We start from the raw sequence: 72,089 nt of genomic DNA, 5'->3' as shown, positions 1-72,089 counted from the left end.
AAACGACAAAGGTGAAAGGCAAATGAAAACGGCAAATGTGAAGTGGGGGAGAGGAAAACGAGAGGCAACTAGCAAAAAAGGTAAATGCAAGAGATGAGTTTGTGACACCTACTTGGATAGATCTTGACTTGATCTCTCCTCCCCGGCAACGGCGCCTGAAATCCTTCTGCTACTGCGTCAACAGACCTTCCCTGGCAACGGCGCCAGGAATCCTTCTACTACGGGCTACGCCTATAGGGTCTTCCTTGGCAAATATGCAAAGGATTTCCCCGCGTCCTTGGAGCCTTGTGTTGGTGTTCCCTTGAAGAGGAAAGGGTGATGTAGCACAGCGGCGGTAATTATTTCCCTCAGTTTGAGAACCAAGGTATCGATCCAGTAGGAGGATCGCGTCAAGTCACAAGTACCTGCACAAATACAAAGAGCTTGCACCCAACGCTATGAAGGGGTTGTCAATCCCTTATAGATTGTTTGCAAAGTGAGAACTGAAAGCAAAAAAGTAAACAAAGCAAAGTAAAAGTGAAAGTGGGGACGATAGTCGTGAATAGACCCGGGGGCCATAGTGTTCACTAGTGGCTTCTCTCATGAAAGCAATTAGACGGTGGGTGAACGAATTACTGTCGAGCAATTGATAGAACCGGGCAAAGTCAAGACGTTATCTATGGAAATGATTATATCTATAGGCATCACGTCCAAAACAAGTAGACCGATACTTTCTGCATCTACTACTATTACTCCACACGTCGACCGCTATCCAGCATGCATCTAATGTATTAAGTTCATAAGAACAGAGTAACGCCTTAAGCAAGATGACATGATGTAGATGGACAATCTCAAATCTATGATGAAAGCCCATCTTGTTATCCTCGATGGCAACAACACGATGCGTGCCTTGCTGCCCCTTCTTTCACTAGGAAAGGTCACCGCACGGTATGAACCCAAAACCAAGCACTTCTCCCATTGCAAGAATCATAGATCTAGTTGGCCAAACAAAACCCAAGACTCGGAGAGACTTACAAGGATATCAAATCATGCATATAAGAACTCAGCAAAGACTCAAATATAAATCATAGATAATCTGATCACAAATCCACAATTCATCGGATCTCGATAAACACACCCCCAAAGAGGATTACATCGGATAGATCTCCATGAAGATCATGGAGAACTTTGTATTGAAGATCCAAGAGAGAGAAGAAGACATCTAGCTACTAACTACGGACCCGTAGGTCTGAAGTGGACTACTCACGAGTCATTGGAGAGGCGATGACGTTGATTTTGAAGCCCTCCAACTCCAAAGTCCCCTCCGACAGGGCACCGGGAAGGGTCTCCAGATGAGATCTCGCGGAAACGGAAGCTTGCGGCGGCGGAAAAGTGTTTTCGTGGATGCCCTGATTTTTTCTGCGATTTTAGGGAATTTATAGGCCAAAGGGCTAGGGCAAGGGAGCGCCACGTAGGCCACAAGCCTAGTTGTCGCGGCCCCCCTGGCCGTTGCAACAGGGCTTGTGGGCTCCCTGTGGGCCCCCTGCCTTGGCCCTCAAGTCCCCCGATCTTCTTCTGTTCTGGAAAAATTTATTTCGGGGATTTTATTCCGTTTGAACTCCGTTCCAAAATCAGATCTGAAAAGAGTCAAAAACACAAAAAAACAGGACTGGCACTTGGCACTGAATTAATAAGTTAGTCCCAAAAAAGATATAAAAGGTATATAAAACATCCAAAGTTGACAAGATAACAGTGTGAAACCATCAAAAATTATAGATACGTTTGAGACGTATTACCGATTCATGCGTGCATCTACTTATATTACTCCACCCATTGACTGCTATCGAGCATGCATCTAGAGTATTAAGTAAAAAACAGATTAATGCTTGAATCAAGATGACATGACATAGACAAAGTAAACTCAATAATATGACTAAACCCCATCTTTTTATTCGTAATGGCAGCAATACATATACGTCATCTCCCCTTCTACCAATAGGATTGAGCACCGCAAGATTAAACCCATTACAACGCACCATTCCTGTTGAAGATAAATCAATCTAGTTGGCCAAACCGAACCAACAGATCAGAGAGAAATACGAAGATATCATAATCATGCATATAAGAATTCAGAAATGACTCAAATACATTTCATGAATAATCTAAACATATACCCACAATTCATTCAAACAAACACACCGCAAAGAGGATTAGATAGGATAGATCGACACGGGAATCGCGGTGATCTTTGCATTGAAGATCATGGAGAGAGAGATACACATCTAGGTACTAACTATGGACCCGTAGGTCTGTGGTAAACTACTCACGCATCACCATGGGAGCACCAGTGTTGATGTAGAGGCCCCTCATGATTGATCCACCCTCCGGCAGGGCACTAGAACAGGGCTCCAGAAGGGATCACGACGGAACATAGATTTGCGACGGTGGGAAAGTATTTTGGGTGGATGTCTCGTGTTTTCCCAATATATTCGGCTTTATAGATACATAGATAGTTCAAGAGGTTGCGCAAGGTGGTGCCAATCAATCAGGGTGCAACCACCCCCTCTGGGCTTGCCCTATTGGCTTGGCACCACCCCGTTCCCTTCGAACCTTCCATGTCTTACTTTTGTCCAGAAAAATCGTCAAAAAGGTTCGTTGCATTTGGACTTCGTTTGGTACCGATTTCTTGAAAAGCCAAGAATGCACAGAAAACAACAACTTTCACTAGGCACTAGGTTATTAGGTTAGTTCGCAAAAATGATATAAAACAACATATAATTGCATATAAAGTATCCAAGATTGATAATATAATAGCATGGAACTATCAAAAATTATAGATACGTTGGAGATGTATCAACATCCCCAAGCTTAATTCCTGCTTGTCCTCGAGTAGGTACATAATAACAACAAAATTGTTGATGCGACATGCTACCAAACATGTAATCTTAGTGAGGTATGATCATTGAGAAATGATGGACTAGTAAACTTCCACATAGTAATATCCATAAGCATAGGTAACACAATCAACAACTTCCAAAATATAAGATCCCTAAAGAATATTACTCCCCATTCGTTTTATTATATTAGCATGGCATGGCTCTATGTTCACCAAACAATTACAAATGTTGAGCACCACGTTGTTAAGTCACGCAATTGGATCGTACTTCTTAATGCGCTTCGACATTTTCAACCTCACTCAATACATGAGTGTGAACCATGGACATAGCATACGGGTGGAATAGAATATGGTGGTAGGTATCAAAGGAGTGAAAATTGAGAAGAAAGTCACACATCAAATAGGCAGACCAATGGGTTATGAAGATGCCCATCAATCGATATCAATGCGATGAGTAGGAATTGCCAAGGAATAGATGTGTCAGTGTACTAAAGAACGGGTCCCTTAGTACCCTGACTTGTGCACACACGACAGCGACCTCCTGCCCGACAAGCCTTGCCGGGAGATGGTGCGTTCAACACAATGCCAATCATCAAGGCCAAGCCATTGGCAAGCCACCTTTCCAGTGAAAAATGTGTGGCAGCCACCCTTCCCGGCAAGGACTCCACTATCACTTCAACACTCCACCTCATCAGGCTGATTGTCCACATCAATGAGGTGTCAAGCAGGCACGCGGTTAGGTGAAACTTGTTAGAGGCATGTGGCGGCCCATGGGATTTACAACAGCTTTAATGACACCCGCCCCATGGCGTGGCAAAATAATAGGAGGTGGCTAGGCAAACGACACAGGAGGAGAGGCGATCCTTGCTAGGAGACGTCACCAACAGGACACCTCATGGCGCATTTAATGCGCTTATCCTAATTCGTTAGGCTTAGGTATTTACCACTATAGCACCTATCATTAGTTTTGGCAGCTATAGGATCCACTATTCATCCCATGTAGTGACCATTTTAGCCATTCTTGTAAACCCATGACCTATAAAAGGAGGCCCATGGCTACCATTTACAAGGGTCAACACTTTGTCCATTTGCATCTGTAGTTGCACTCCTCGAGCATTCTTGTCGGGCTGTCGTGCTCTTGTACTTGGACCAACATAATCCACAAACACATGATGTAGGGTTTTACACTTTTGAGGGGGGCGATCATGTCTAAACCCCGAATGTGTATGAGGTTAGTGAAGATATTTGTGATCGCGCGTCCCCATAGTTGAACATGCAAAGCGGCCTCGTAGGTCCCATAGATTGTCGTACCCCGAATTCTTTGAAGCACCAGGTAGGGGCTGTGTGCGCACACCTTCACCGATTTCTGCGTGTCCTCACCAATATCTTCATCGACGCCCATGGCTCCCAAAAAGGCCAAGGGCACGTCAGCAGGCATCCCATCTTCGTCCAACATGTCATCGCAGGCAGCAACAGGCGACCTAGATGGGGGCGACCATCATGCTCACCGTACTGGTGAGTGCAGCCACAACACCACATAGAGTTATGTGAGCCGCAACCCAGACCCCGTCATCATGGTGGTGCAACACACGCCTGTGCCGACTAGGGACAACGTTGTGGCAACAAGGCTACATCAACAACAACGGCGACAACAGGACCTCCGCCGTGCCCCTCACAAAACAATTGTGACCAGTGCCCGTGGGGAAATGACCTTGGGCGACGTGCGGATAGGACCCCGGCGCGCCACTCTTAGGGCATGTAGGACAAAGCTCGTCATCAACCTCCTGGTGAGGACGTGCAGGGTGCGGCAGTATAGGAGAGCGCTCCTCATGGTATCATTGGGATTAAGGGCACCACCCGTGCCTCGCGACGCTCCATGCCCAATTCCTCAAAGGAAGCCCTGGCACAGCCCAGTTGTTGCTAAACTTTCCACGTGCACCGAAGAACATAGAAGATTTGAGGGCAACCATACAGAGAGTGTTGAGATTTGGGAAATGCAACAAGTCGGAGGTGGCGTGTCCCTCATGAGCACTCCATGCAGCTCCAGCGGAGCCCACTAACGGAGGCGACGCAGACGAAGCACCTATGGTGCAGTCACCCCCACTGCAATAACAACCGTCTCACTGGACTGACGTGCAGGACGATGTGTCCTATGTGTCGACGGACCCGCGGCAAAAGTGAGATCAATATCGGGTCTTAAAGGACATGCACAACAAGGACGCACACATCATCATTGAGAGGTGACGGGAGACACGTCGCCAATCAAATGGCCGTGCGTACCCAGTCGTCAACGAGCCTGCATCTGGGGTACCCATAAGCCTACCTTGCGAGATTGGTTACCCGACGTTCACCGATGAGTTGCGGAGAGTCCACTTCCCCCCACCCAAGTCGGGCCATCAAGCCTAAGTTGCCGGACAAATACGAAGACAAGATCATTCCATCAGAGATCCTCGATATCTACACTGCACTAAAAGCTGTCGGGGGATGATATGAGAAAGTGTTGGCCAACTACTTATCGTTGGTGCTCAACCCCAATGTGGAGTTAGGTGATGAATCTGCCGGAAGGGTGGGTGGATCTGTGCAACCAGTTCATTGGCGCATACCATGGGGGTAACAAACTTCCAGGGCAACATAGCGATTTGCATGTACTTCCCTAGAGAGATGGTGAATCGCTCCGCAAGTATATCTAGTGATTCACTCATGTGCAGCACAACATCCCTGACAGCCATCATGTTGTGGCAATTGCCGTGATCCATACAAACATGCGCAACCGGCGATGCGCGAGGAGATGAGCAGTAGCAGGGTGCGGTATGTCATCGAGCTCTATGCCCTAGCTAACAAGTATGCACGTGCGGAAGAAGGAAGAAGACTCCTCGAAGAGGATACTGCCACACAGGTTGATTACAACGAAGAAGACGCGCCGGCCTCCAAGGGTAAGGGCCAAAAGCACAAGGGAAATGTAGTTATGCCATCGAAGGGTCTAGCAAGTCCAGCGCCAGTAAGAAGGCTAAGTCCGAGGGGTACGGCAAGGACGTTGCTGCTTGCTCCAGAGACGACGAGGTCGCGGTACTGGAAAAGGTCGGCAGGCCATACTGCAAGATCCATCTCACCAAGGGGCGCGACATCACCGAATGCCGCCAAGTACATCAGCTTGCCGAGAATTAGAAGAAAGAGTATGAAAGGCATGACAACAAGAAAGGCCAAGATGGTGTTGGTGGTACTAGCAAGAAAAACCATGGTGGGCGTGTTGGTCGCCGAGGCAAGGCCAAGTAGCAAAAAGATAAGCCTCCTAGGGGCCAAGACAAGTAGTTCGATGATGAGGACGACGATGATGATGAATATGAAGAGGGGTCTAATGGCAAAGAGTTCCAGAAGTCGGTAGATGCTAGTTGTGTTGACGGAGGCGCATCTTTGCACGACTCTCACCGGAAGATCAAGCAGTGGGTCCGTGAGGTCAACACAGCAGAACCTACAGCATGGGCAAACAAACCCCTCAAGTGGTCTAACACTCCCATCATCTTCGATGATGAGGATCACCCCATCAATACTATCTGGTGTGTGACTTTGTTGGTGTCGCCAACAATTCGCAACCTCAAGGTCACGAAGATGTTGGTCGACAGTGGGTACGGCTTGAACTTCATCTCGTCCACGTGATCAAGCGGTTGCAGATCCCCAACATGGATCTCAAACCGACAGGGTCATTTCAGGGGGTCAACCCAGGAAGATCTCAGCGCACGGGAAAGATCACTCTGTTAGTGACATTTGGTAGCGAGCTCAACTTCGGGACGGAGAAGGTCGTCTTTGATGTTGCAAGGATGATGCTATTATAAAATGGAATCTTCGGCCGACCAGCACTAGCAAAATTCTTGGCTACGTCTCACCATGCTTACAATACACTGAGGATGCCAGGGCCGATGTGTATCATCACCGTCCATGCGAACAACAAGAAAGTAGTCCTCTGCATCGATAAGCTCTACCATGAGGCACTGGCAGCATCTGCCAACAAGGCACTTGCTACTGCCGACAAAGCTCCCGAGGGTGATAAGAACAAGAACTTCGACAAGGCCTTTGGCGAGGAATTCGGGAAGCGCACCTCAAAGTGCAGCATGCCCATCGATGACTTACCAGAGACCTTTGCCGCCGAAAGCAAGAAAAATAGTACCGTCATGCCCTTACCGGGTAGAACGAGTCGCTAGGTCAGCGCAGTCCGCCTAGAGACCGAAGATTGCACCCCAGTGCAAAACTCGTGGAATATCAAGCATCTTCGCAAGTTCTACCTAAGGCATGGATGCCGGCCACCCGGCAGCCTCTGTTGTACAAGTTGGCCCGACAAGGCTTGCAATCCCTTGTACAAAGCGAGGCGAAGACCCTAGTAGTCAATAAAGCTAAGTGTTCTGCAACTTCTTGTCAAAGTACATATTTATTTTGTGTACCCTACATGAAATGTTGTGGCCACTATTTGACTTCTTTAGGTAACTGTTGAACCGCCAAGGTTCCTAGCCTCCTCTATTTTCTCTTCTCGAAAGGAAGAAGTGTCCCTCCTATGCAAGTTTTCTTGGGGGGACAGTGATGGTATGGACACCTATGAATACATTTAACGACGGACACCTTGCGACAAGGAATACGACAAAGAGAAAGCAAAGTCACAAAAATCTTTAAGAATTTCTTCATTGTAAGCTATTTCCCTTTGAACTATTCATTTGTATGACAAAACCTGCATGCAAAGGACCCTTGCTGAAGTTGTTTGTGCTCCTTATTGTTTTCGAGTACGCTCAACAACCAGAGTAGACACGGCAAGGACGGCGAGATGGTCTGGCCGGCAACCACGTCTTCACCAACCTGCTAAGGACCCGTTCCTAAAGCGCTCGCGACAAGCGTACGCACGCCGACATGCATTTCCAATAAGTGTAGGGATATCAAACATACAAGTGCAAATTAGATATTTAGAAGAAGGTATCTGGCAAATTTCTTTGCATTTACACAGGATTACATTGGATACCATCTAAACACAAAAGGAGATCTGCCACTACGATGTGTCGATTGATCTACAAAAAAGGCCTCATGGATGGAGTGTCATGTCCAGACCAGCCAAGCCAAGGCGCGACCCTTCTTCAAAATCCGGCTAAGGCGTCGTTGCGCCTACTCGGAGTTGTCACCCTCGAGCTTGACGTTGGGGGAGCTATCGCCGTCGTTGCTCTCGCTCGAGAAGTTAAGGTCGTTGTTGCTTGAGCTTTCCACACAGCACTCCGGCCAACTGTTGGAACTCCCGAAGAACTTCATGGAGAGCGTGGCGGCTTTGTCAAACCTTAACTGAAGGAGATGTCCTGGACCCAAGGCCGTGGGAGCGAGCAAATGACTTACACCCCCGTGTCAGGAACATGGCTCTTCAGAGGAAAAGGTCGACCACCACTCACGCAGGTCCATTGCAGCAGTCGTCCACCCGAAGCCACATGCATTAGGGCCTGCTACCTTCCATGGCCCTGGCAAACGGGTCGGTAAGTCGTAGCCAACTTCGAGTATGACGGTGTAGCGCCACCACGAAGGCATGTGCTACCTCCGATGCAGGGGTCTCCACCTAGGTCGATGGGAAAATCGTACTGCCATGGCCACCTCTAATCGGGGCACCTTGCCCTCCAAGACACAAAGCAGCGCTCCTACCACGAGAGTCGGGGCCATACCTCGCAGCCGTGACCATGATGTGCCTCTCAGGGGAGGCCCTTGAATCTTCCACGGATACTCGGGCTCAACCACGACCCCTGCCCCTTCTCCATTGAGATGATGGCTTTTTGGAGGAAAGAAAGAAGATATAGGAAAATCGCGACGGTGGCTGGTAGTCTGGTGCAAGAAGAGGTGAATGATCAACGCTCCCCATGACCTCCCTTTTATTGGGAGAAAGCCGGGGTTGGATCTTTACTATTCCAAGAAGCGACTACGCATTGCCAAGCGCACCACCATAGTAGCCAGCCATCTCTACCAATACCATGCCTAGCATGCAACACACGTTATGAAGGACACAAAACAGACGGGATGGCGGACAAAGGAAGTTGGACCGAGTTGAGCAGAGCCCCTGCAAATTACCACCCTTGTTTTTTATCATTCAAGGGATGAATACGTGGAGGTTGCCTCTCCTTATCTGATGTGCCCGCGCTTTCCCACAGGCTTTTTGCAGGCGCCATTTCACTCCACCACTCCCACAACCCGCATTCAACGCGCATCGTGGGAAAATAGTGAAAACCATCATCACAACCGTAGTAAAAATTGGCCACATATTTGTACACTGCTTTGGGTCTAGCCCAACAACATCACAGACTTTAGTATAGCCCGGGCCCTGGGACTACTCTCGGTGTACTACAGAACGGGTCCCTTAGTACTCTGACTTGTGCACGGACGATAGCGGTCTCCTGCCCGGCAAGCCTTGCCGGGAGACGATGCGTTCAACACAACGCCAACCATCAAGTACAAGTCATCGACAAGCTACCTTACCGGTGAAGAAGACCCGACAGCCATCGTGCCCGGCAAGGACTCCACTACCACTTCACCACTCCAACTCATCGATCTGATTGTCCACATTAACGAGGTGTCGAGTGGGCAGGCGGTTAGGTGAACCTTGATAGAGGCATGTGGCACCCAGGGGATTTACAACACCTTTAATGACACCCGTCCCTTGACGTGGCAAGATAATATGAGGTAGTTGGGCGAACGACACAGAGGGAGAGGTGATCCTTACCGGGAGACATCATTAGCATGACACCTCATGACACATTTAATGCGCTTGTCCTAATCCGTCAGGGTTAGGTATTTACCACTATAGAAGTGATACTTGTGATGTGCGTTGGGTTTGAATGGGTTATCACAACACAATGTGGGCAAGTATTTCCCTCACTTATGAAACCAAGTTTTATCAAACTAATAGAAATATCAACCACAACCGTCATCAGCAGTTGCACACCAAAGAACAAACAACTTGCACCCAACGAGGGCTGGAGGGTTGTCAATCCTCTTGTTCGTGTTATTTTCAAGGGGGTGAGGTGTGTAGATAATTGTAGATAGCAAGACAAAATAAAAACAAGTAAATGGCAGCAAGGTATGGAAGGTTTTTATATATGTTGTGAATAGACCCGGGGGCCATAGTTTTCCCTAATGGAATCTCTCATGAAAAATAGCATACGGTGGGTAAACAAATTACTGTTGGGCAATTGACAGAAAAGCAGATAGTTATGCGATATTCACGACAATGATCATGTGTATATAGGCATCACGTACATAAAAAATAGGCCGACTCCTACCTGCACCTATTACTATTACTCCACTCATCGATCGCTATCAAGCATGCATCTAGAGTATTAAGTAAAACAGAGTAATGCATGGAGAACAATGACATCATGTAGACCAAGTAAACTCAAGGAATATGAATAAACCCCGTCATTTTATCCTTAGTAGCAGCAACACAAAGACACAATTTGTCCCCTTCTGCCATTGGTATATAGAAATTCGCCACGTTGAACCTACTACAACACACCTCTCTGGACGAAGAAATATAAATCTAGTTGGTCAAAATATTTCAATAGATCGGAGAGAATTACAAAGCTATCATAATCATGCACATAACAATCATATAAGTATTCAGAGAAGACTCAAATATTTATCATCAACAAAATGAACATAAACCCACAATTCATTGGATCCCAACAAACACACCGCACAAAAGGAATTACATCATGTGTATCAAAGCGAAGATGCGATGATCATTGTATTGAAGATCAAGAAAGAGAGATTGCCATCTAGGTAATAGACATGGACCCATAGGTCTATGGTGAACTACTCACACATCATCGTGAGGGAAGCATGGTTGATGAAGAGGCCCTCCATGATCGGTCCCCCTCCGTCAGGGTGCTAGAACGGAGCTCTACAAAGCCTCTCGTCGGATCAGAGACTTGCGATGGCATAAAAATGTTCTGGGACTCCTTCTGAAGTTTTGAGGGTATAATAGAATTTGAAAGCCAAAGAACAAAGTCGGAAGGGCCTCGAGAGGCCCATAAGCCAACAGGGCGCCCACCGGGCCGCGTCGTGTTGGCTTGTGGGGACCTGTGTGGCCCACACCCTTCCTCCCATGCTTGTTGCTCTTATTTTAGTCCAGAAAAATCACCAAAAAGTTTCACGTCAATCGGACTTCGTTTGGTATGGAACCTAAAAAGTGAAAAATATGCTGAAAACAACATCTAGCACTAGGCACTGGGTCAATAGATTAGTTCTAAAAAATATTATAATTTGTTAATAAATACCCCAAAAGTATTCTAGAATGATAATATATCAACATGGAACAATCAAAAATTATAAATACGTTGGACATGTATCAAGCATCCACAAGCTTAATTCGTGCTCGTACTCGAGTAGGTAAATGATAAAAACAGAATTTCTGATGTGACATGCTATCCATGATGTAACCTTATGCATGTATGATCATTGAGAAATGATGAATTATCAAAAATTAACACATAAATAATTATATGTATAAGAAGCAAACTCGTTAATCTTTCAAAGTATACGGTCCTCAAAGGTTGCTTTATCCCATTCATCTTATTATATTAGCAAGGGATGGCTCCGTCTTCACCACATTAATACAAATGTCAAGCACCACGCTGCCCAAGTCAGGCAATTGGATCGTACCTTTTTAATATGCATCAACTTTTTATTCTTCATGCAATACATGAGCGTGAACCATTGGACATAGCATAAAGGTGGAATAGAATATGGTGGTAGGTTTCAAAGGGGTAAAAAGTGGAGAAGATAGTCTCACGTCAAATAGGTGTACCAATGGGCTATGGAGATGCGTGTCAATAGATATCGATACAAGGAATAGAGATAGCCATGCAAATTGATGCACTAGTGCTATAAGTGAATGAAAGCTCTAGTGTAGCTAAATGGGGTGTGAATCCAACTTGCTTGCTCATGAAGACATCGGGCATTTGAGGAAGCCCGTCATTGAAATATACAAGCCAAGTTTATAAAAAAAAGTGATTCCCACTAGCATTGAATGATATAACATGAGACTCTCTATATGAATAACAAGGTGCCACTTTGAGGCACAAGTGTGGTAAAGGATAGTAGGGAAGTCCCTTCTCTCTTTTTCTCTCATTCATTTTTTTCCCTTTTTTCCTTTTTTTTGGTGGGCTCATTTGGCCTCCCCTATTTTTATTTCCTCACTGGTACAAATGCTCTAATAATGATGATCATTACACTTTTATTTACTTGCAACTCAATATGAAAATTGATAGGACAATATGACTCTGTATGAATGCCTTTGGTAGTGTACCAGGATATGCAAAGATCTAGCATGACATGTACCAAAAATATGATGAATGGTGGCCTTGCCACAAATACTATGTCAACTCTATATGATCATGCAAAGCATTATGATGATGAACAAACTAGTCATGTGAAGTGACGATGGCATTTGCATGGCAATATATCTCGAAATGGCTATGGAAACGCCATGATAGGTAGGTATGGTGGCTGTTTTGAGGAGGATATAAAAAGGCTTATGTGCAACAGAGTGTGTTAACTCATGGGCTTTGGATGCATGAGTGAAAGTTACACCGATCCTCAAGGTGAGAACGGGCGATGCACGGTACCAAAGAGGCTAGCAAATATGAGGAGGTGAGATTACATATGTCCATGGTGTCACATTAGTCATGAAGAACTCATGTACTTATTGCAAAGTTTTATTAGTTTTCTCACAAATCAAAGTACTACTCGCCTGCCATGAGGGAGAAGGTTGGTAGGAATTAACCATCGCGCGACTTCGACACAAAACAACACTAGGATTCCAACGAGGAAAAGAAATTCTCACACATCATCACCATGCCCTTTTAATTTTTTACATGAACAAGAAGTTTAACATATCTTAATATAGACACATATCTGAATTAATAATAATGCACTCACACCTTTTTCATATCACCACATCAATATTATTAACCCATCATTTTTCTGTATGTGCTACATGATGGTTTTAGTTATCACTCATTGAATACCCATTATTTTTTATCTAGTGTTATGTCCCATGCAAATTATCATCACTATTTATGTAACTCTCAAACAAATATAAGTGAAGAACGAGAGCCTAATATTTCTACAAAATCTACATGCCACCATTCTCAAAAAGATATAAGTGAATTACTAGAGGTATTGGTAAGCTCAAAAGATATAAGTGAAGCACATAGAGTATTCTAAAAAATTATGATGATGTGGTATATCTATCAAATATGTGTGTCCAAAAAACGATTACTGTGGCAAACTGAAAGTAAAATTAAACATAAGCAAACGACACTCCAAGCAAAACTCATATCATGTGATGAATAAAAATGTAGCTCCGAGTGACATGCCGATGGATTGAGACGAAAAGAGGGGGTGCCTTCCGGGGCATCCCCAAGCTTAGGCACTTGAGTATTCCTAGAATATGACCTTGGGGTGCCTGGGTATCCCCAAGCTTCGGATTTTACTGCTCCTCGGTTCTTTGTCCATCGGGATAATACCCAAAACTTGAAAACTTGAATCACATAAAACTCACCAAAACTTCGTGAGATCCGTTAGTATAAGCAACATATCAAATACTTTAAGGTTTTGTTATAAGTTGATTCTTACTTTTTAGCATAGGGTACTATATTATAACTCCTCCATGGCTTATACCCCCCGATACAATCCATACCCTCATCAAAACAAGAAAACTAGGCAAGCAAAAAACACAGTCTGACTAAAACAGAACAATCTGTAGTAATATGTAATGAACACATACTTCTGTAACTCCAAAAATTCTGAAACATTAGGAAGACCTGAGTAATTTGCATAGAAATAATGTGTATAAAATTCATCTTAAAAATATATTCTAGTAAAATGATAGACATTCTGCACTGGACCTCAAAGTTTCTGTTTTTGCACAGTATCAATTCTACTCATCATACAGATCATCCCAAACGCTTTACTTGGCACAAATAGAAATTAAAACATAAGAACACAATAATTATAGAGGCAATAATCATGTTACCACAAAAAATAAAGTAAAAGAGAAAAATAAAGATAACTATTTGGCTGCCTCCCAACAAGCACTATTGTTTTACGCCCCTAGCTAGTCATATTGCATAGTTTCAAGTGTTGGACCCCTTCATGTCTTTCAAAATTAGTTCCTCCAAAATAGTACTTAATAAATCACCCTTGTCCAACCTGGTTGAAGCACTCAAGTACTCAAAGAGATTTATACAATCATAGCTAACATCACTGTCATCTAAGGGTTCTTCATATAAGACACGGAGTTCATCACTAATAGGTTCCCTAATAGTGTTTGCTTGCCAATATTAAAAAAACCTTTATTAATTACTTTAGCAATCCATTCAAATTTATCACAAGTGTGAAGAAACAAAGATTATGTTATTTCTTCGAGAAGCACATTCCTCCTCATATTCATATCAAATCCGTGATAGTCATTAGATTCCAACCTACGCATATCATCTTTAGTATGGAGGATAGCTTCTATGGGAGGAAATTCAGGTATTATTCCATAGAAGATAAAATATTACTTTGCTTCACGCAAAATATAATCAAATTAAGGCATAAGGATGGTGATAGCAAATTCCTTAATCTCGGGATCATGCAAGCTAGGGAGTCCTAAGAATATCTTTTGAAGCATAGGCTGGAGATGCACAAATTTTCTTTCTATTTTTGAAAGTAAGAATGGTAATAGAATCCACATAACAATTTGTTTCATAAAGTGTAGATCTTTTAATGATAGGGTATGCTAAAGAATAATCAAAGAATTTTTGGATGGCATGCTTTCCAATAATTTTCCCACTACCCACATGATAACTTTTAGAATTTAGGGTTGTGTGAGTCTTAGTAGTAGGGACTTGATCCATAGGATGATCATAAGTGGAATTAATAAATTTTAATCCCGCTTCATCCAAGTCACTGATACTATCTTCACTAGTTCTTTCAATAATAACTTTGTCAAATTCAGACATGAGAGCAACTTTCAAGCAAACTAGAGAGCGAAGATGCAATCTAGTGACAAGCTAAACAAGAAAAGGTAAATATTTTTGTATTTTCATATTTTTTAAGAGATAAACTAAATATACCAGTAAATAAAAAGGAGAACAAGTGAATATAATTTGTGTGGAGTTACTTGGTTGGTTGTGGTGATATTCCCCGGCAACGGTGCCACAAATCCTTCCCGATACTTGTGATATGTGTTGGATTTTCCGTGAAGAGGAACGGGTTATCACAGCATAATGTGGGTAAGTATTTCCCTCAGTTATGAAACCAAGGTTTATCGAACCAATAGGAATATAAACCACAACCGTCTTCAACGGCTGCACACACAAGAACAAACAACTTGCACACAACGTGGGCAAGAGGGCTTGGCAATCCTCTTGTTCTTTTAATTTGCAAGCGAGTGAGGTGTGTAGATAATTGTGCATAGCAAGATAAAATAAAAACAAGTAGATGGCAGCAAGGTATTTAAGGTTTTTTATATATGTTGTGAATAGACTCGGGGACCATATTTTCCCTAATGGAATCTCGCATGAAAAATAGCATACAGTGCTAAACAAATTATTGTTGGGCACTTGACAGAAAAGCGGATAGATTTGCGATATTCATGGCAATGATCATGTGTATATAGGCATCACGTACTTAAACAAATAGGCCAACTCCTGCCTGCACCTATTACTATTACTCTACTCATCAACTGCTATCGAGCATGCATCTACAGTACCTATACTACTATTAAACAAGTGAACATTTTCTTCTCTAAGGACACCCCACCTAATGTACACACAACAACTCAAAGCTATTAGAGCCTTATGATCATATCTACTCATTTAAACCTAATCGTTAACATAGAAACTAACTCATTGAAATTATGTTTAGCAATTTTTAGAGGCGGAGGAAAACTCTACCATCCGCCGAATCCTCACGAAAAGGAAATATCATGTCTCCATTAAAAAAAGAGCCCACGTTTCGACCTGCCCTGCCTCCATTGTTCCCCATTACCGTCCCTTCCTCCTATCTCCTCCTCGCCGCCACCAGAGGATGTCGCCCGAGTCCCTCTCCTCCGTAAAGCAGCGGCGGGCGGCAGCGCGAGACGCAGCGGGCTCGGCCTTCTTCGGCGGCGGCGTTCTACTCCTCGATCGAGCAGCAACGACGGTATGGTACGCGACCCTATCGACCTACATCATCGTCGGCGGCCGGGTCCCTCTCCTCGGCCAAGCGAAGGAAATTGTGTTGGAATTATATGCCTCGAAAACAGATTCAGGGATCACTGTGGGTAGCGGGAATGCGGCGGACGAGTCGATGTGTGGTAGAAGAAGAGGCGCTCGATGAGGTCCGTGAAAATGCTTGCAACGTCGTTGAAGAAGGTGATGGGGGAGCTTCGACAAGGTGTCCCCTTCGCCGGCTCCATGCGGATCCTCTCCAGCACGTGCACCTACACTTATGTCATGAATTCCTTGTCTTTGCTTGCTTCGGAGGGTCGATTTGATCTGCTCTCTCTGACTATCCTTGTGCTCTACTTGATTACCTCTGACTACAGACACACTGGATAGTTTTGGCACTAACCTTCTGGAGTAATTTCGCTCCCATGTTGTAGCGAACATGTTTTGTCGAGCCAACGCTAATATTCCAGTCATTCACAAGACCATCAAGACTGTGAAAACGAAGGTTCATGCATCCATGAATGCTTGTCCATTTTATTAAATTTTGTGCATGAATGGGTATATTTAAGAATGGCTTAAATCGGAGTCTGAAACATATCAAAAGTCAGACAAGCATATGTTTTTGTAGCTTATATTTCTGCTATGGTGTTATATGTATTTCTGGTGTATTTGTATTAGTCTGCACGTGCAGCAAAATTACTACTATGATACAAAAAATGTAACAAATTATATGTATTGATGCTTCCTTGAGTCTACTACTAATAGGATTGCATTATGTTTTTTACTGGCAAGCAGTAGAAGCCTATCCTTGATTCAAGTCGGAGAATGAAGTATGAACCCATTTTTATCCAATTTACGTGGATTGTCTGCCCTAGAAGGTACTACTAAGCATCACCTCTATATCCTAAGAAGATTACCTTTGAATTGAGAATTACTATATCCAATAAAATATGGTTGGCCAGTGCTAAAAAAAGAATAACGTTCTTGTATTACAAATCCTATGGTACAGGAAGAAGGTACTTTCCTTTGATACATGTTTCTCTCTCGTGTATATCCTTTTGTTCCATCGAACTAGCAATAGTACATCTATGTCAATGAAATTGCTTCTGCAATATTGTGTTTGAGATTTTGATACTATATTTACAATATTTAAGTGCGGATGTGAGAGTGGTTCTTATTTTCATCATGGAAAGGTTGATTAAAGTTGATCATCCAGAATAAAAAAAAAGCATATGTGATGTGTGTAATAAATTATGTTTTCATTAGATATGTCTTAATGGATATGTATTTCTATTTAACTTGACAAATCTAAGTATCTTTGTCATGATGTTTATCTATAACCATTCAGATCAGGAGTTTGTGGAATGCGTTAGTCTATGATTAATCGGTTCAAAGTACCATGTTCTCGATCAAGCAAGGTTGTGTGCACTTTTACCGTTGTCTTGAATGGTCTTACTCATCGGACACGAGGAGATACACACCACCACTGCCACTCCATCGCTATCGTTATCCCTCCCCGGGATTGGGTTTTGACAATTTGTTTTGTATGTGTTGTTTTTTGCAGTACATCATGAGGGTCGGGTGTAACCTCCTCCCACTGCTCCCTAAAGTGTTCAAGGGTGTCAAGCAGATTGGTGTCGTCGGATGGGGCTCCTAGCTTCAGTACCAACTTAACTTTTCTCCCCTCGATGCATGTTTCTTTCATAAATCTCGAGATTTACATGACTATCTACTCGAGACACTACTTGAATATATTGTTTGTTACTTGTGTTCAAATTGAGTAATGGATTTAACACATATTTGTTCTCTTCTGCTACTTGGGTTGTAAGTCTGTGTGTTGGCTCATGAAATATTTTTGGGGTGATTTTTTAGGGTACGGAGTGGGCCCAAATCCTGAGAGATTCTTTTGTTGAAGACAACTCTGACAGTGTCTTTAAGGTTTGTTATTCTCATGTATCTCCAGCTTTAGACATGGAATTCAGTTTTAACTGTGTGTTGAGTGAAAATATTTGAAGCTTTGGCTTGCAACCGTGAGTGAACACCCACAACTATTATTTATTGTTTTCTTTAGCTCGTTAACTCGCACTCGGCACTTTTTATCATTTGTTCTTGCTTATATTGAGCATTTCATGTACAACTTGGAATATGGAAATTATGTGATAAAATATATTTTGTCTCATTTGGTAGGTACTTCGGACTAGCATGACATGTGTTCAATAAGCTATCTTTTCAAGGAGGCACGTGCAGCTGGGTTCACTAAGGAGAACCTGACATTGGAAGACATATGGGAGACGGTTTCAGGTAGATATCTTGTGCTTTGTTCATCTCAGATTCTGAACAGGTGCGCATCATGCTAACTAGCTTTATGCCTGATCTTAAGCTTTCATTTGTCAAGTGTTTCTTTAGATCATGTTGAGTGTTAGGATGATCTTTCCTTGCATCATGTTGGCTTAATTAACTAATTTAACATGCATGCTCTCTCTCGAGAAAACTATGAATCATTCACTGCATGATACACTTGTCAGGTCCCGCCATCACTTTATTCTACCCTTGTAACTGAAGTTCTCATCTGTTTGGAACTAAAGCCAAATGTTTCTTATCGGCAAGATGACCCGCACAACTCCTGAGATTGTATTTCTTCACGAAGACACTTATCATTCATTTTTATTATTCAAATCTCTATATGGTCGTCATAGATGCTTTTGTTACATGCATTTATCACTACTTTTCATGTTTTGTTGTAAATAGAACTCCCTCTGTACAGATATATTTGTGAAGAGGGAGTAGTATACAGTAAGCTTCATTTCATGCAGGAAAGCTTCCATTACACGGAAGTTAAGTAATCTCAATATGAATACAGAATTCAATACTCACACGAATAACTAATCTCAATATGAATGCATAATTCAATAATCCCACGATTTCATATGTTGCTTTGATCGAGACGTGCGTGCACCTGCATACTTACTAGTTAAGTAAAATAGATTAATGCATGGAGAACAATGACATCATGTAGACAAAGTAATTCAAGCAATATGAATAAACCACATCATTTTATCCTTAGTAGCAGCAACATAAAGATGTATCTTGTCCCCTTCTGTCATTGGGAAATAGAAATTTGCCAGGTTGAACCTACTACAATGCACCTCTCTGACCAAAGAAATATCAATCTAGTTGACCAAACTATTTCAATATATCGGAGAGAATTACAAACTATCATAATCATGCACATAGAATCATATAAGTATTCAGAGAAGGCTCAAATATTTACCATGAATAATCTAAACATAAACCCACAATTCATCGAATTCCAACAAACGCACCGCACAAAAGGAATTACATCATGTGTATCTAAGAAAAGATGCGAGGATCATTGTATTGAAGATCAAGAGAGAGAGATTGCCATCTAGGTACTAGCCATGGACCCATAGGTCTATGGTGAACACTCACACATCATCGTGAGGGCGGCGAGGTTTATGAAGAGGCCCTCTGTGATTTATCCCCTCTTGTGGGGCCCTCGTGTGGCCCCCCAGCCTTCCTCCGATGATTGTTGCTCTGCTTTTTGTCCACAAAAAAATCATCAAATGGTTTTAGGTCAATTGGACTTCATTTGGTATGGAGAACGTGGAAAGTGAAAAACATGCAAAAGAATAGCAACTAGCACTCAACACTAGGTCAATAGGTTAGTGCTCAAAAATAATATAATTTGATAAATAAATATCCCAAAAGTATTCTAGAATGATAATATATCATTATGGAACAATAAAAAATTATAGATACGTTGGAGACGTATCAAGCACCTATCAGTAATTTTGGCAACTATACGATCCACTATTCACCCCATGTAATGACCATTTTAGCCACTTCGGTAACACCTTAACCTATAAAAGTAGGTCCATGGCTACCATTTACAAGGATGGAATTTTTTCCATTTGCATGCATAGCTTCACTCCTCGAGCATTCACTACTAGAAAAAAGGCTGTTAGTGGCGCACCTATTTTGGCTATTAATGGCGCACTATAGGTGCGCCACTATTATCACGCCACTACTAATAAATAGTAATGGTCCACGCCTGGCGCCACTGTTAATCTACATAACAGTGGCGCACCACCTGGTGCGCCATTACTATCCCAGACACTAATGGCGCACTTTTAGATAATGCGCCAGTGGTATGTTTATTCATGTGCGCCACTAAAGTGCAATTTGGTGCGCCACTACTATGAATATTAGGATTTTTTTTTGCTTTTCTGATATTTGCACAGGTTACAAAATACATTACATCGCAGAATATAAACAGCACAACATATAAACAGCAGATTTATTGAATACAATAGAAGATTAGTCTCTGAATACAATTCATCATATTAGTCTCCGAATTCAAAATACCGAACAAAGTTAGAACATTACAAGTCTCGAGGCCGCGAGTAGCGAGTTTGTCTTCACACTACAAGTCGATATCTAAACTACCATCACATAGAAGAGGGTTGCGGTCACGATGAGCATCATCGCGATGAAACTGATCTTCATTCAGTCCTCCTCCGCTCCCTCCTCTCTCCCGCTAGATAGCGTGCGTATCTAGCTTCCGCCTCCGCCCTAGTGGTGTACCCTTTGTAACTGTTACCGCTGAAACGGGGAACCTCTATCCGACACTCCTCCCAGTCGTCGTAGACTCCGGGAACCTCACCCTTGTACACGACATACGACGGCATCTCTATGCACTAGACAAACAAAACGTTAGTAGAAATTCACAGATAATATATCAGCAATATATAAGTATCCAACAAAAGGATCGGAAGACAAAAGAAACACATTAATAGCATGATTCATGGTCCTACTAATGAATAGCACCGATTACATATAAGTTGAATGACTGTCCAAACTAAAGAGACATACAAGTTCATTAAAGTTTAATTACAACATGAGCTAATCGATATTTTAGAACTACATAGCATCAATACTTTCGATTCGACTCAGGGACCGGAGCGTGGATGAAGTCGCCGTCTTTCGTGATGGTCATGAATGTGCGGTCGTTGTCAGCCTGCATTTGTAGCGTCGTGTCTATTTCACTCTTGGACGGTTGACAGCTGAGGTAGAACTGCCCCGATCTAGGAAGGACATCTTGATAGATGATTTTCGCAAACTCCGACTGGATGCGAAAGAATTCTTGTCTCATGTCCTCGTCCTGGAATGCCGACAAGCATGTGGCCCGTTCTTTGAGATCAATTGGTAGCATACGGTGGTAGCATACGGAATATTTCAGGCTTAATAGGATGTGTGTGCAATGTGTGTCACTGCACAAAACACTAAATGTTAGAAAAAAAAGAACAATCGAAATCTAAGAAATCATATGTTACGGGGCGGTGAGGGGATGACTTACTCGGAAAAGTAAGGCACGAGGAAGTTATCCTTATCTGCTTTCGCCGGAATGACGCCTTCGAGGTATGAACTCGCGACTTGCCGGTCCCCAGCGCTACCCAAGATCTTGGCACGCATGTAGAAGGGGTTGACTATCACGATGTCCGGGGTCTTGTCTCTAATGATCCACATCTCCATACTGAGCGAAAATAGTCGAATGAAGGTGTAGTGCAGGGGATAAAGGTTAAACATAGCGAAGATGTCATCAAACCGAAGGACGATCATACACCCGATGGTGCTATCGACAAAGCCCTTGCCCTCTGGAACCTTGGCCACGAAAACCGGGTATGACAGATCATTCTTGGAGAGACGCTGCTTCTCCATATAAAGAACACCATCATGCAGAATCCGCATAGCACCGATTGCAGCATGGAGCAGATTAGTCGGTAGCATCGGCCTACCCGTCACATGCACCCTCCTCGAGATATCCTTAGATATTGGTGGCCCGTCCTGAGCATAATCATACTCAGTGCCGGCTGGCTCGCACCCTTGTCATTTTTTCTTTTCCGTCCCTTCTGCTTCTTCTGTTGTAATGGGATCGAGTTCTGCTCAGAGACCACCTTCTTGAGTGTGTTGGGGCTGATAATATTCCGCACCTCGGCTATTTGAGTCTCGGTGAAGGCGGCAGCTGGAGACGTCTCCTGAGAACTGAACAGACGACGCCTGTTGCAATTGGGTTTCTCCATGGTACCAGCTAGATCGCGATCATCTTTTGCAAGGTTGGGTTCTTGAGAAGGGGGCTCCAACAATTCGTCACCGTACCCATGTTCATTGATGTACTTATGAACGTTGGAAAATGTACCGTCGTCGTCGTCCGGATCCTGTTTTTCTTTTGGAAGCCACTACCACAACTAGTTACCAAAGCTGCAAAGCTCACTTTCTCTTTTCGAAGCCACTACCACAACTAGTTAGCAACATGTAAAATGAAAGAAAACAAGGGAGAGAAAAGAATGCTCATGTTTGATCATTCCTTATCAGCCCAACTAATAGATTAAGTTTTTTTTGCATGAGAGGATTTCTTTGGGAATTAGTTCAAATTCAAACAAAAATAACATAGCATTCAAGCCCAAATTGGTGAATCATTGGTGCTGCCAAGTAGCCAGGTAACGTGCATTATCTATGCTTTTGTTTCGGTTGAGAATCGGGCACCTTCTAGGTCAAGAAAATTGGGCATGACCGTTGCTAATTTTCTTGACCTAGGAGTGCCCCATTCTCAACCGAAAGGGAAATTAATCAACATTTTAGGAGAAAGGGGTAACCTTTGCTCATGTCACTATTTGCATGAGTTCGGAACAGATACAATTAAGCAAACAGTTTATCATAATCTCTTTATTTTGCAACAACTCAAATTGGTCTAGTTACTAGTTAATAGAATGGTCGGATGAATTCCATTGGACTTACATCAGGATAAAAAAATCGATAAACTCATGCACCTTGCACTAGTCCATTGTGATGTACTCTGAGACATCAGGACATGTTTGTGATGAATAATATGAGATAAAATATGAGCGGTTAAAACGGACACGTCCGGTTACCTTGTTATTACCACATAAATTCTATTTATGAAGTTGCAAAAAGTAGACAACATAGAATAAACACTAACCATAACCAAAAAAGATCAATCTTATTAAATTTCAGAAAATGATTAAACAGATTGGGCACATTATCAAGTATGTCATGGAGGTAAAAGGAACATTTCATGATGTTTCAAAGCAATCTGGAAATAGGACATTGCGATGACAGGTGATTAATGGCTTCAATCTTCCCACTTTAAGGACACTTTTAACTAAATTATCTTTTTTTAAACATTGTTTCTAAGAACCAGCCACATGAAAACCTTAACTCTAGGTAGCATCTTAACTTTGGACAAGAAGTTGTGTGGGTATTTTTACCCACTTTTCATTCAAGAGTCTATAATAGGACTTAAGAGAGCAAACCCCACTCTTAGTTAGTTTCACCTAACAAAAGCATTTTGGTCAGTATGGACCACATCATCACAAACCTCTTTAATGTGGTTCCATAAATCTAAGGAGTCTCCAAAAGGAGACCTTCTAAAGTGGACTTGATCAAGCCCCTAATAAAAATAAAATCAATAATAGACATATTCTTATAAAAAAATACACAGGGAGTTTATCACCTATCCACCAATCCTCAAAAATCTCACATTTTTCAGATTACCAAGCTTAAATTACACAGGGAGAAGAAATGTTTTTTGTGTTTTATAATCCCAATCCAAAACTGAGAACCACCTTGTCTAGGTTTTATCCCAGCTAGACATTTCCCTCTCTGAAATTTACTAAGAAGAATATGAGTAAATTCTTTATGTCATATCATGTCGATCATGGGGGAGACCAAATTTACCAATCCAAAACTGAGAACCACCTTGCTTGTTTACCTCCGGTTGGTCACAGAGGAGATGGGAAGAGCAGCCTCAAACCGTGCTCCTGCTGCTCAAGGTGGGGGCGGGGATGGAGGATGCGGGCAGAGGTGGAGCTCCTGCTGCTCGAGGCGGATCCGGGGGCGGTGAAGCTCTTGCATTGGCCATTGGCGATGGTCGGCGAGGGGCCGCGCCGGTGGAGGTCAGCTGGCCGGCGGTGGGGCTCCCGCGGCGGCCAGAGAAGATAGAAGAGGAGGCGGCCGTGGGTGGAGCTCCTGCGGTGGTGGCTGATGAGGGGGCCGCGGCGGTGGCCGGGGGCGGTGGCAGCAAACCCTAACCGGCGTTGGGTGGAGGGAGGGGTGCGGTTGGAGTGGATATGCGGGGGAGAGACGAGTGATGGGAGGGAAAGAAGAGGATACTACGGGGGAGGGTTAGCAATGGCGCACCATTTAGGGGTGCGCCATAAAAAGTTGTATATCAATGGCGCACCTTTTAGTGGTGCGCCATTACTAACTTTTTTTATTTTTTTGGATTTTTAGCCGCATGTAATAATTTTGGTCATCACTTTTTTACTCATAACTTTTTTATCACCTCCTTTCAACCCTTGGTTACATCAATGCAATAGTCGTTGTCATCACAAGTAGTAATGTTGTTTCATGCAACAATGCCACATTATTAAGTCATGGATGGAATTATAAGATACTTTTTTATTAATCTCTTCATGCAAAAATATCACCTCGTGCATTATTTTTCCCAGGGAATTAAGTCATGTAAGAAAGTTTTATATTTGTTTTTGCATGAATTTTAGTCTGATACCACTTTTTCACGTAATTAAGTCATGTAAGAAAGTTGTATACTTGTTTTTACATTAATTTTAGTCTTCTACCACTTATCCATATACTTTTTACAAGGTTTCTGCCTCAACGCGTGGGGTATCGTCTAGTTATCTAAATTTTCTGAGACGTATTGCATGCACATGAATTAATAACCGAAAAGTAATGGAATAGCCCAACGGTTTACACCTAACCCATCCATAAAGCTCACGGAGAGAGACACTTACAAAAAATCATGTTATGAGGTGATATCACATTGTGCAAAGATTTAGAATTAGATGACATGGTTGAAATCAAGTGACATGAAATAACAGTCATCAAAGATTGAGCTTGCCACTGACACACACACGTGGCCGACACGTCGTGATTCGATATTAGCTATCTTTTCACAATGATCTTCTTGCCCTTATTTCTCGCGGTTGAATAATTTTGCCCCGGAACCCCTTGAATTCTTCTCTTGAATGGACGTCCTTTAGGTAGGGTGGTCCTGCTTCTTCTTATGGTGTGTGCTACATCATCGTCATCGTCATCTTCCATCTTCGGGTCGCCGTACTTGTCGAAGTCTTGCTCATTGGCGACTCCATCCAATCCGATGATGTTCCTTTTGCCTCTCGTCACGACAACACGACTGGGCTTTGACGGGTTGCTAATGAAGAAGCATTGGTCCGCTTGGCAAGCCGGTACCCATGGCTCATCTTTCGTGGTGACGTTTGCGCCCGCGGTCTTGGATTTGGCTTCGTGTATAACCATGGTGGTGAAATACCGGTCTTCTTTTAGGACGCTCTTGGCCCATCTGACACGGAACATCGGGACCTTCTCTCCAGCATAGCTCAGCTCCTAGATCTCCTCGATCCTTCTGTAGTATTTGTCCTTGTCGTTACCGGTGTACGATTCCATCGTTACCCTCGAGTTCTGATAATCGCTCTTCATGTCCTATTCCTCAGTGTATAATGTGTAGCCATTGATATCGTACGCCTCATAGGTCATCAGGTTGTGCTCGGCGCCCTGTGACAAGGTGAATATGAGTTTTTCTTCCGCGGAAGAATCCTCATGTAAAGGGTACGACAGAAGCTTGTCCTTGAACCAACGCGTGAAACATGAGTTGTGCTCTTTGATTATATCTCTGTCCGTCCTCTGTTGGCCTCGGCCATTGTACGTCTTCTAAATAAAGGTTTTGTGCTCTACCACCCAAGGATCGACCACGTCTATGTGTTGTAGCGCGACTAGGTTTGCTCATTCAAAGTCGGCGAGTCGACCCTTGAAGTCGACATGCATTTCGTGGCGACCCTCGCAGTGACCCCATCCAGCGAGCCTGTCGAGATGCCTGTTGACGAGCAGACCAACGGGGTTCTCGATGCCTAGATAATTCGTCCAGAAGGAGATGCACCCTTCGGTCCAAAAGCCCTTGGCTATGCTTCCATCTGGACGTGCTGTGTTGCGAACGTATCCTTTGATGACACCATTCATCCTTTCGAACGGCATCATGCTATGTAGGAACGTCGACCCGAGTTGGATGATATCCTCCATGATATGGACCAGCAGATGCACCATAACGTCGAAGAATGCGGGCGAGAAGTACATCTCAAGCTCACATAGTATCACCATGATATCTTCCTGTAGCCTTCTGAGTCGCCTCATGCCAACCGACTTCTGAGAGATGACATCGAAAAAGTTGCATAGGCCAAATAGCATTTCACGGATGTGCGCGTCCATGATCCCACGGATTGCAACTGGAAGTATCTTCATCATCAGTACGTGACAGTCGTGAGACTTCATCCCGTTGAACTTCTGCTGCTGAGTCTAGGTATCTGCTTATCTTCCCCGTGTACCCGTAAGGAAGTTTTACTCCTACAAGGCAGGTGAAAAACTGCTCGATCTCCTTCTGACTTAGAGTGAAGCACGTGGGAGGGTAGTCATATTCGATCTTCTTGGCTTTTGTGCCTTTGCGACAACTTTCCCTGTCCTTTGCCTCATCATCATCATCATCATTAGGGCGTTTTGTGTGAAGCTCCTCCCTGATGCCCATTGATTGCAAGTCTACCCTTGCTTTCGTCCCATCTTTGGTCCTCTCTGGCATGTTGAGCAGGGTACCAAGCAGACTCTCGCACACGTTCTTCGTGATATGCATGACATCAAGGTTGTGAGGCACACGGAGGATCTTCCAATACGGCAAGTCCCAGAAAACAGACCTCGTTTTCCATACCTTCAGTAGCGGCTCTCGCGCCTTTCGCTTCTTTCCCGGCGGTGGGCACTCTTTTCAATTTTCCAACAGCTCGTCTATTTCCTCGCTGCTCCTCGTACGTGGGGGTCTTCGGGGTTCGGTTTCACCATCGAACAGATCCTTGTGTTTTCTCCATGCGTCATCGTCGTGAAGCCACCTTCGATGTCCCATTAACACGGTTTTCGAAGACCCAGGATCTCTATATAGGTGGCGATACGTTGTGTCATCCATGCACCTGACGCATGCACAAAATCCGTGGACCACCTGCCCCGCGACATATCCGTAACCGAGATAGTCATGCACCGTCGTGAGCAGTGCGGCTCTCAAAGGGAAATATTGTTTCACTGGGGTGTCCCACGTATTGGCTGGCGTTTTCCACAGAGTGTCTAGCTCCTCTTTCAGCAGCCCCAGATAAAGATTGATGTCGTTCCCTGGTTGTTTCGGCCCTTCAATTAGCATACTCATGTGAATGTACTTCCTCTTCATCACATCCAGGGGGAGGTTGTACATCCACACAAACAAAGTTCAGGTGCTATGTGTGCTTCTCTGGCTGCCAAACGAATTGACTCCATCGGTGCTCGCGCCTAGCATGATGTTCCTTGGATTGTCCCCAAATTCTGGGTGTTCGAAGTTCAACGCTTGCCACTCGCTCGAATCCTTAGGGTGACTCAGCATCTTGTCTTTTTTATTTATCTCCGGATCATTTTGCGTCATCTTCTCGCTTCTTCTCCTCCCTATCCGCGTGCCTATGCAGGAGTTCTGCTTGCTTAGGGTCCGCAAAATACCGCTGCAGACGAGGAGTGATCGGAAAGTACCACACCACTTTTCGAGGAGCTTTCTTCCTCTTCTTGTATCGAGTGATGCCGCACACCGGACATATGTGTAGACTCCATGTGCTCGCCCCGATAAATGATGCAATCATTCATGCACACATAGTATTTCACGTGCGGTAAATCCAAAGGACACACGATTTTCTTTGCCTCCTCAAAACTGGTCGGGCACTTGTTCCCCTTGGGAAGACGTTCGTGCCAAAATGACATGTTCTCGTCGAAGCATTCGTCAGTCATTTTTTGTTTTACCTTCATCTCCAGAACCATGAGCGTTACTTTCAGGCGGGTATCCTCAGGCCTGAATCCTTCATACAATGGAGTAACCGCGTCTATCTCTAGTTGATCCAGCTTGGCTTTCTCTCGGGCGGCAGCTCTTGCGTTACCCGTCTGCTTGAGAAGCAGCTCTTGAATATGAGAGTCCTGCACCCAGCCCATCGATGGTCCATCGTCCTCTGCTCCGGCATCTTCATCTTCATGATCATGCCCTTCGTCTTGATCTTCCTCATCATCATGTCCGGCATCTTCTACATGATGACTGTGTCCTGCATCTACTTCGTGATCATGTCCTGGAGATTCTTCGTCTTCTCGCCCGCCCTCGCTGCTATTGTCTTGATGCCCTTACTTATCTCTTGCCCGGCCCCCATGGACGACTACATAATCATCTTCATCACCTTGCCACCGATAGCCATCCATGAAACCACGCACGAGCAGGTGGTCCCGCACCTATGTGGAATCCGGGTCCATAAGGCTCTTCAGCTTGCATCTTTGACAAGGACATCTTATCTCCATCTCGTTCTTTTGAAGCATCTCAGCCTTCGCGGAGCTCAAAAACCTATTCACGATGCTTTGCTCATCATGCAGACCACGGTCGCCTGTGGGGTAGAGCAAAACGATATTTTAGAAGTAAAATTTTTTTTGGCATGACTTTGCCTAAAAATAGGACTAAAAAGAATGCATAGTGCCAAATTCTCACCGAAACGGAAATGAATCGACATTTAGGCAAAATATTGGCAACTATCGCATTTCAAATACAGGTACCTGCAAACACAAACATATATAACACCTCAAACATACGTAGATCAAGGCCATAAACAGTGTGTACGTTGGAGGGAGAAAAAAGTAGACCTAGAACATAAAGAAAGCTTTCCCCTTACTTACCTATCAAAAAAAGGAAATTTAACCACTTAATTTGGGTGAATCTATGGTGCAAATGAGGTGAGGAGGAGGAGGCAGCCGAGACCAACAAGCTTGGTAGAGGTGGAGAGAATGGAGTGGGGGGAAAGTGACTGTGGTAAGTGGCTAGCTGTCAAAAATATCTAGCTGCTCTCAGGTTCCCAATGGCGCAGCTCCAAAGAATGTGCCATTAGTAACCAGGGTTACTAATGGCGCACCTGGTAAGAATGCGCCATTAGTAACCAGGGTTACTAATGGCGCACCTGGTAAGAATCCGCCATTACTAGTTTTGAAAAAAAAAACTGGAAAAAAAAATGTTAGTAGTGGCGCACCGTGGGTGTGGTGCGCCATTACTAGTTAAAACTAGTAATGGCGCACTTTCCCCTAGTGCGCCACTACTAAGTCTGGGAAGGGTGTGGGGCCAGGACAAAACTGGTAATGGCACACCACACACCAGGTGCAACATTAGTAATATGGCCATTAATAGCGCACCTATATCTGGTGCGCCACTGCTATATAGCAGTGGCGCACCACATACATGGTGCGCCATTAATGTCCATATTAGCTATAGCCGTTTTTCTAGTAGTGATTCTTGTTGGTCTGTCGCCATAATGTACTTGGCTCAACATAGATGGGGGGTTTACGCTTTTGAGTGGCCTAAACCTATCTAAACCCCCGAGCACGTATGAGGTTGGTGATGCTCTTTGTGCCCGCGCGTCCCCACAGTCGAACCTGAAAAGGGGCCTTGCAGGTATCATAGATTGTCGTACCCCGACAGGATGCACTAGAGATATAAGTGTATGGAAGCTCAACGGAAGCTTAGTGGATGTGCATCCAACTTGCATGCTCATGAAGACCTTAGGCATTTGAGAAAGCCCGCATCAAAATATGTAAGCCAAATTCTATAATGAAAAATTCCCACTAGCATATGAAAATGACAGCTCATGAGACTCTCTGTATGAAAAACATGGTGTTTTCTATAAGTACAAATGTGAAAAATAGATAGTACCACTGCCCCTTCTATTTTTTCTCTCATTTTTCTTTATTTTATTTTTATTTTTATTTTTATTTTTCCCTTTTTTATTTTTTTTTCGGAGTCTCATCCCGACTTGTGGGAGAATCATACTTTCCTCACTAAGAGAGTTCTCTAATAATGATGGACATCACACTTCTTTCTACTTACAACTCGATATAACAACTCAATGATGATGAAATAAATGACTCTATATGAATGCCTCTCGCAGTGTACCGGGATGTGCAGTGATCTAGCATAGCAAAGATATCAAAAAATGGACAAGCCTGGAAATATCATGATATTTATCTTATGATCATGCATAGCAATATGATGATGAACACAAGAGCCATGTGATGTAACGGTGTGTCCAGCATACAATGATTGTGTAAAACTAAAACAAAATCAAACTATAATACACGATGCTCAGCGCAAAACACATATCATGTGATGAATAAAAATATAGCTCCAAGTGATATACCGATGGAATTGAGACGAAAGAGGGGATGCCTTCTGGGGCATCCCTAAGCTTAGAAGCTTCACTCTTACTTGGATATTACCTTGGGGTGCTTGGGCATCCCTAAGCTTAGGGTCTTGCTGCTCCTTATTCCTTCATCCATCGCTGTTGCACCCAAAACTGCAAAACTTCAGCACACAAAACTCAACAGAAACTTTGTGAGATATGTTAGCATAACAGGAAAATCAAAATCTTTAGGTACTGTTATAAATTGATTCATATTTAACTATTCCATAAGTTACTGCATTCTAACTTCTCCTGGGCTTATACCCCCCCCCCCGATGCAATTCATAGCGTCGTCAAAACAAGCAAAATATGCAAGCAAAACGAGAATATGTCTAAAATAGAACATTCTGTAATGATCCACATTAAAACCATACTTATGTAACTCTCAAAATTCTGATAAAATTAGGAAAACCTGTGTAATTTGTATATAAATGTTTTGTAATAAATTCAGATCAAAAACCTGATCCAGTAAAACCGTAGAAATTCTGCACTGGCGTAAAAGTTTCTGTTTTTGCAGAGGATCAAATCTACTTATCATCCGAATCATCCCAATAGCTTCACTTGGCACAAAAACTAATGAAAACATAAAAACACAATCATTAGAGTAGCAATAACCATTTGAACACAAAATAATATAAAGTAGAATAGAAAAACTAAGATAGCTATTGTGTTGCCTCCCAACAAGCGTTGTCGTTTTACGCCCGTATCTAGGCATAATGCATAGTTTCAAGTCTTGTCATCCTTGACATTTGCATCCAGGGATGTGTTCTCATGAGGAAGCTTTTAAAATACAATAGTTAACACCTAGTAACGTCGTATCATTCTCAATGCTACTTTCCTTGAACCCTTCTTTATTCTCTCTCACTATCCAGCAATATTGTTTTTCAATAGCATTGAAAACTTATTCGATAATATGTATATGAGGAACTTCCTTCTTAGTATTTTACTCAAAAGTATTGTTATCATGAAACACATACCTCATCATGTAGCCCTCATTGTATAAAATCTCATCTGTCATAGGATGTTCATGACTCATATTATAGAAATCAAAGATCTCTCGAGCCTCTTGCACTATATAATCAAATTCATCCATGAGGATAAGGGTGTCTATATTCTTAGACTTAGGGTTATTTATAACTGCTAATTCATATAAAATCCTTTCAAAGTAGGATGGGTGCGCATAAATCTTCTTTCTAGTTTAAGAACAAGTGCAAAAATAACATCGTCATAACTATGGGTTCTTTTAAGACTAGGCGTGTCATTGCAAACCAAAGTATACGTACAATTAAAGAATTTTTGGATAATGTTTTTCCCTATCATATTCCCCTTTCCTGCAAAAAAAACTTTTACATCTCGATTGGGGGGAATTTCCTCTTTAGGGGTTTTATTATCCTCACTCTTCACAAGGATAAACTCAGAAATGATAGCAACTTGAAGCAGGCAAACTAATTAACAAAGCAATTAAACTAGAAAGTATAGCGACCAAACAAGTCAACGAGCAAAGTTAAATATTTTTGTGTTTTTTATATTTTTAGGCAAGCAAATATAAAGACAAGTAATTAGTAGAACAAGTGACCAATAATTTGTGTGAAGGTACTTGATATAAATTTGATGATGTCTCCCCAACAACGGTGCGAGAAATTCTTCCTCCTACATGTAAATTGCGTTGGGATTTTCTACAAAGAGGAGAGGAGATACAACATGGTAGATATAATTATTTCCCGTAGTGAGAACCAAATTATTAAACCAATAGGAGAACCACGCAAATCCCCGTCTTCATTGAGGACAAGCAAGGTTTTAAGCTTGGGGGAGTTGATACGTCTCCATCGTATCTACTTTTCCAAACTCTTTTGCCCTTGTTTTGGACTCTAATTTGCATGATTTGAATGGAACTAACCTGGACTGACGCTGCTTTCAGCAGAATTGCCTTGGTGTTATTTTTGTGCAGAAATCAAAGTTCTCCAAACGTCCTGAAACTCTACGGGGAGCAGTTTTGGAAAATATAAAATAATATATGCGCCAAGTTCCAGCTAAGGGGGTGGGCCAGTGGGCCACAAGCCCTGGCTCCACCACCACCCCCTTGGTGGCAGTGGGCAGGCTTGTGGGGCCCACATGGCTCTGCCGCCCCCAACCTCAGGTCTATAAGTCCCCTTTCGTTCCAGAAAAAATAAAAAGAGAAGTTTTCGTCGTGTTTGCGATACGGAGGCGCCGCCACCACCTGTTCTTCATCTGGAGGGCAGATCTTGAGTCCGTCTTGGGCTCCGGAGAGGGGAAATCGTTGCCATCGTCATCATCAACTTTCTTCCTTCTCCAATTCCATGAAGCTCTTCGTCGTTCGTGAGTAATCTATTCGTAGGCTCGCTGGGCGGTGATGAGTAGGATGAGATCTATCATGTAATAGAGTTAGTTTTGATGGGGATTGATTCCTAGTATCCACTATGTTCTGAGATTGATGTTGCTACTACTTTGCCATGCTTAATGCTTGTCACTAGGGCCCGAGTGCCATGATTTCAGATCTGAAAATATTATGTGGTCACCAATATATGTGTGTTTTAGATCCGATCTTGCAAGTTGTAGTTACCTACTATGTGTTATGATCCGGCAACCCCGGAGTGACAATAACCGGAACCACTCCCGGTGATGACCATAGTTTGAGGAGTTCATGTGTTCACCAAGTGCTAATGCGTTGATCCAGTTCTTTATTAAAAGGAGAACCTTAATATCCCGTAGTTTCGTCTTGGACCCCGCTACCACGGGAGGGATGGACAATAGAGGTCATGCAAGTTCTTTTCCCTAAGCACGTATGATGACACACGGAATGCATGCCTACATCACATTGACGAACGGGAGCTAGCCACATATCTCTCCATGTTCTAGTTGTTGCATGATGAATATCATCCAAACAAATCACCGACCCATTGCCTACGAGTTTGTCCTACTGTTGCTACTGTTGTTACTTGTCGTGCTCTGCTGCTGCTACTACTGTTGCTACTACTGTTACTTGTCTTGCTCTGCTGCTACTACTACTGTTGCTACTGCTATTACTTGTCTTGCTCTGCTACTGCTACTACTGTTGCTACTGATGTTACTTGTCTTGCTCTGCTGCTGCTACTACTGTTGCTACTGCTGTTACTTGTCTTGCTCTGCTGCTACTGTTGCTACTACTGTCACTTGCTATTGTTGCTACTTGCTACTGTTGTCACTACTGCTTTTCCTTGCCGCTGCTATTCCTCGTTACACTGTCGTTACTCGCTACTTTGTTGTTACTACTTTGCTTGCAGATACTAATCTTTCAGGTGTGGTTGAATCTGATAAATTCAGTTGGTAATACTTGAGAGTATTCTCTCACCTCCCGTCGTGCGAATCAACAAATTTGGGTCGAATACTCTACCCTCGAAAACTGCTATGATCCCACGCGCTGGTGGGCGTCAACAACATTCTTCTAGTTTCGATTGCCGGAGAGTGCTAACAACATTCTTCTGGTGCCGTTGCAAAGGGGAAGAACAGTTGACATCAAGCATTTTTCTGGCGCCGTTGCCGGGGAAGTATTGCTATATTGTCTGAGTCACTTGGGATTTATATCTGCTGATCACTATGAAGAATCTGAAGGATCCGAAGACCAAAGTCTTGCCCTCAACTATGAGGGGAGGTAAGGAATTGCCATCTAGCTCTGCACTTGATTCACCTTCAGTTATGAGTGAGTTTGCGACATCACCTCCTGCTAGAAATCTTAATATTTCGCATGTGCTTGATGATGCTTATGATACTACTGCTAGAGATGCTATGCTTGATACTATGCCTGATGATACTATGTTTGATACTATGCTTGATACTATGCCTGATGCTATGCCTGATACTGCTAGACATGCTATGCTTGATACTGCTTTGCCTGATGATGCTAGAGATGCTATTTTGCCTGATGATGCTATGCTTGATACTGCTAGAGATACTACTTTGTCTGATGCTCCACTAGGAGTGTTCCTTGATGCTCATATTGCTAGAGTTACTGCCAATGCTCGTGATGCTTCGGATACTGCCGATACTATTGAGATAGAACCTGCTTTTGCTCCTGCGAGATCTAGCTCTCCTAGATATGAATTTCCTGATATACCTGAGGGTTACGTTATGGAGGGAGAGATAGCTGAGGATTTTCTTGCGTGTAAGGATGCCTATGACGCTGAGAAATTACTTCTCAAGTGGAAGGAAAAATCTCGGGAAGCTAAGATGAAATACGACCCGAAGTTTGCAACTTCCCCTATCTTTATCACCGATAAGGATTATGAATTCTCTGTCGATCCTGAGATAATTTCTCTAGTCGAATCTGATCCTTTTCACGGTTATGAGTCTGAGACGGTCGTAGCCCATCTTGCCAAACTACATGATATAGCCACCCTTTTCACTAATGAAGAGAAGATCCGCCACTACTATATCCTTAAGTTGTTTCCTTTCTCTCTAAAGGATGACGCTAAATCCTGGTTCACCTCTCTTGCTCCTGGATGTGTGAGTAGTCCCCAGGAGATGGTCTATTACTTTTGTGAGAAATATTTCCCTATCCATAAGAAGCAAGCTTCCTTGCAGGAAATATACAACTTTGCTCAACTCCAAGAAGAGAGTCTTCCACAAACTTGGGGGAGGCTTGTCCAGCTACAAAATGCTTTGCCTGATCACCCTCTTAAGAAGAACGGGATACTTGATATCCTCTATAACGGACTTACCGATGTCTCTAGAGACCACCTAGATAGTTGTGCCGGTTGTGTTTTTAGGGAACGAACTGTAGAACAAGCTAAGACTCTACTGAATAACATCTTGATCAACGATAATGCTTGGACTATTCCCGAACCACCTCCTAAGACAACTCCTAAGAAAAGAGGTATTCTATTCCTCAGTCCCGAGGATATGCAAGAAGCCAAGAAGTCTATGCAAGAGAAAGGCATTAGATCTGAAGATGTCAAAAATCTACCACCTATCGAAGAGATCCATGGTCTCGATAACCCGATACAGGTAGTAGAAGTAAATTCTCTGCGTAGGTTTGATGAGAGTGATATTCCTTTTGATAAACCTGGTAGCATATGCTTTGATGAATTTGACAACTTTGTTGCGAAACAACAGAGTTTCAATGATTATGTTAGCAGACATTTGGAACAAAGTACTTGTATGCTTAGCCATTTAAGTGCTTGTGTAGACAGAAATGTCAACGATCTGAAGCTTCTGAGTAAACATGCCTCTATGATTACTACTCAGGTAGAACAAGTACTTAAAGCTCAGAATGACCTGCTCAATGAATTAAATGACAACTCTGTCAAAGTCATTACTAGAGGAGGCAAAATGACTCAGGAACATTTGTATCCTGAAGGTCATCCTAAGAGAATTGATCAAGATTCTCAAGGAATCAATGCTGATACACCTAGTCATCCTAAGGAGAACAAGAAGGATGATAGAAACCTGCATGCCAGTTCACCAAATACTGTCACACCTGAAGAACCTAATGATATTTCTGCGTCTGATGCAGAAACACAATCTTGTGATGAACATGAACCTGGTGACAATATGGATAGTGATGTTCATAATAATGCTCAACCTAGCAATGATGAGGATGTGGAGATTGAACCTACGGTTAATCCTGATAACCCACAACCTAAGAAATATGATAAGAATGACTTCACTGCTAGGGAGCATGGTAAAGAAAGGGAGCCATGGGTTCAGAGATCTATGCCCTTTCCTCCTAAGCCATCCAAGAAAAAGGATGGTGAGGATTTTGAGCGCTACGTTGAGATGATAAGACCCATCTTTCTGCAGATGTGGTTAACTGATATGCTCAAGATGTCTCTGTATGCCGAGTACATGAAAGATATCGTGACTAATAAACGGAAGATACCAGATCTTGAGATCTCCACCATGCTTGCCAACTACACTTTCAAAGGTGGAACTCCTAAGAAACTTGGTGATCCCGGAGTGCCCATTATACCTTGCTCCATTAAAGGAAACTACGTAAGAACTGCCCTATGTGACCTTGGAGCCGGTGTTAGTGTTATGCCGCTCTCTCTTTATCATAGACTTGAATTGGATAAGTTGACACCAACTAAAATTTCTCTGCAAATGGCCGACAAATCAACTACTTTTCCTATCGACATTTGCGAGGATGTGCCTGTTGTGGTTGCTAACACCACTATCTTAATAGACTTTATTATCTTGGATATTCCCGAGGACGATGCCATGGCTGTCATCCTCGGAAGACCCTTTTTAAACACTGCAGGGGCTGTTATAGATTGCAACAAAGGCAATGTCACTTTCCATGTCAATGGTAATGAGCACACAGTGCACTTTCTGAAGAAACGATATCAAGTACATTGCATCAATGCTATCGAAAAGACTTCATTAATTCTTATTGGGAGCTTTGAATGCCCTATTCCTCGTGTCAAGATGAAGTATGATTTGCTTGTTGGGGAGATACCTATCCCCATTGAGGTGACTTAGTGGCTATTTGAAAATTCCCCATTCTCTCTTGCGATTCAAGAAAGTTTTGTCATAAGGACTTGATCAACCCCATTGACGGATTTCTTTCGATGACCATGAAATGGATGAATCAAAGAGTCACATACGTGTGTTTTGAGCTTTCCTTTTCTATTGCTTAGAAGAAAAATGATAGAATTAGTTTAGCTTTTCCTGTTTTCTGTTTTAGCGTCCCGAAGAAAAATACCTCGAAAATAAAAGTTCTCCGATGGTCCTGAAAATTTAGTATGATTGTTTCTGGAATTTTGAAAATTTCTGGGCCTAAGAGCTGGCCTGGGGGCCAGACGAGTGGGCCACAAGCCCTGCCACCGCCACCTACCACCCTGGTGGCGGAGTGCAAGCTTGTGGGGCCCACAAGGACCCCCTCCACTGATGCCAGCTCCCAGCCTCTTCTTCCACCTCCAGAAAAAATTGTTTCGCAGCTCAAACCCGTGTTCTTGCTCATTTGGCTGTGATTTTCGATCTCCTTGCTCAAAGCACCATTCTCCGAACTGTTTTGGGGAAATTACTCCTTGGTAAGTGACTCCTCCATTGGTCCAATTAGTTTTTGCTCTAGTGCTTTATCCTTCGTGAATTCTTGCTACCTTGGTGACCCTGTTCTTGAGCTAGAAAGGTTGATTTTAGCCGGTCCCAAGTAGTTTTAGCGCGTGATACGGTCTATAGGCACTAGTAGGAGTAGTTGCTACAAGGTATGGATGGTTCTCATTCACTTTTCTCTTGAACTTCAAAAATTTCCGCAAAAGGAAATTATGTTCAGGAGGAAGTTTCACGCTGGTTCCTCAAGTAAGAAGGGTCCTCGTCTTTCTTTTCGGGAGCCCGAACCTTTTCAACTAAGGGACGCACCGGTACAACCATGTGAATGGCCTTCCAACGAGTTCATGATCGAAGCAGGTTTCAATGATGAGTTTGATACACTTGTCCGCAACGCCGGGTTAGAAGAATTCCTCTCAGATAAATGTGAACAGTATGCTGTGCTCACTACCTCTTTCGTGCGTAGATTTAAATTTTCAATTGGCCGTGACTCATCCATACTGTTTGATCTGTACGATAAATCCTATACCGTGGATTTGGAGGATTTCAATAGCCTCTATGATGTTCGTGTTCACGATGATTTATATCATGGTCATGCTTGCATTCAATGTTAGTCAAACTCATTGCATGTTGATGACTGTTGTCGCTCTCTAGTTGGTCGCTTCCTAGTCTTTTGCTAGCCTTCACTTGTACTAAGCGGAATACTGCTTGTGCATCCACTTCCATAAACCCAAAAGTTTTTCCATGAGAGTCCACCATACGTACCTATTTGCGGTATCTACCTGCCGTTCCAAGTAAATTTGCATGTGCCATTCTCTAAACCTTCAAGAAATAATCTGTTTTGCATGCCCGAACTCCTCATGTCTTGACAGAGGGCTATTGGTATCTTCCATGCTAGGAGTGTTATCCTCGACATGTGTTTATTCACTGTCATTCACGAGAAAGGGGCCGGTAATTGGAATGCCTAGTCACGCTTAAATCGAAAACATAACTGTAAAACAAGACCCCCCCCGGATTGATGTTAGCATGGAAGCTACCCGAGGATTTGGCTAGCCGTGGAGTGTGATTGATTGGTGGTGGGGGAGTTAAAACTTTACTTTTCTGTTTGGGAACCGCCTATAGCATGAGTAGAATGGAATATATTGGGAACTCTTGGTCATTGCGTTGACAATGAAAGCATGCCACCCAAAATTATTATCTGTGTTTTCAAAGCTTGAGCTCTGGCACCTCTGCAAAGCAATGCTTCCCTCTGCGAAGGGCATGTCTATTTATTTTCCTGTTGAGTCATCCTCCTCTTATATAAGCACCAATTAGAGAGCACATCTGTCATTTTTATGCTTTGCTTTTGATTGATATTGAGTATGACTATGACTGGATCTTCGTTGCTATGAATTACAATGTTTAGTCAGCCCTTGATCTTTGAAAGTGCTCTGCATTTATATTTTGCGGTCTCAGAAAGAGCTAGTGAGATACCACCTATTCATATTGCTTCATGCTTGTTTTGATTGAAGTGTTGGTATTTGAAACTCATTATTATTTGCTCGTTAGCTGATTATGCCATTGATATTAGTTTACCGTGAGACCTTTGTGTCACTTACTTATGTGGTTAACTTGTGATCTTGCCGAAATTCTGGTTATGGGTTAGACATAGTTGCAACAAGAAGATCAAACAGAGTTTGTCAAAGTTTTTCTTTCTCTCTCAGTTTGTCAACTGAGTTGCTTGAGGACAAGCAAGGTTTTAAGCTTGGGGGAGTTGATACGTCTCCATCGTATCTACTTTTCCAAACTCTTTTGCCCTTGTTTTGGACTCTAATTTGCATGATTTGAATGGAACTAACCTGGACTGACGTTGTTTTCCGCACAATTGCCTTGGTGTTACTTTTTGTGCAGAAATCAAAGTTCTCCAAACGTCCTGAAAATCTGCGGGGAGCAGTTTTGGAAAATATAAAAAATATCTACGCCAAGTTCCACCTGAGGGGTTGGGCCAGTGGGCCACAAGCCCTATCTCCGCCACCACCCCCCCAGGTGGCGGTGGGCAGGCTTGTGGGGCCCACACGGCTCTGCCGCCCCCAACCTCAGGTCTATAAGTCCCCTTTCGTCCTAGAAAAAATAAAAAGAGAAGTTTTCGTCGCGTTTGCGATACGGAGGCGCCGCCACCACCTGTTCTTCATCTGGAGGGCAGATCTGGAGTCCGTTTTGGGCTCCGGAGAGGGAAATCATCGCCACCGTCATCATCAACCTTCTTCCTTCTCCAATTCCATGAAGCTCTTCGTCGTTCATGAGTAATCTATTCGTAGGCTCGCTGGGCGGTGATGAGTAGGATGAGATCTATCACGTAATCGAGTTAGTTTTGATGGGGATTGATCCCTAGTATCCACTACGTTCTGAGATTGATGTTGCTACTACTTTGTCATGCTTAATGCTTGTCACTAGGGCCCGAGTGCCATGATTTCAGATCTGAAAATATTATGTGGTCACCAATATATGTGTGTTTTAGATCCGATCTTGCAATTGTAGTTACCTACTATGTGTTATGATCCGGCAACCCCGGAGTGACAATAACCGGAACCACTCCCGGTGATGACCATAGTTTGAGGAGTTCATGTGTTCACCAAGTGCTAATGCGTTGGTCCGGTTCTTTATTAAAGGGACAACCTTAATATCCCGCAGTTTCCTTTTGGACCCGCTGCCACGGGAGGGATGGACAATAGATATCATGCAAGTTCTTTTCCCTAAGCATGTATGACGACACACTGAATGCATGCCTACATCACATTGACGAACGGGAGCTAGCCACATACCTCTCCGTGTTATAGCTGTTGCATGATGAATATCATCCAAACAAATCACCGACCCATTGCCTACGAGTTTGTCCTACTGCTGCTATTGATGTTACTTGTCTTGCTCTGTAGCTGCTACTACTGTTGCTACTTCTGTTACTTGTCTTGCTCTGCTGCTGCTACTATTGTTTCTACCGCCGCTACTTGTCTTGCTCTACTGCTGATACTATTGTTGCTACTGATGTTACTTGTCTTGCTCTGCTGCTGCTACTACTTTTGCTACTGATGTTACTTGTCTTGCTCTGGTGCAACTGTTGCTACTACAGTCTCTTGCTACTGTTGCTACTTGCTACTGCTGTCACTGCTGCTTTTCCTTGCCGCTGCTATTGCTCGTTACACTGTCGTTACTCGCTACTTTGTGGTTACTACTTTGCTTGCAGATACTAATCTTTCAAGTGTGGTTGAATCTGATAAATTCAGCTGCTAATTCTTGAGAGTATTCTCTCACCTCTCGTCGTGCAAATCAACAAATTTGGGTCAGATACTCTACCCTCGAAAACTGCTACGATCCCACGCGCTGGTGGGGGTCAACAACATTCTTCTAGTTTCGATTGCCGGAGAGTGCTAACAGCATTCTTCTGGTGCCATTGCAAAGGGGAAGAATAGTTGACATCAACAAGCACCACTCCCGCTGTAGATAAATTAATCTAATTGGCCAAACCAAATCGATAGATTAGCAAGAAATACAAAGTTGTCATAATCATGCATATATATAACCAGCAAAGACTCAATACATTTTCATGAGCAATATGAACATAAACCCACAATTCATGGGATCCCAAACACATTGCAAAGAGGATTACATATGATAGATCACCGCGGGAATCGCGGTGATCTTTGCATTGAAGATCATAGAGAGAGATATAGTCATCCAAGTACTAACCACGGACCCATAGGTATGTTGTAATCTACTCACACGTCACCATGTGAGTAGTAAGGTTGATGTAGAGGCCTCCGTAATTGATCCCCCTCTGGCAGGGCACCAGAACAAGGCTCTAGATGGGATCATTGTGGAACACATACTTGCGGCAGCAAAAAAGTGTTTTGGGTGGCCCTCTAGTGTTTTCCCAACATATTACGACTTATAGAAGTAGATGTAGGTCAAGAGGTGAAAGGAGGTGGTCCCCAGCCATCAGGGCGCAACCACCCCCTTGGGTGCGCCTTGTTGGCTTGGTGCCACCCTGTGTGGACTTTGGTCTCCCTCGTAGCTTCCAAGTCTTATTTTTGTCTAGAAAAATCATGAATAAGTTTTGTTGCATTTCCACTCCGTTTGGTACTGATTACGTGAAAATCCAAAAACACGCAGAAAATAGCAACTTGCACTAGGCACTGGGTTAATAGGTTAGTTCCCAAAAATGATATAAAACAACATATAATTGCCTATAAAGTATCCAAGCTTAATAATATAACAACATGGAACAATCAAAATTATTGATATGTTGGAGATGTATCATCCCTCTAAGCACACGTGTGGAAAAGGAGACAAGGGGTTCTCTCTTTCCTCTCACTTTTTAATTTCATTTTTCATAGAGAGTCTCATTTTTATTTTATGTTTATTTCATTTTCCTTTTCTTTGTTTTTTTTCTTTTTATATATTTTTTAATTTCATTTTTCATCCGGAGTCTCATCCCGACTTCTAGGGTTATCATAGTCTCTATCATCCTTTCCTCACTGGCAAAGTGCTATAATAATGATGATCAACACGTTTTTATTTACTTACAACTCGATATGAAAAACAACACAAGATGATCTTTGACACTGTACCGGGATGTGCAATGATCTAGCGTAACATGTAGCTAATGATGAACGTTGGCTTTGCCACAAATACTATGTCATCTACATGATCATGCGAAGCAATATGATGATGAACACACAACTCATGTGACGGAATGACAGAAGTTGCATGGTAATATATCTAGGAATGACTGTGGAAATGTCGTGATAGGTAGGTATGGTGGTTGTTTTGAGGAAGAGGGTGGCTTATCTGTGATAGAACATATGATATCACGGGGTTTGGATGCACCGGTGAAGGTTGCATTGATCCTCGAGGTGAGAATGGGCAATCCACAGTATCGAAGAGGCTAGCAATTATGGAAAGGTGAAACTACATATATCCATTGATTTACATTAGTCATAAAAAACTCACATACTTATTATATAGCCTATTAGCTCTCTCGAAGCAAAGTACAACTCCCATGCCTCTAGGGAGGAGGTTGGTAGGAGTTAACCATCGCGGGCCCCTGATTATAACAACACAAACGATTTCAATCAAGGATAAATTTTGCTCCAACTTCATCGTATAACTAGATACTATACGTGCATGCTCGGGGAATCACAAACTTTAACACAAATATTGTTACTAAACCACACTCATTGATTAGTACCCCCACATATTACCATCTTAATATTGCAAAACTATTTCAAGGAATCAAAGATATCATATTCACTGGTCTAGAAGTTTTATCTAGGATTTTATGACTATCCATGTGAATGACCAATTCATGTTGACTCCCTAAAAAAGGTATAAGTGAAGCATGAGAGTTTAATTCTTTCTACAAAAGACCTGGACATACTCTAATAAATATAGGCGAAGCAAACAGCATTCTACAAATAACGGTGTTCACAATGTAGAGAGGGAAGCATCCAAACTTCAAAAGATGTAAGTGAAGCACATGGAGCATACTATAAAGCCATGCTCAAAAGATATAAGTGAAATGCAAAGAGAATTCTATAAATCAACCAAGGACTATCCCGTGCCAGCATGGTGCCTTGCTAAAATAAAAAGCAAAGGCACACAATGCTCGAAGAATTTACACATATCATGTGAATAAAACAAAAATCGAGACTCTCTAAAACTATTGGGTTGTCTCCCTAGCAGAGCTTTCTTTAAAGCCATTAAGCTAGGCATACAGTGCTCAAGTAATTGATCCACCCGGATGCCAAGGTATATCAAAGCCAAATTTAATTAACAATGATTTATAATTTAATAGTGAGCACAAAACAACATATATCATGTAATAATAAAGTCTAATACTCTTCCTATGTATTTTCATGTCATAAAAGAACAATTCATGCACACAAAGTAAAGGCCAATGTATGGTATAAACGGTTTCTTAAAATTTTATCGTATTGTAAATATAGAGAGGTGAAGATGTGGTTCCTCTCTCATAATAATTGCAAGTAGAAGCAACAAGCACGTGCATGTTATATTCATCAAAATCATCATGTGTAATGGTAAAACACAACCCATCAATATAATCCTTAATAATTGCAAACTTCTCTGATATAATGTAGTTGGGAGAATCAAAAAGATAATAGAACTATCATGTGTGGGTGCAATAACAACAATTTCATGTATAACATAAGGAACTATAGCATGTTCATCATCATAAGCATCTTCCATATTGGAAACATGGACACAAGCATATCAAGCATCAAGTTCATCAAAAAGGGGTATTTCAAATGAATCCAAGGGATCATAGAAATCATCCTTCGATATGTGCAAAGGGAAATCAAATCATGTATGAGTTGAAGAGTTGATCTCATTAGAAGGTGAGCACGGGTAGTGATGTCTACTATGCAACTTTATTCTTGTAGACGTTGTTGGGCCTACAAGTGCAGAGTTTTGTAGGATAGTGCCAAATTTCCTTCAAGTGGATGGCCTAAGGTTTATCAATACATTTGAGTTGTAAGATGAAGATGGTCTATGTCAAACAACCTTGCAATCAAATACAAGAAATCTCATGTGTCCCCAAAACACCCAATATAATGGCAAATTGTATAGGTGCACTAGTCCGGCGAAGAGATGGTGACACTAAAAAGAAAGGTAACAATTTGTAAATATCAAACAAAATGGTATATTGATACTTAGAAATACGGCCTAGGGTTCATACTTTCACTAGTGCAATCTCTCAACAATACTAACATAGTAGAATCATATGATCACCCCTCAAAGTGCAACAAATAATCACTCCAAAGTTCCAATTAGTGGAGAACATAAGAAAACGTTGTTGTAGGCAGTGAACCACCTCAAAGTTATCCTTTCTCATTAGTCGATTGACCCATTCCTATAAGTGTCAGAAACAGCCCTAGAGTTTGTACTAGAATAACACCTATGATACATATCAATCATCCCTAATGTCACCTAGGTACTCCAATGTCACCTCAAGTATCCGTGGATTAATTATTTGACATGCATCAAACAATTTCAGATTCATCATATTCAATCCAACACAAAGAACCTGAAAGAGTACCCCAAGATCTCTATCACAGAAAGTAGGACAAGAACGTGTATCAACCCCTATGCATTGGTTACCCCAATGTCACCTCGGGAATCCGCAAGTTGAGTACAAAAACACATATAGAGTGAATCAATAAAACACCCCATTGTCACCAAGGATATCCACATGCAAGACATACATCAAGTGATCTCAAATCCAACATTCCATCCGACATAACAAAATTTCAAAAGGAAAGATTCAATTCATCACATCAAGATAGCAAGGGACGAACAACATATGATCCAACTATATTAACAAAGCCCATGATACATCAAGATCGGGACATCTCAAGAACACGAGACACAGAGAGATCAAACACATAGCTACTCGTACATACCCTCATCCCTGATGGTGAACTACTCCCTCCTCCTCATGGAGGCCGCCGGGATGATGGAGATGGACTTCAGTGATAGTTGCCCCCTCCAGTAGGGTACCAGAAAGGGCTCCGGGTGAGATTTCTTATACGAGAGATTTGCGGTGGTGGAGCGGAAGTTCTAGTTAAATTTTGATGGTTTCTGGATTTATAGGATTTTTCAGCATTGGAATCACATCAGCCGGAGCCACGTGAGCCCCACAAGCTAAGAGGGCGCTCTTAGGGGGTGGCCACGATCTGCTTGCTTCTGGCCCACATGTGGATCCCCTCACGTAGTTCTTCCCTCCGGTATTTCTTATTTTCTACAGATAAATCATAAAAAAGTTTCGGGCGATTTTGAGAACTTTTATTTTCTGGACAAAAACAACACCACAGTAATTGTGTTGAAAAAACATCAATCTGGATTAGTTCTAAATAAATCATATAAGTGCATCAAAATAGTATAAAAGTATTGCAAACATGGGTAAATATGGCATGAATACTTCAGTAATTATCGATACGTTGGAGACTTATCACATAGCTAATCTGCTCTTCCTCCTTTCGTTCTTCGCTCTTCCCATCATCTTTTTCGTCTAGTGTGCTCACAGTTTCAGCAAATTCCATAGATTCATACAAAATATTAGTCTCTTCTTGGGAGGCAGAGACTTTCTCAATAAATTTGTCAATATAGCCTTCTATTCATAATTATTATATTGAAGTATTGAAGTATAGCATAATTTTTCAGATCTGTAAACAGCATCATCATAGTTATCATACTTTTCAAACAAATATTCAAAATGCAGCAAACTCTTCTATTTGTTCCACATCATATTAATCATATATACCATTAGCATAAGAATCCAAGCTTTTATTGTTATTAAATTCACACTAAAAGGGATGGTGTGGAGCCTTCATCTTAGAGCAACAAGTATAATCACATCTCAAGCATAAATCCAAGCATACCAACGCAATATTTTAATTTGATCCCATAAGTGTTTCCCTTTTTTAGTCAAGTGATAATCCAAAAAGTGCTCACATTGATCCAATGTGTCTCCCATTATCAATTTGAATGGGGATTTCTTAGGATTCTCAACGTAGTATTCAATTTTTCAATATTACCATCATCGAGGGTTTTAGGAGGTTACCCATCTCCATGAGTAGCAAGTACAACTAATATTTTTGGTATTTCGTGTTCCATATCCATAACTAAAGATATAAAACAAGAACCTGAAATGAAATTACTTAGAGATATAGTAAAAAAAGCACACCCGGGAATATCCACCCTATGCTATTGCTCCTAGCAACTGCGCCATAAAAAGGTCTTGATAACCCACAAGTATAGGGGCTGAATTGTAGACTTTCCTGATAAGTAAGAGTGTTGAACCCAACGAGGAGCTAGAGGGAGAATTAATATTCTCTCAAGTTCTACCGACCATCGATACAACTCTACCGTCACTAACCTTACTTTGTCTAGAACAAGAATTAAACTACTTTGCAAGAATAAAACTAGGAGTACTTGGCTAGAATAAAACTACGAATAATTTGCAAGATAATATAAGTTAGTAGTTTAGTAGAAATCTTTTGTAACACAAGATAAAGATTTGTCCCTAGGCAATTGATAACTAGACCAGTAATCATTATTTTAATTTTATATGAGGGAGAGGCATGAGCTAACAAACTTCTCATACTTGGATCATATGCACTTATGATTGGAACTCTAGCGAGCATCGGCAACTACTAAAGATCATCAAGGTAAGACGCAACCATGGCATTAAGTAACAAGTCCTCTTCACTCCCATGCGCAACAACCCTGAATTCGGTTTGTGTTTCAGTCACTCACGCAACCCATTATAAGTGAATTATGAACGTATTGCAACACCCTACAGCAAAAATTACACACACTTGTGTGACATGGAGGTCAACATAGGACAGCATGAAAATAAAACATACAACCCAAACCAATCACGATCATCAATCAACCCATTCGACAAAAAAAATCTAATCAAACATCCTAGGATGGAAACACATCATTGGATAATAATATGTAGCATTAAGCACCATGTTGAAGTAGAGATTAAAGTGGGTTGAAGAGGTGTTACACCACTGCATAGAGGGGGAGGGTTGGTGTTGATGGCAGCGAAGTCTTTGGTGTAGATTGTCGTCATGATGGTTCCCCTCGTGGTGCTCCGGCACCACCGGGAGAGGGCGGAAGAGAGCCAGGTTGTTGGTGTAGATCCCGTCGTGATGGTTCCTCGGGCGCCGAGTTGCCTTGTGACCACCTCGGGCACCATCTTGCATTGATTCGTCTTCCCAAAAATCACATATATTCCAAATAGTTCTGGGTAAAATTTTATCAAGTTTGGACTTCGTTGGATATTCTACAAAACATGCAAAAAATTAGGAACTGACACTGAGCACTAGATTAATATGTTAGTCCAAGAAAATCTTATAAATTGTTGTCAAAAGTATATAAAGTTGTCAAATAATGGCATAAAACATTCAAAAATTATATATACGACGAAGACATATCACTATGCGTTAGCAATAGTTGTAGAAGAAATAGTTGGCAGAGACAACCACATGACGACATGATGATGGAGATTATGGTGTCATGCCAAAGATGATGGAGATCATGTCGGTTCATTGAAGATGGAGATCAAAAGCACAAGATGATGATGGCTATATCATGTCACATATTGATTACATGTGATGTTTATCTTTTATGCATCTTATTTTGCTCAGGACAACCATAGCATCATAAGATGATCCCTTCACTTAATATCAAGATAAATGTGTTCTCCCTAAGTATATAGTGTTGCGGAAACTCATCATTTTGAAGCACCTCATTATGATCGGGTGTGATAGACTCTAGGTTCACGTACAACTGGTATAAGCCAGTTTTACACATGCGGAATCCTTGGGTTAAACTTGACGAGCCTAGCATGTACAAACATGGCCTCAGAACACGCATGACTAAAAGGTCAAACATGAGTTATATAGAAGATATGATCAACATGGAGATGTTCACCATGGAAATCACCTCATCTCATGTGATGATTAGACTTGGGTTGGTGAATTTGGATCACGTATCACTTAGACAACTTGAGGATGTTGATTTAAGTGGGAGTTCATAAGAAATTTGATTAAGTGAACTAATTATCAAGAACATAGTGTAATTGTCTTTGCAAAATTATGTTCTAGATCAATGGCCCATGTTGTAGTTCCCCTGAATTTTAATGCATTCCTAGATAAAGCTCGGTTGAAAGATGATGGAAGCAATTATATAGAGAGGGTATGTAATCTGAGGATTATCCTCACTACTAGACAAAAGACTTATGTCATTTATCCAACGCTTGGTGAACTACCTTACCCTGAAAGTATGGTCGCTATGAACGTCTCGCCAACACATTCTTATGACTAATCGATAGTTCATTGTGCCATGCCTTACGGCTTAAAACCTAGGCTCCACAATTGTTTTGAGCACCACGGGGCATATGAGATGACGAAAGAGTTGAAATTGGTATCTCAAGCTCAGTCCCGTGTTGAGAGGTATGAGACCTACGACAAGTTCTTTGGATGCAAGATGGGGGAGATCAACTCAATCTGTGAGCATGTGTTCAGATTATGGGGAACTACAATCGCTTGAATCAATTGAGAGTAAATCTTCCAGATGAAGTGGTGATTGACGAATTCTCGAGCCACTACCAGCTAGCAACAAGAGCTTCGTGATGAACTACAACATGCAAGGGATGGAGAAGACGATCCGTGAGCTACTCGCGATGCTTAAGGCCGAGAAGGTAGAAATCAAGAAGGTGCATCAAGTGTTGATGGTCTAAAAGGCCACTAGTTTCAAGAAATGCAAGGGAAAGAAGGGAATTTCAAGAAGAATAGCAAGCTAGGTGCCGCTCCGTGAAGAAACCCAAGTCTAGGCCGAAACCTAAGACTGATTTCTTCTATTGCAAGGGGAATGGTCACTAGAAGTGGAACTGCCCCAAGTACTTGGTAGATAAGAAGGCTGGCAATGTCAACACAGGTATATTCTATATACATGTTACTAATGTGTACCTTACTAGTGCTCGTAGTAGCGTCTGGGTATTTGATACGATCCACTTGCTAATATTTCTACCTCGAAATAGGAGTTGCGGAATAAACGGAAACTGCCTAAGGACAAGGTGACGATGCGCGTCGAAAATGGTTCCGAGTTTGATGTGTTCGTCGTCAGCATGCTCCCTCTTTGATTACCTTTGGGGTTAGTTTTAAACTTAAATAGTTGTTATTTGATGCATGCATTGAGCATGAACATTATATATGGATCTTGTTTATTGCGAGAAGGGTATTCATTTAAGTCAGGGAATAATGGTTGTTCTATTTATATGAATACTATATTTTATGGTCATGCACCCGATGTGAATGGTTTATTCTCATTGAATCTCGATTGTAGTGATACGCATGTTCATAATATTGATGCCAAAATATGCAAAGTTAATGATGACAGTACCACATCTTGTGGCACTAAAGCTTAGGTCATATTGGTGTAAAGTGCATGAAGAAACTCCATGCTGATGGACTTTTGGAATCACTCAATTTTTAATCGGTTGAGACATGCGAACCCTGTATCATGGGGGGATGACTAAAACCCTGTTTTCCAGTACAATGGAGCGGGCAAGTGACTTGTTAGAAATAATACATACTGATGTATGTGCTCCAATGAACGTTGAAGCGCGTGAAGAATATCATTATTTTCTTACCTTCATGGATGATTTGAGTAGATACGAGTATATTTACTTAACTAAACACAAGCCTGAAACTTATGAAAAGTTAAAGCAATTTTGGAGTGAAGTTGAAAATCATCATAACAAGAGGATAAATTTTCTATGATCTAATCGAGGTGGTGAATATCTGAGTTACGAGTTTGGCACACATTTAAAAAATGTGCAATTGTTTCACAACTCACATCACATGGGACGCCACAGCGCAATGGTGTGTCCGGACGTCGTAATCATACTCTACTGGACATGGTACATTATATGATGTATCTAACCGATTTGCCACTATCCTTTTGGGGTTATACATTACAGATAGATGTATTCACTTTAAATAGGGAGCCATCTAAGACTGTTGAGACGATACAGTATGAACGGCGATAAAAACTTACGGTGATTTCTTTTGGAACATAAGAGACCCCTCCCCAGTGTCGGGGAAGGATGAGAAGACCCACGAGGAGGCCAAAATCTTACATGGAATGCCTTGTGGGGCCGAGACTGCCATCCAAACTTGTGGGACCCTCGGGACTCCTTTTGGTGTGATTCCAACGTTCATAATTCTTATAAACAGAGAAGCGTAGAAAGAAACCTAGAAATTTTACGCTGCCATCACAAGCCTTTGTACCAAAGTGGTCTTATCCGGTTCCCTTGTCCGGCACTCTATCGGAGAGGAAAACCATCACCTGAGGCCATCTTCATCATCCTCGCGGTCTCCATGACAAGGAGGTAGTAGATCATCCTTGGGTTTGAGGATAACTACCATTATCTATGTATTTGATCTCTCTCTCTCTCTCATGGTCTTGATAGGGCACGATCTTGATGTACCATGAGCTTTGCTGATATAATTGAACAATATGGAGTTCTTCCCTCTCCATCTTTGTTGTGATGAATTGAGACTTGCTCTTTCAAGTTTCGTATTGTTGGATTAAATACTATAGATCTGAGATCATTTGAAGTATATATTGCTTGTGGATACCCGTGGTTGACTGATACGTCTCCAATGTATCTATAATTTTTGATTGTTCCATGCTGTTATATTATCATTCTAGGATGATTTATAATCATTTTATAGTAACTTCATATCATTTTTTGGGACTAACCTATTGACATAGTGCTAGTGCCAGTTGCTGTTTTTTCCTTCGCAGAAAATCCATACCAGATGAGGTCGAAACTTTATGGAGATTTTTTTTGGACCAGAAGGAAACTTGGGAACCAAGAATGAGCAGCAGACGAGGCCTAGGGGGCCCACTAGACATCAGGGCGTGCTAGAGGCCCCTGGCGCGGCCTCGTGTCTAGTGGGGCCCTCGGGCACCTCCTCCACTGCCTATGAGCTCTATAAATACCCCAATATCCAGAAAACCCAAGAGGAGTCGACGAAAAATTGTTTTAGTCTCCACTAGTTCCAGAGCCACGAAATCCAATCTAGAACCCATTTCGCAGAGGAACACGATCGTGGAGGGGTTCACCATCCTCATTGGTGCTCCTCCGATGATACGTGAGTAGTTCATGTTAGACCTACGGGTCCGTAGCTAGTAGCTATATGTATTTCTGTCTCATTTTGTTTCTCAATACAATGGTATCTTGGAGATCCATATGATGTAACTCTTCCTTTTGCGGTGTGTTTGTTGGGATCCGATGAATTGTGAGTTTATGATCAGATCTATGAAAACGTATTCATGCTTAATTATTATAGCCTCGTATTTCTTTTCTGATATTTGGTTTTGTCTCGCCAACTTGATATTTTATCTTGCAATGGGAAGAGGTGCTTTGTCATGGGTTTGATCTTGTGGTGCTCAATCTCAGTGACAGAAAGATACATGACATGCATGTATCGTTGCTATCAAGGATAAAAACGATGTTTTCTATTCCTGCATGAATAGATCTTGTCTACATCATGTCATCATTCTTAAGGCATTACTCTATTTATCCATGAACTCAATACACTAGATGCATGGTGGATAGAGGTTGATGTGTGGAGTAATAGAATCAGATGCAAGCAGAAGTCGGTCTACTTATCTTGGACGTGATGCCTATATACATGATCATTGTCTTGAATATCGTCATAATTATTTGCTCTTCTATCAATTGCCCAATAGTAATTTGTCTACCCACTGCTTGCTATTTTCTTGAGAGAAGCCACTAGTGAAACCTACGACGCCCAGGTCTACTTCACATCATCTATTTGCAATCTCTACTTTTCTATTTGCGTTTCTACTTTATTTGCTCTTTTGTTTTCAGATCTATATTGTCAAAAAAATCAAAAATACCTTGTTGCATTCTATGTGCTATCACTCTTATTTGCATCTACCAATCTATCCTTACTTTAGCCACGAGGAATTGACAACCCTCCATGCGTTGGGTTGTGAGGATTTGCTATTTGTGTGCACGTGCTGCTTCCATAGTCTTGTGGATCTTCATACTTGATTGATACATTGGTTTCTTAACTGAGGGAAATACTTGACGTTGTCATGCTACATCACCCTTTAATCTTGGAGGGAAACCAATGCATCTGCGAGCGTAAGCATTGACAATGGGGTAATATTTCGAGATCACTTGATATATGTTTTTGTAATCAACTTGCAGATTCCCGTGGTGACATTGGGGTAATCTAGGCGTAAAGGTCTATACACAATTTAATCCTAATTTCTTCGGTAGGAACTTTGGGGTGATTATTTATCACAAGTTGAGGATTTGTTATGTGATTTAATTATGTTAGTATTGTTGAAAGATTGCACCAGTGAAACTAGGAACCCTAGGTCATGTTTCCAAGCATTGTTGAAAAATATTGTTGAAAGGTTACATTGCTATTTTGTTATTCCTGATTATAAAAACCTATATCTACTATCCATACTACACGTGTATCACCATCTCTCCGCCAAGCTAGTGCACCTGTACAATTTACCATTGTATTGGGTGTGTTGGGGACATAAGAGATTGCTTGTATTAGATTGCGGGCTTATTTGAAAGAGACCATCCTCATCCTACACCTCCCACGAATTCATAACCCGTAGGTAATCTACTCGAGGTAAAAAAATTGTTGTCCTACAAAATTATGCGCTTGGAGTCCCAACCAAGTCTACAACAATAAAGTTGTGCAGTAGACATCATCCATCTAGACAGCAACCAAACGACTTAAATACCACCAACCCAAGAATTGGCAACCCGCAACTAGAGACCAACAAACCCAACCTAAACTAAAAAAGTGTGTTGCACATGACAATAAATAAAGACAACATCCACTATAAAAAAAAGCAAGACAAACCTTGTCTAAACTAAGAGCAACTCTCACAATGTCATCATATGTGTGAACACCATAATGCATATGGAACATTTGGAGGTTGGTGACGTAATGCGCAAACTCAAGAGTCACCACATGTCAGACTCCCTAAAAACTTGTTTCCACACTCAAACACTTTGATTTCCTCTATATTTAAATGTTTAGCACATCAAGCAAACATGCAAATACTTTTTTACAAGTTGCATGAAAACAAGCATTTAAACCGATGACATGAACAAAAGCATGGAAGGAAATTGTTGTTCATCCAATCATCGGTGTTGAGCAACCAATGTCAACTTGTTGGGAGCATATATATTAGTACTTCAAGGCATGCAATAGTTGGGGCATCTATCCGGTGCAAATTTCACTCCAACATCAATGACGAACTATATCATCGGAGTGTAAAAAGTGGTCGACCTGCTTGGCACAAGTTGAGTGTATGAATCTCGATGCTACAAATGTCGATGATAAGGTGATTATTTGTTTGCATTCATTGATTATTTCTTCATATCTTGTATGGACTGGTGGTTAACTTCTTTTCTCACTTGTGGTATGTAGGCCAACATTGCTACTGAATTGTCTAAAGCTCTAGGAAAAAAGGTTGAAAAATTGGCAACGGGTTCAATTTTCATCATTGTTGGGCGAAGAATGGAAATAAAAAGTGCATGAATCGTGAGTACAATGAAGTTCCTAATAAGAGTAGGTGCAACAGCTCGGTCAGAGAGTCCGATGATGATGCGTCAAGTGGTGAGCATGGAAAAAGAAACCCCACTCCCAACTTGGTAGCTCCTAAGAAGAGACCCAATGGAAGAAAGATCGATAAATAGAAGTTAAAGAAGGGAGGAGACAATGACATGAAGGAATCATTTGAAACATCATGACAATAAGTAAGGAAATGGCCGAAAAAGGAATACCTTGAAGGCCAAAGAACTGGAGGACAAGAGAGAGGACAAGGAGAGGAGGGTGGAAAATGAGGAAATGAAATACGAGGTTGATTAGTGGAAGGTGGCCATGGAAGAAAGAATCAAGAGTGTTGAAAATGAGCAAAATATAATGTTCATAGACACACGCACTCACGATGACAATGTGAAAGCACATATCCTCCCTTGGTGGTTTTGATAATTCATGACAACATGCATTGTCTCTTGGACTAACACTTTTACCTAGTATATTTCAGGAATAGTCCACACATATGCATTGGCTAAGGATTGTGAGGAGAACCCTTGATGCTAGGAAAGCAAAAGGATTGTCCAAGATTCAAGCTAAAAGACTCTACATTTTATATTTGTGAGAAATCACATTTGAGTCCATATGAAAGCCAATACTATTAAAAGCGGATGAGGTATCTATGATGAATTGGTTGCTCAAGTGCTTAGAGATAGCCACCAAAAATACTTAGCCATTATCCCACAAAATTCTCTGTCCAAAGCCTAAACATCAAAATTGGTGCCACCAATATTTTTCACTCGGCCCTACCGAGTTTTCCACAGACAAAACCTATACCAAACCCTAGAATCTCGGTACCACCAACATCCATTCGGTGCTACCGAAAGTCGGTGACCAGCTTTCTCGTTTGTCGTTTTCAAGAATCAGAAATTGCGAGCCTTGGAATCGGTCTCACTGAGATATGGAAACTGCCCTAGGTCACCATATCGGTACCACTGAGATTCCTATATCGGTCTCACAAAGAATTTGATAGTTGCCACATTTTTGCAAATCGGTGCCACCAAGATTCACTTTGGTTTCACCAAGTTGGGCAATAATGTTGTAACAATTGGATTTTGGGAGATGCCTATATATACCCATCCACCACCTCTCATTTGCAGAGGAAACACTCAGAACACACATACACTTGCCATATTCATTTTTATGTGAGAGAGAGAGAGAGCCACCTACTCATGTGTTGAGATCAAGATATTCCAACCCATCCATTTGAAACTTGATCTCTAGACTCCCCAAGTTCCTTTCCACCCAATCAATCTATTCTACCCAAGCCAAATTTGTGAGAGAGTGATTGAGTGTTGAGGAGACTATCTTTTGACTTTTGAAGCACAAGAGCAAGGAGTTCATCGTTCTTTCGCATCTATTACATTTTAGAGGGTGGTGCCTCCTAAATTGGTTAGGTGTCGCTTGGGAGATTCCTACTTTGTGTTGTGGAGTTGAACCAAGAACTTTGAACAAGCAAGGAGATCGCCTACTTCGTGAAGATCTACCCTGAGTGAGGCAGGTCCTTTGTGGATGTAAGCCATGGAGGAATGGACAAGGCCGCTTATTCATGGACCTTTTCTGGGTGGACCCCTCCATAGACTCTTGCAGCAATTACCTTTCGTGGGTTGAAGTCTCCACTAACATGGACATATGATAGCACCACCTATCGTAACCATGCCTAAAATCACCGTGACCATCTTTGCGTTTGATCTTCCTAAACTCTACTCCTTACCTTACATGTGCATTGTCTTTACTTTCCTCTGCTATACATGTTGACTAGCATGTGTAGGGGGCAATAGACTTGTTAGAATTGCTAAAATCTACCAACGGTTTAAATTGGCAAAAGGCTAGGTTTTAATATTTGCAAGTGGTCTATTCACCCCCCCCCCTCTAGACATCCCTTCTAGCGATCCCTCAATTGGTATCACAGCTTTGGTCTCCATAACCTTGGTTTAATCACCATTGGAGGAAGGTGGATGTGTCTAGTTTGGGGAATATTAGTTGTAGTGTGCCTATTATCAATGGGGAGTATTATAGACAATGGAAAGATGAGATAATTGATAACTTTGATAGATTCCATTTAAGCAAGTATGATGCATATCCGTATGTGCCTCCCATTGATCCCTTACATCCTTCTCATGATGATGAAGTTAATATGATTGGCAATCTCAAAATAATATCATTTTTAATTATAGGAATGCCAAGAAATATGCTTTATTAGATGAAGAACTTCGAGTGTGCTTATACTTTGTGGAAAAATTTGGAGAAAAGATATCCCGACTACTCCTTGAAAAATCTAGATATCATTGTCCAAAAATCTATTGTCTTTTACACAATGAAGCCCAATGATCCTAATTTTGATAATTGTCTATTTCAGCTTCATGACCTCATGCGTGCTAAAGGAGATGTCATTACCATTGAGAACATCATTGTTGAAGCCATTCACATTCATAAACTTGAAAATTGTGATGGTCAAAACTCAAACAAATCTCTTGATTCTTATGACGAGGAAACTCCATTTGACAATGACAATGTGGATCATGGCTACTACAATGATGACGAGAAGTTTGGCATTGAGTATGACAAGACCATGAGGAGCCTAAGTATTATGGCAAACCTTAGAGACTACATGGCAGGAGGAAAGGAGTGGATACTTGACAGTGGATGCACCAATCACATGACCGGCGATAAAGACATGTTTCATGCGATCACACCAAACCGTGGACAATGAAGGTATGTGACCTTTGGAGGCAACTCCAAGGGTAAGGTACTCGTTCTTGTTAAGGTGGCTATATCTCATGATAGTTCCATTTAATACTTGTTGAATCCCTTGTCTACTATCTTCTTTCCATATCTAGATTAGCGGATTTTGGTTTAAATGTGCTATTTACGGAAGTTAATTGCCAAGTGTTGCGTCAAGATAATCATAACATGGTCTTTACTGGTTTTTGTAGAGGTGACCTATACATTGTTGATTTCACTAAAAAATCCAAACCTCGTAATGTCTTATTGCAAAATCGTTTAAAGGTTGGTTATGGCATAGAACGCTACGACATGTTGGTATGTGTAATCTTGACAATATTATCAAAGGTGATCATATTCTAGGTGTTAAAGATGTTATCTTTGACAAAAATAGACTTTGTAGTCCTTTTCAGTCAGGAAAACAAGTCGGTGGAAGTCATCTTGTGAAGAACATCATGGATACTAGAAGACCGCAAAAGCTACTTCACATGGATCTCTTTGCTCCCAATGCTTACCAGAGCCTTAGTGGAAAGTCTTTTGGTATAGTTATTGTTGATGATTTTCCAGATTTACGTGGGTATTTGATATGTCTCAAACGTATCTATAGTTTTTGATGGTTTCATGCTGTTATCTTGTCATCTTTGGATGTTTTATGTACCTTTTATATCTTTTTGGGGACTAACTTATTAATTCAGTGCCAAGTGCTAGTTCCTGTTTTTTCTGTTTTTTTGGCTCTTTTCAGATCTCATTTATGAACAGAGTCCAAACGGAATAAAATCCCCGAAATAAATTTTCCCGAACGAAAGAAGATCAGGGGGCTTGAGGGCCAAGCCAGGAGAGCTACATGGGGCCCACAAGCCCTGTAGCCGCCACCAGGGGGCGGCGGCTAGCAGGCTTGTGGCCTCCCTGGCGCCCCCTGACCTAGCTCCTTCGCCTATATATTCCCTAAAATACAGGAAAAAAAATCAGGGAATCCACGAAAATACTTCTCCACCGCCGCAAGCTTCCGTTTCCGCGAGATCTCATCTGGAGACCCTTCCCAGTGCCCTGCCGGAGGGAACTTTGGAGTTGGAGAGCTTCTACATCAACATCATCGCCCCTCCAATTACTCGTGAGTAGTTCACTTAAGACCTACGGGTCCTTAGTTAGTAGCTAGATGGCTTCTTCTCTCTCTTGGATCATCAATACAATGTTCTCCATGATCTTCATGGAGATCTATCCGATGTAATCCTCTTTGGCGGTGTGTCTGTCGAGATCCGATGAATTGTAGATTTGTGATCAGATTATCTATTATATATATTTGAGTCTTTGTTGATTTCTTATATGCATGGTTTGGTATCCTTGTAAGTCTCTCCGAGTCTTGGGTTTTGTTTGGCCAACTAGATCTATGATTCTTGCAATGGGATAAGTGCTTGGTTTTGGGTTCTTACCGTGTGGTGACCTTTCCCAGTGACAGTAGAGGCAGCAAGGCACACATCGTGTAGTTTCCATCAAGGGTAACAAGTTGGGCTTTGTCGTAGATATGAGATTGTCCATCTACATCATGTCATCTTGCTTAAGGCGTTACTCTGTTCTTTTGGACTTAATACACTAGATGCATGTTGGATAGCGGTCGACGTGTGGAGTAATAGTAGTAGATGCAGAAAGTATCGGTCTACTTGTTTTGGACGTGATGCCTATAGATATAATCATTTCCATAGATGACGTCACGACTTTGCGCGGTTGTATCATTTGCTCAACAGTAATTTGTTCACCCACCGTCTACTTGGTTTCACGAGAGAAGCCACTAGTGAACACTACGGCCCCCGGGTCTATTCACACCTATCGTTTCCACTTTCTCTTTTACTTTGCTTTGTTACTTTGTTGCTTTCAGTTCTCACTTGGAAAACAATCTATAAGGGATTGACAACCCCTTCATAGTGTTGGGAGCAAGCTTTTTGTGTTTGTGCAGGTACTTGTGATACTCCTTCACTGGATCGATACCTTGGTTCTCAAACTGAGGGAAATACATACTACCGCTGTGCTACATCACCCTTTCCGCTTCGAGGGAACACCAACGCAAGGCTCCAAGGCCACGGGGGAAATCCTTTGCATATTTTCCTAGGAAGTCCCTTAAGACGTAGCCGTAGCAGAAGGATTCCTGGTGCCGTTGCTGAGGAGTATCAAGACAAGAACAGTCTCCCGTCAGCACGTGTTTCTGGCGCCATTGGAACGTCTTTTGTTGCAGTAGCAGAAGTATTTCTGGCGTCGTTGCCGGGGAAGGAGATATCTATCCAAGTAGGTCTCACAAACTCATATCTTGCATTTACTTTTTTGCTAGTTGTCTCTCGTTTTCCTCTCCCCCACTTCACATTTGCCGTTTTCATTTGCCTTTCTCCTTTGTCGTTTTCTTTTGCTTTTTGTCTTTTTGCCGTTTTCTTTTGATGGTTTTCTTTCTTCCTTGTGTGCTTGTTTGTTTGTTGAAGTCATCATGGCTGAAAACACCAAACTTTGTGACTTCTCGAGTACCAATAATAATGATTTTATTAGTTCTCCGATTGCTCCCGCCACTAGTGCGACATCGTATGAAATCAACGCAGCTTTGTTGAATCTTGTTATGAAAGAGCAATTCTTTGGCCTTCCTAGTGAAGATGCCGCATCCCATCTCAATACCTTCATTGAGCTTTGCGATATGCAAAAGAAAAGAGATGTGGATAATGACGTGATTAAGTTGAAGCTTTTTCCTTTCTTGTTGCGAGATCGCGCAAAAACTTGGTTTTCTTCTTTGCCTAAAAATAGGATAGATTCTTGGAATAAGTGCAAAGATGCTTACATATCCAAGTATTTTCCGCCGGCTAAGATCATCTCCTTACGTAACGATATCATGAATTTCAAGTAACTTGATCATGAACACGTTGCACAATCTTGGGACAGGATGAAGCTTATGATTAGAAATTGTCCCGCTCATGGCTTGAGTTTATGGATGATTATACAAATCTTTTATGCTGGCTTGAATTTCGCTTCTCGCAATATCTTGGACTCCGCCTCGGGTGGAACGTTCATGGAAATCACGTTAGGAGACACTACAAAACTCCTAGACAATATCATGACCAACTACTCTCAGTGGCACACTGAAAGGTCACCTGCTAGCAAAAAGGTACACGCTATAGAAGAAATTAACTCGCTTAGTGCTAAGATGGACGAGTTGATGAATTTGGTTGCTATTAGAAACGCTCCTTTAGATCCTAATAACATGCCACTATATTCCTTGATTGAGAGTAGCAACGCTATTTGGACGTTAATTTTGTTGGTAGGAACAATTTTGGCAACAACAATGCTTTTAGAGGAAACTATGTTCCTAGGCCTTTTCCTAGTAACTCCTCTAACAATTATGGCAATTCCTACAACAACACTTATGGAAATCACAACAAATTACCCTCTGATTTAGAGAGTAATATCAAAGAGTTCATCAACTCTCAAAAGATTTTCAATGCGTCCATAGAGGAAAAACTACTCAAAATTGACGATTTGGCTAAGAGCGTTGATAGGATGTCTTGTGATATTGATGCTTTAAAAGTTAGATGTGCTCCTCCCAAGGTCAACTTGGATGAAACTTTGATATCTATGTGTGTCTCCATGAATGAGAGCAAAGAAAGAACTGCCCAAATTCGCGCTAGGCATGAATGGTTTAAAAGGGTGCGTTCTAGTGATGCAAATCACGAAGATCTTAAAGTGCTTGGTGTGACTCATCTTGAATCTTTGTTTTCGCATGTCAAACCTATTGATGAAGGGGCTGGATATGAATCCACTTTGGTTGAAAAACGCCCCAATGATTGGGAGTCCACCCATCTTGATGATAAAGGTGTGGAGAGTGGAGTAGAAGAAATCAAAATTTTGGGTAGTAATGAAACTCCCACTTTGGATTTCAAGGAATTCAATTATGATAGTTGATCCTTGTTTGAATGCATTTCTTTGATGCAATCCATTGCAAACTCTCCACATGCTTATAGCCAAAGCAAAGCCTTTACAACGCATATCGTAGATGCTATGATGAAATCTCTTGAAGAGACGCTCGAACTAGAAGTCTCTATACCTAGAAAACTTCATGATGAGTGGGAACCTACTATCCAAATCAAGATCAAAAATTATGAGTGCAATGCTTTGTGTGATTTGGGTACTAGTGTTTCCGCGATTCCAAAGTCTTTATGTGAAATTCCTGGTTTTCATGAGATTGAAGAGTGTTCTCTTAATTTGCATCTTGCGGATTCTACTGTCAAGAAACACATGGAAAGGATCGATGATGTTCTTATTGTTGCAAATAAGAACTATGCACCCGTGGATTTCATTGTACTTGACATAGATTGCAATCCTTCATGTCCCATTATTCTTGGTAGACCTTTCCTAAGGACTATTGGTGCTATCATCGATATGAAGGAAGGGAATATTAGATTTCAATTTCCTCTAAAGAAGGGCATGGAGCACTTTCCTAGAAAGAAAATAAGATTTCCATATGAATCTATGATGAGGGCTACTTATGGTTTGAGCACCAAAGATGACTATACGTGATTCCATCACCTTTTGCCTAGCTAAGGGCGTTAAACAATAGCGCTTGTTGGGAGGCAACCCAACGAATCTATCATTTTTCTTTCTGTTTTGTGTTTTCCACACTTTCATAATTCTGTTATGATTGTGTTTTTTGTGTTCCTTTTTGTGTTTGTGCCAAGGAAAACCATTATGATTAGTCTTGGGGATGATCGTTTGGTCATGCTGGAAAAGACAGAAACTTTCTGCTCACGAAAAGAATTTTCATTTTTTTCTGTAAGAGATTTTGAGTTGATTCTTTTTTCTGATGATTTCTACTCAAATTCTTCAGGCTTTCATAATTGTTCAGAATGTTTTAAGTACCAGAAGTATACGAAGTATACAGATTGCTACAGAATGGTCTGCTGTTAACAGATTCTGTTTTTGTTGTGTTGGTTGCTTATTTTGATGAAACTATGGATAGTATCGGGGGGTATTAGCCATGGAAGATTGAAAATACAGTAACCCATCAGCATAAGTAGAATTTAAGTTTGCTACAGTACCTAAGGAAGTCGTGGTTTGCTTTCTTATACTAATGTTATCACGAGATTCTGTTTAAGTTTCGTGTTGTGCAGTTTTCAAGTTTTGGGTGAAGTTCTTGTGGACAAAGAGATAAAGAGTGGCAAGAGTTCAAGCTTGGGGATTCCCAAGGCACCCCAAGAGATTCAAGGATGACGTAAAATCCTAAGCTTGAGGATGCCCCGGGAAGGCATCCCTTCTTTCGTCTTCAATCCATCGGTAACGTTACTTGGGGCTATATTTTTATTCACCACATGTTATGTGTTTCGCTTGGAGCGTCTTGTATCGTAGGAGTCTTTTATTTTTGCTGTGTGACAATCATCCTTGCTGCACACCTATAGAGAGAGACATGCACTCACCGTGATTTTGTCGAGCTTCACTTATATCCTTTGGTAGACAATTCAGCTCACATGTGCTTCACTTATATCTTTTGAGCTAGTCGATTTTGCTGTGTGTGCTTCACTTATATCTTTTAGAGCAAAATGGTACGTGGCTTGGTAGTTGATCTATGCTTTTAAAGTAGTCTCAAAAGGGGTAGTTATCCAAAGGGATACGAAAACTTCCACCTTCATGTGCATTGAATAGTTAGAGAAGTTTGATTCATCTCAATTAGTTTTGAGTTGTGGTTTTGGTAATATTGAAGTTATGCTAGTAAGGTGTTGTTGATCTAGAAATACTTGTGTTTAAGTTAGTAATTCCCGTAGCATGCACGTATGGTGAACCGCTATATGATGAAGTCTGAGCATGATTAGTCTTCTGGTTGTCATCCTTAGTGTGACGGTCGGGATCGCGCGATGGTTTATACCTACCAACCCTTCCCCTAGGAGTATGCGTTGAATGCTTTGTTTTGATTACTAATAAAACTTTTGCAACAAGTATATGAGTTCTTCATGACTAATTTTGAGTCCATGGTTTAGATGCACTTTCACCTTCCACCATCACTATCTTCTTAGTATCGTGCAACTTTCGCCGGTGCACAAAACCCACCATTAGCCTCCCTCAAAACAGCCACCATACCTACCTACTATGGCTTTTTCAAATTCATTCCGAGATATATTGCCATGCAACTACCACCATGACATGTGCCACCACTTCTACATTGCCATTGCATGATCGTAAGATATCTAGCATGATGTTTCCATTAATGTCTATGCCATGCTAGATCATTGTCACGGTACACTTCCGAAGGCATTCCATATAGACTCATCGTTGCTCTAAGTTTTGAGTTGAAAGTGTGATGATCATCATTGATGGAGCATTGTCCCATGTGCGGAAATAAAAGAGGCCAAAGATGCCCACCAATATATATATATATAAGAGGCCAAAGAGCCCACCAAAAAAATGATGAGAGAAAAAGAGAGAAGGGACAATGCTACTATCCTTCCACACTCGTGCTTATTAAGTACCATGATCTTCATGATTGAGAGACTCTCATTTTGTCAGCACCATAGAGCTAGTGGGAAATTTTCATTATATAACTTGGCTTGTATATTCCAATGATAGGCTTCCTCAAAATTGCCTTAGGTCTTCGTGAGCAAACAAGTTGGATGCACACCCACTAGTTTTCTTTAAGAGCTTTCACATACTCTTAGCTCTAGTGCATCATTTGTATGGCAATCCCTACTCATTCACATTGATGTCTATTGATGAGCATCTCCACAGCTCATTGATATGCCTAGTTAATGTGATTATCTTCTCCTTGTTTTTCTTGCAACATCCACCACACTCCACTCCACTTATAGTGCTAAAACCATTGCTCACGCTCATGTATTGGGTGAGAGTTGAAAAGGTTTGAGAAAGTAAAGGTGTGAAAACAATTACTTGGCCAATATCGGGGTTGTGGATGATTTAAATTCGTTGTGCAATGATGATAGAGCATAGCTAGACTATATGCTTGTGTAGGGATAACTTTCTTTTGGCCTTGTTATTTTGAAAGTTCATGATTACCTTGCTAGTTTGCTTGAAGTATTATTGTTTCCACGTCAATAGCAAACTATTGTTTTGAATTTAATGGATATGAACAGTCACGTCACATAAGAGGAGTTACAAAGGACATCTATGCTAGGTAGCATGAAAGCATCAAAAATTCATTCTTTATCACTTCCCTACTCGAGGACGAGCAGGAGTTAAGCTTGGGGATGCTTGATACGTCTCAAACATATCTATAGTTTTTCATGGTTTCATGTTGTTATCTTGTCATCTTTGGATGTTTTATGTACCTTTTATATCTTTTTTGGGACTAACTTATTAATTCAGTGCCAAGTGCCAGTTCCTGTTTTTTCTGTGTTTTTGGCTCTTTTCAGATCTGATTTTGGAATGGAGTCCAAACGAAATAAAATCCCCGAAATAAATTTTTCCCGAACGGAAGAAGATCAGGGGGCTTGAGGGCCAAGCCAGGAGAGCTACAGGGGGCCCATAAGCCCTGTAGCCTCCACCAGGCGGCGGCGGCTAGCGAGCTTGTGGCCTCCCTGGCACCCCCCTGACCTAGCTCCTTCGCCTATATATCCCCTAAAATACAGAAAAAATCAGGGAATCCACGAAAATACTTTTCCGCCACCGCAAGCTTCCGTTTCTGTGAGATCTCATTTGGAGACCCTTCCCGGTGCCCTGTCGGAGGGGACTGTGGTGTTGGAGGGCTTCTACATCAACATCATTGCCCCTCCAATTACTCGTGAGTAGTTCACTTCAGACCTACAGTTCCATAGTTAGTAGCTAGATGTCTTCTTCTCTCTCTTGGATCTTCAATACAAGTTCTCCATGATCTTCATGGAGATCTATCCGATGTAATCCTCTTTGGTCGTGTGTTTGTCGAGATCCGATGAATTGTGGATTTGTGATCAGATTATCTATGATATATATTTGAGTCTTTGCTGATTTCTTATATGCATGATTTGATATCCTTGTAAATCTCTGCAAGTCTTGGGTTTTGTTTGGCCAACTAGATCTATGATTCTTGCAATGGGAGAAGTGCTTGGTTTTGGGTTCTACCATGTGGTGACCTTTCCCAGTGACAGTAGGGGCAGCAAGGCCCACATCATGTAGTTGCCATCAAGGGTAACAAGTTGGGTTTGTCGTAGATATGAGATTGTCCATCTACATCATGTCATCTTGCTCAAGCCGTTACTCTGTTCTTTTGGACTTAATACACTAGATGCATGCTGGATAGCGGTCGACGTGTGGAGTAATAGTAGTAGATGCAGAAAGTATCGGTCTACTTGTTTTGGACGTGATGCCTATAGATATAATCATTGCCATAGATGACGTCACGACTTTGTGCAGTTCTGTCAATTTCTCAACAGTAATTTGTTCACCCACCGTCTACTTGCTTTCACGAGAGAAGCCACTAGTGAACACTACGGCCCCCGGGTCTATTAACACCTATCGTTTCCACTTTCGCTTTTACTTTGCTTTGTTACTTTGTTGCTTTTAGTTCTCACTTGGCAAACAATCTATAAGGGATTGACAACCCCTTCATAGCATTGGGAGCAAGCTTTTTGTGTTTGTGCAGGTACTTGTGATACTCCTTCACTAGATCGATACCTTGCTTCTCAAACTTAGGGAAATACTTACCACCGCTGCGCTACATCACCCTTTCCGCTTCGATGGAACACCAACACAAGGCTCCAAGGCCAAGGGGGAAATCCTTTGCATATTTGCCTAGGAAGTCCCTTAAGGCGTAGCCGTAGCAGAAGGATTCCTCGTGCCGTTGCTGAGGAGTATCAAGACAAGAACAGTCTCCCGTCAGCACGTGTTTCTGGCACCATTGGAAGGTCTTTTGTTGCAGTAGCAGTATTCTTTCTTGATGACAAGTCATGGGTGCAGAAGATCTTCAAGAACTTTGCTCGGAAAGCCCAAAATCAGTTTGAAGTGAAGACCAGGGAAGTTCGAAGCGATAACGGATCAGAGTTCAAGAACACAAATGTGGATACTTTTCTTGACGAATAAGGTATCTCACATGAGTTCTTGGCAACGTACACACCTCAACAAAATGGAGTTGCTGAGAGGATGAATTGGACTCTCATAGAGATGGCTAGAAGGATGCTTGATGAATACAAACGCCAAGACACTTTTGGGCAGAATCGGTGGAAACAACTTGCCATGCCCCGTACCGACTCTACCTACACAAGCTTCTCGGTAAAATGGCATACGAGCTACTCACCGGTAACAAAACCCAAGTTGGATACTTTCGGGTATTCGGCTCAAAGTGATATATTCTTGATAAGAATCATCATTCTAAATTTGCTCCTAAATTCCATGAAGGTTTCCTACTTGGTTACAGCTCAAACTCTCACACTTACCGTGTCTACAACAACTTCACTCAAAAAGTTGAAGAGACGATAGATGTGAATTTTGATGAATCTAATGGTTCGCACGCCGATCAATTGCCTAATGATGTAGAAGATAAGGAACCTCCGGAAGGCATGCAATATCTTCCTATCGGCAAGATTCATCCCATGGAGGCGAAGGAAAGTACTTCATCAACACAAGTGAAAGCTCCTACTTCACATCAAGGCGAACCAGAAACAACATGGAGGCATCCAGAATTGGTACACGACATGATGAAGAGGAGGAAGAAGTACATCTTGATGATCCAACTCAACCTTCTTTACCACCACCTCAAGGAGATGACTCCTTCAACAACAACGAAGAAGATGATGAGGAGGAATCTCCACCATCCAACAGGAAAAAGCTATCACGAGTTCGAGCAAGAGTGGACAAGGATCATCCACTGAATCAAATCTTCGATGACATACAAACCGGGAGAATCCCTCGCTCTAAAACTCGTTTAGCTAACTTTTATGAGCATTACTCATTCATCTCCAACATTGATCCTATGAAGGTAGAAGAAGCACTTCGAGACCCAGATTGAGTGAATGCCATGCACGAAGAGCTACACAATTTCTAGAGGAATGAAGTTTTGATAATCATGGAGAAACCCAAGGACAAGCACAACATCATTGGTACAAAATGGGTTTCTTAGAACAAGCAAGATGAAGATGGCCAAGTGATATGCAACAAGGCATGTCTCATAGCTAAAGGTTACACGCAAGTCGAAGGTATGCCCACGTTGCTAGATTTGAAGCCATTTCGTGTACTTCTCTCTTATGACGATCACCATGATATTACTCTTTACCAAATGGATATCAAAAGTTCTTTTCTAAATGGTGAAACAGAGGAGAAAGTTTATATCAAACCACCTCCCGGCTTTGTGAACCCTAATAAACCTAATCATGTTTACAAACAACTTCGTAAAGATTTATATGGATTTAAACAAGCCCTTTGTGCTTGGCACAAGTGCCTAACAAAGTTTCTTATTGAAAAGGGTTTTGAGATTGGTAAAATTGATGCAACCTTATTCACTAAAAGAGTTAATGGCGAACTATTTGTGTGCCAAATATATGTGGATGATATTATCTTTGGGTCTACTAACCCACATTTTAGTGAGAAGTTTGGAAGGTTCATGTTCGAAAAGTATGAGATGTCCACGATGTATGAGCTGAAATTCTTCCTTGGTTTGCAAATCGAACAAACGAAAGAAGGTACATTAAACTCTCAAACCAAGTACACCAAGGACTTAATGAAGAAGTTCAACATGCAAGAGTGCACAGGTATGAAAACTCCCATGCCTACAAGTGGACATGTTGTCCTCACCAAGGAGGACAAACCGGTTGATCAAAAGGTGTATCGATCAATGATCGGTTCATTGTTGTATCTATGTGCCTCATGTCTCGATATCATGTTGGGTGTTTACATGTGTGCCTGATATCAAGCGGCACCTAAGTCGTGTCATCTAAAGGCTGTGAAAAGAATTGTGAAATAGTAGATACATACACCAAACTTTGGCATATGGTATCCCAAGGTATCTTCTTTCAATTTTGTTGGCTATTCCGTCTCGGACTATGTGAGATACAAGGTTGATAGAAAATCCACCTCGGGTACATGTCAATTTCTTGGGATATCTCTTGTGCCTTGGTCATCCAAGAAACAAAACTTCATATCTCTGTCCACCATCAAAGAGGAATACATTGTCGCCGGATCATGTTGTGGGCAATTACTATGAATGACGCAAACTCTTAAGGATTATGGCATTCATGTGAAACATGTTCCATTGTTGTGTGACAACGAAAGTGCTATTAAAATTTCTCATAATCCCATGCAACATTCTCGAACTAGACATATTCAAGTGCGACATCATTTCGTTCGTGATCATGTTGGTAAAGGAGATATTGATCTCAAGCATGTTTGTTCTGACAAAAAATTGGCTGATATATTTACCAAGCCACTTGATGATAAAGTGTTTTTTCACTTGACGAGTGAGTAGAACATCATTGATGCTTCAAAATTGAGCTAGACTCACTTGGATGCATGCAAGGTGAGGAGCTTACTTGATTAATCCATGATGATATTGATATGACATTATCTTATATCTTGCGAGACAATGCTCCCTTGTATTGCATCTAACCTTTTGTAGATACTTGGAAGAACTACACTCCACGAGTTTGCCATCAACTCACATCAATAGCAATCTTGTCATGGCCAAGTATCAACAACCCCTTCTTCGGAGATGAAGGAAGAAGATAACAAAATCATATCCTTGACAAGTATATGATGATAAAATTTACTCTTGTCAGTTGGATATATTATGTTCTTCCTTGCATGACTAACTAATGTAGGTTAAAAGTGAACCAAAATGACAAGGATAGCTCCCAACTCAAGATGATCTTCATAAACATTGAGCATCCACGACAAGTTAAGATACATGCCACGTCATCAACATCGTTCAAAGGTATGTACTGATATCCTTGATAAAGCTTTACACCAAGTCAAGAGGTAAAGCAACTAAAGTTATATGAAGATATTAAAATTCTTAATCGAAAAATGGCAACCCCATTCTGCACTTAACAATGAGTATGACCTATGATCGAGCAATCTTGCTTAGCTCCTCAAGTCAACATACTCTAATATTGGTGACCTAGTCACCGCCCAACATCTAGATGAAGATTCTTGTATGGTTCATATTATTGTTGCATGCTTTCTTCGAACCATTCAATTCTCATCTATATGTATGTATACATTTCAGAAAAAAACACTATTTTCTTTTTTATTTTTACAAACTTCCAGATATTTTCTGTCTATTTGAGTTGAGTAGTTGAATTATTAATTGCAACTCGGTCTATCCGATATCTCCCACTCTCCTAAGATCATTCTCGGTCCTACCAAACCATATTGCCTCGGAGACTTCGAATTTTAGTACCACTTGAGTTCTTAGTGATTTTACTGGATTTATGAAAAAGGGGGAGAAACTTCTAAGTGATCCCACAAAGGGGGACAAACATCTTGGATCCCTACGGAAAGGGGGGGGACTTTCAAGGAACCCTTATCTATACTGCAAGGGGGAGAAAAATTCAAGGAACCCTTATCTATACTCAAGGGGGGGGATTTAAGGAACCCTTATCAAAGAATTAAGAATCCAGGATCCCTTACTCTCAACGAACCCTTACCCTCTGACCTTTTTGGAAATTAATGCCAAAGGGGGAGATATATCAAAGCTTCTAAATGCTTATACCAAAGGGGAGGTCTACCAAAGGTGAGATCTGCCAAAGGGGGAGATATATCAAACCTTACACATTCACACGGACAGATACCATTAAGGAGGAGAGATATATAAAGTTTAATTGCCTACATTGAATTGAACTTTTGTCACCCTATCTACTCCGAGTATCTACATGCTATGATTCAGGGGGAGAGGAAATATCACAAATTCATACTGAGGGGAGAAAGTTCTAGATATCCTTGGACACATATCTATTATCAAATCATATTTCTTATATGTCTTCCATGTCTTGGCACTTCTGAAGCTCTTTGCATCTTTACAATACAATACTCTTGTGTTATCTAACAATTCCTTTTACAAGTGTACTCCTGCTGCTAAGATGCTCAAGAACCTCAAGGTAAGTATATGCATCATATCCTTGTTCAGGATGATCTCTTGTCTCTTGCACATATTGTTTGCAAAAGTGAGTCTTGAACATGCAAATCTTTTAATTTCACATGTTTTGTGACGCCCTCGATTTGATCGTACGCTAATCATACACGAAAATGCGTACGACCAAGCTCAAGGACTCACGAGAAGATAGCACAACACAACTCTAGACACAAATAAAACAAACAAACTTCATATTACAAGCCAGGGGCCTCGAGGGCTCGAATACAGAAACTCAATAAACACGAGTCAGCGGAAGCAACAAATATCTGAGTACAAACATGAATCAAGACATGCCTTAGAGAAGGCTAGCACAAAAGATACAGCGATCGAAGAAGGCGAGGCCTCCTGCGTGGGAACCTCCTAAACTACTCCTCGTCGTCAGCGACCTCCACATAGTAGTAGGCACCGTTGGGGTAGCAGACGTTGTTCGCGGGCGTTGTTCGCGGGATACGCCATCTGCTGGGCTCCATCATCTGGTCGCAGCAATCGTATCAAGGGGAAAAGAGGGAGAAAAGCAACAGTGAATACTCATACAAAGTACTAGCAAGACTGACATCAAAACTATGCTAAGTATGCCTTGGTATCAAAGGAAGGGGTTATATGTGGACTGACTGTAGCAATGCGAGAATAGAGAGGAAAAGCCTAGTCCTATCGAAGACTAGCATCTTCAGCGTCTTACACCAATAGACGAGAGTAGAGCAAACAACACAATTATAGAGTCATTTTTTCTGCAGCAATAATACCTAAGGTCACGCCGAGAGATTCTTACTTGACTCCGTGCGGGGAAGCAATCCGGGAAAAAACATTCCAGCTAAGTAAGAGTTGTAGTTGTATAAGATCGGGGCACAACTCCAAATTGTCCTGTAACCATGGAAACGGGTGCACCACAATACTCAACACGCTTGATAAACTCTGGCCGGACATACTTTCCTGGGTCATGCTTGGCCTCGGAACATCAACACGTCGCAGCCCTACCTAAGCTCAATAGAGAGGCCAGCCCGCCGGTCTAAATCCTAAGCGCACACGGGTCATGGGCCATTCACCCTTTGCGCTCCTGCATGATGCGAGGGTGGTCGATGTCAGTCCTAGCACCTCCTATACAAGAACGATGATTATTCGGGCCACTCAGGCGCGTGCCGCTCCATTACTATCGTCTGAAGAGCTTTGGCTGATACCACGACGTCGAGTACCCATAACTTCTCCCACGTGAAGGTTAGCGCGAAAAGGTCTCCCGACCAATCTAGATCAAATACCCAAATCCATTAACATTTTAATTAGCTCATCAACACATTCATGAAGGAATACACCCACAACACACGATTCATGTTCCTAGTAACAAGGTCAAGTAACAGTGTGGCCGTAACATCAGAGGGACCCGAGTTATCACCATCGATGGATTCCGAACGATGCAACCGTCAAGGTGGCCAGGGAGGAATCACCCTCGATGGACCACGCTTGATGGGTTGTACAACAGATTCGTTATCGAAGGTGGTGAAGGAGGAATCACCCTCCGAGAATGCTACTGCAACAAAAGACCTTCCAATGGCGCCAGAAATAGGCACGTTGTCGGGAAATTATCTTGACGTGATCCTCTCGGCAACGGCGCCAGAAATAGGAGTGTTGCTTGATACTCCTCAGCAATGGCACCAGGAATCCTTCCGCTGCGGTTACGCCTTAAGGGACTTCCTACGCAAGTATGCAAAGGGTTTCCCCCATGGCCTTGGAGCCTTGAGTTGGTGTTCCCTCGAAGCGGAAAGGGTGATGTACCGTAGCGGTGGTAAGTATTTCCCTCAGTTTGAGAACCAAGGTATCAATCCAGTGGAGGAGTATCTCAAGATCCTGCACAAACACAAAAGCTTGCTCCCAACTCTATGAAGGGGTTGTCAATCCCTTATAGATTGTTCGCCAAGTGAGAACTGAAAGCAACAAAGTAACAAGCAAAGTAAAAGCGGAGGTGTAAACGATGGATGTGAATAGACCCGGGGGCCGTAATGTTTACTAGTGGCTTCTCTCATAAAAGCAAGTAGACGGTGGGTGAACAAATTACTGTCGAGCAATTGATAGAACCGCGCAAAGTCGTGACGATATCTATGGCAATGATTATATCTATAGGCATCACGTCCAAAACAAGTAGACTGATACTGTCTGCATCTACTACTATTACTCCACACGTCGACCGCTATCCAGCATGCATCTAGTGTATTAAGTCCAAAAGAACAGAGTAACGCCTTAAGCAAGATGACATGATGTAGAGGCATAATCTCAAACCAATCATGAAAACCCCATCTTTTTACCCTTGATGGCAACTACTTACTGTGTGCCTTGCTGCCCCTACTGTCACTGGGAAAGGTCACCACATGGTAGAACCCAAAACCAAGCACTTCTCCCATTGCAAGAATCATAGATCTAGTTGGCCAAACAAAACCCAAGACTCGGAGAGACTTACAAGGATATCAAATCATGCATATAAGAAATCAGCAAAGACTCAAATATATATCATAGATAATCTGATCACAAATCCATAATTCATCAGTTCTCGACATCGGATAGATCTCC

Source organism: Hordeum vulgare, chromosome 2H, assembly GCF_904849725.1.
Source record: "Hordeum vulgare subsp. vulgare chromosome 2H, MorexV3_pseudomolecules_assembly, whole genome shotgun sequence".
Taxonomy (NCBI): Eukaryota; Viridiplantae; Streptophyta; class Magnoliopsida; order Poales; family Poaceae; genus Hordeum; species Hordeum vulgare.
This window is presented reverse-complemented; position numbering follows the sequence as displayed.